We start from the raw sequence: 72,089 nt of genomic DNA, 5'->3' as shown, positions 1-72,089 counted from the left end.
ATTCCGGGCACTGACCTTGCAGGCGGCGGCTTGCGCGGTGCACAGGTGTCTCGACGCGTGGATGATGTCTTGAAGGGCTGGATGCAGGGCTACTCGCAGGAGTCGTCCCTATCATTAGGCGATGATGCGATACCCAGCACGTCCACCAGTGTCACGGCTCACTTGAGAAAAAGGCGGAGAGCAGTATTTAATCTAGACAATTAGAACAAGCGTTCAGTTTAAGCTTCTTCTTCTCTAGCACCCTCGCTGCACACACGAGGTTGTCGTCTTCATCGTCAACGTGGTTGGGCACAGATGGCGTCGCGGCAATATAATATGGCCTCGTAGGTAACCCTAATCACGGCTGTGGTCTAAGCTACAAATACCTCTTAGTAGAACAGCGCATAACTTCCAACAGCTTCTTTAAGTTTTCTGGTATTTCCCCTGCCCCTGTTCTCAGAGTCACTGTGTATGTACCCATTCCTGGCTAATCTCCTAGAATGGGTATGTGCCACGGTGGCACAAGCTGTATAGAAACCCTAAATGAACTTACGTGTATGCATTGTGAGGCAAGGTACGTATAGTACCTACGCGTCGTTCTTCTCTCTGCAGTGCGCCTCTCCTCACTATTATTCCCACCAGGAACAAGCACCACCTTGGTCCTTGTGGCAACGTTGCGTCGACGTGCCGAGGGGCATATCCACCTAAACTGGTTTTACATTTCCGCAATGCTTGCGATAGTGCATAAACATAAACATTGCACGGCACTAAAGTTCTGACCAGGGGCGTAGCCAGGGGTAGGAGCGGCTTATGGGGCTTCAGCGCCGCCCTCCTCCCCCCGAATTTTTTTTTTACTGTCATGCACCGCCGACCAAAACAGCCCTCTGCGTCGGAAGTCATTATGGATTTTGTCTAGAATGTCCTTTTTCACGATCGAAAAGACATATGGGCGCAAACATTGCGAACTCGTGCTGGAATTTGTGGCAACGTCCATGTACCTGGAGTCACATACGCAAAAAGCCCCATCCGAGCGCAATGTTTCAAGAGCGTTTTGTTGGCGAGCGGGCTCGACTTGGCATCTCGCGGAGGCCGCGGAATCTACAGAGCGGATGGATTTAAATTCCGGAACTTTATGGGTATAAAGTTGTCAAACATTTGATGGGGAAGATGCATTAAGATTTCCAAAGTCGGGCTTTAGATTTTCAATTCCGGAACTTTGTGGGTTTAATGTTTCGTATAAACAATTCATGCCAAAGGCGCATTGACTTTTCTAAAGTCGTAGATCGGACCATATATCAAGACAAGACCAATCAACACACTATCAGAAGTTGACAAAGCACGCAGCGAAGCCCCAGAGACGAAGCGTTGCGGTGCACGGTTCATTTGTGCCGTCATGTCGCAGAAAAGAATATCAACATTTTTTTTAACCTGCGCCAAAGCACCCATGTCAAACACTAAATCCAGCAAAGGTAATTACGTTCTTATTTTTTTTTTACTTTGACTTTAGTTTGCGAGGACACATTGAGCCTCTTTAATTTTCCAGTTCTCGTCACTCGCGGGCTGCCAGAGCCAGCCAGAGCGCATGCGTTTTTCTCGCGTCGGCCCCTCTACCGCGCGGCGCACTTCGGTGCACGTTCGTTTTTCTCTGGCCGAGTGGATTTTGGCCTGGCAAAGCTTTGAACGTTTTCTGGCTAGCAGACGTGAAAAAGAAACAATGATCTCTCGCCGTCATCACTGTGGAAACTCGACGGATTGCAACGCGTTCGCTTGACGGCATTACTTCGATGTTAGCGCAACCTCTTCGGAAAGTCTTGCCTCGCAGGTGTAGGATACCGAGCAGTATGCGTAGGGTTCTCTGTGGACCAAGCGTCTCACGTTTTCTTCGATATTCCTTCGGTAGCCACATTAGGTGCCCAAAGTAGGTTTTCGATTGTGGCCAACATGCTTTCCTTTACGTTTTTTCACTTCAGTGGCCCCGCCTCACAAAAGAAAAAAAAATACATTTTTGCAGCGCAGCGAGTTGTCCCATGGTGAAAGTTCGATTTTGTTACTTCTTCTTGTGCGGAAAGTAATGGTCCACGGGATTCTTCAGTTGCCGGATACTCTTAATATATTATTGCGATAGGAATTATATGGACGCTGCAGGCGCATTCCTGCCGTCGCCGTCATGTTCCGCATAAAGTTCAAGGGCGAAAACATCTTCAGCGCGCCGCATGCTTTATGTGCGAGTGAAAGTGGGGGGGGGGGGGGGGCTCAGCATTTTGTGGTCTGTTAATCTGGGATTGTGCAAATCTTTATTTACCTTGTTTGACGCTATATATGAAGTAAGTCTTGCTTAGATACGCAGATTTATTGGAGACTTACACGTGTATTTAAACATCTTGTTGCCACGTTTTCTGTATACACGCAATGAACTTTGTTTCCAGTGACACTTTCTCGCCCTTTATCAAACTATGTTTACTGAATTGTATCTTTCACTGTATCTTCGCACTTCTAATGTATATATTACAGAACTCTTAATATTTATATGTGCTCTCTGTGTCGACTATAATTTCGGTGCAGTTACTCAGAAAACACGACCGGTGACAGCTGCTCCTGTGCAATACAATGAAACGAAGGACAGGGTCGTTGAAAATTTTCCCTACCTATTGCATATGTACAAAATTATAAACGAGGTTCTTGAACGACAAAGTTTCATTAAAATATTTCTCATCAACTTGTTCATTTCATGACCTTTCATGTTTGATATCAGAGGCATGCGCTGCTTTACTTGTCTCGAACTAATGTAGTTCTAAAGTTCATGTCATAGTTTCTTTACTCATTAAATAGTGAAAAATCATCGAAGCATTCATATCAGATATCTCTGGCACAATTTTTGGGACATACGAATATATTCTTTTGTGAAAAAAGTACATATTTTACTTGTCTTGACAGTGCGCAGCGTTCAAGAATTCATTTGCAGAGTCTTTGGCAATGACAATACATTTATTATTCATGTATTTTATCCCTAAACAAATTCTGTAAGGAGGAGGCCGAGCCGCAACTTGAGCCCCCACTCCCTTTTAACGAAATTTCTGGCTACGCCACTGGTTTTGACCTGTGTAGTGCATAAACATTGAATGAGTTCCCACGTTGAATAAATTTAAAGACAATTCTACGCGTCAGACTTAGTTGTGCATAATTTGACTAACGTTTTCACGATAGCTTCGCTCCACATAGATTCCAACGTGCGCGTTGAATCTGCCTGACTTTTTTCCTGTCTATGTTTATGAGCATAAAAGTTAAAGTACACAAGGGTAGCAGTTAAAGTACACAAGGCTACGTTGTAAGCTGGGTTAGTTGTTTTACCTTTAACATGGCAAATTTTGAGGACAAGTAATATGAGGAGAACAGATGCGCTACACAATGCCCACAGTGCATATATCCGATCTCTATTACTTGTTCGGTTGTCTGCGCTGTTTGCCATACTGGCCCTTAAAATTGGCGCTTATTCCAGTGCGGTAACGAACACCGATTATTGGATTACGCAAATGTTTGTAATATGCCACGTGCTAAGATGTCATGCGTACACTCCAGCAAATCCAGAAATGTATTTTCTACTTGAAGATATATATTCTGGATTCTGGAAAGTACTTGAAAATGGCGTGCCTCATAATCAGATCATGGTTCGGGCACGTAAAACACTATAATTAGCATTTTTAGGTTCGATTGATTCAGAACTATTGATACACGGGCTTACAAAAACAAGATCGAGTATTGAGGACGATGTACCTTGAACACGTGTAGGTTGCTTGACTATTCGTATTGAATTTGTATTGAAATTAAATCCTGTATTGCATCAGGCTTTCTTGCACAACATTATGTCAAGTACACACTGAACATGCGCGCTATTATATTGAGAAGCAAAGGGTTGTCCGAATCTACACTTGGAATATTAAAGTAGCCAACAAGTAAGATTGTTTATTGAGTAAAATTCGACATATGTTCATATGGGTCATGCAAGAACTACGGTGATACGTTGAGAGAACGGTAGACAGGGAACAATAGTAAGAGCCCTAGCATGACAACTTTAGAGAAACGCTTTCATGGTTATCGATCTGACGTAAACAAATTGCAGGAAGGTTAGTTATACCTAATCGATAGAGCAGTGCCACCGCCTCTAAAATATTTATCGTGCCTAAAAAGCTGATATGCAGGCGGAAAAACTCTGTTACGTTCTGTCTGTTTCCCTCTCTCCCTCGTTCATCTGTATTTGAGCTTCCCTGTGCTCCCTGTCTACCTGTTGTTTGCTTTATAAGAAATAACTGCTATACAGGACAGATTTGCTGCATGCTTTCCAAATGTTCGATCACCCTTAGAATAAAAGGTTTCGCATGCAACAAACAAAAATAATAAAAGTGGAGTCGAATATGTTTAGCTGAAAGATGGATTCACTCATAAAATTCCTTACTTTGGATGGCTGATATCGAAATGCAGGCAATGATACACTTGAAAGCAGGACAGCGTATAAGTCACTTCTGCAAGCAGAATTAAAATTTTTTTTAAAGGTTATAAATTTATGGCTCTTAGGCATTAATAAGATATCACTTCTGCCACCTATTTAAGCGTTACCCGCCGTGGTTGCTCAGTGGCTATGGTGTTGGGCTGCTGAGCACGAGGTCGCGGGATCGAATCCTGGCCACGGCGGCCGCATTTCGATGGGGGCGAAATGCGAAAACACCCGTGTACTTAGATTTAGGTGCACGTTAAGTAATCCCAGGTGGTCGAAATTTCCGGAGTCCTCCACTACGGCGTGCCTCGCATAATCAGAAAGTGGTTTTGGCACGTTAAACCCCATAATTTAAATTTAATTTAATTTTTAATTTAAGCATTAATTTTATAATGAATTGTTCTTCGAACCAACACCGACGATGGCGCATTTAGTGAAATGATCTAATAAAATTAATTTCGGAATCTTTGATCAGAGAGTTTGTAACTAACGCTAGAAAAAACTAGAAAAATGAATTTAATAAACAATAACCGACGGTATATATTGACTTCATGGATCAGAGGCAGATACGCATATATCAAACTGAGGTTAAGTAAAAAATAAATTTTTATATTTATTGTCCCAAAATTTCCTAAGCGTCTATGCGAGACGTCGTAAATAGCGCCTAGGGAATAATTTCGACCACCACCTAAGGCAGGTCGCACAGGCGCTTTCGCATTACACCCCTATCCGAATGCCACAGCCGCGTCCGGGAATCGAACCCAGGGCCTCATGCATGACCTCACCAGCAGAATTCCTTTGTCGCTGAGCCATTGCGGCGAGTGAACTCCTATTATAATACATTTCCCAAGGCATTAACAGCAACAACAACGTGTCTCACTGAAGTAGCGTGACGGCTTGTCTGTAAGAGCGTAGAATGTCATCAGAGTTTAAGCCTTCATATCATAGTTACGAACCTTCCAATTTTATTGTTGCCCAGTGATATTCAATATAAACACATCCGTTCCACAATAAACTAATATGAGTTGATGAATTAATAAGGCAGCAAAGAAAGGAATTTGGTTTTGAAGAAGCCGGTTGAGGCCTGTGGCGTCCTCTTCCAAGTTTAAACAAAACCAGTAGGTTACTAAGTCAGCGACGCCTGCCGGCAACTTCGCGCACTTGTCAGCATGCTTCGGCAATACGACGACAGGAGTCCTCGCCTCGCTCCCTATATGCCGCTTGAGCCCGAGTGAGGTAGCTGTGAAGATCTTTGCCACAGCAAGAAAGCGGTCACAGAAGTGGAGGCCGGTGTTTTGCAATCATCGATAATTGCTCGTTGAAACATCGTGCCTTCCCGAACCGACGTAGAATTCGTCCAGGTTTCAACGTCCCGTATGCCCCATTGACCGAGTGAAGCACATGTTAATATATTCTCTTGCAAAGTACAAAAGAGCAGCGTGCACATTCACAATGGCAAAGAAATGCACGTCATCATGTGCCACTAAATTCCGGTAAATATTTGTCGATAAATTTCGGCATCCACGCTCCGCATGAATCAGCCTTCATAGAGCAACCGCTTTACTAAGGTCCCCGAAAGATTGTTCAAGTTTGACTGCATATATGTTTAACACATCGGCTTCTATATGCTGCAAGTTTATGGGTTTCAGTTACCCAGTCAAGATGTGCCCGGCGTGTCTCCTATAATTCAACTGCTGGTTCTTTGGAATCAGATTGTTTCAGAGTTAACACGTTATTAAAATAATTTTAAAATAACTCGTTTTATTACATACATATGTGCGTTCTACTTTTTTTACATGCTCGACAATAACCGCATGCCGTTTGTGCTAAAACTCGAGCAACTCTTGCTTTAAGTTGTCAGTAGCGCAGCATAAGAAAGCTAAGAAACCTAGAAATGTTTCACATATCTGAGCTGGATGAGAGTTCCTGTGTGCTTTATAGCAGCGCACTTGATCCGAGTTAAAAAAATGTTATAACATTTTGAGATAGGGAATAAAACAATTCTTGTAACTAAGTATTTCGCTAATATATTTTTCAAAAGAGGGAGTAAATAAAATATTAAACGAAGCGACGTAGTGTTACTAATAATGAAATGCTACATGAGCCAGATTACAAATTTCCGTCGTAGCGCATACTCCACTTGTGACAAAGATTTATACGCAGTGAACTTTAGAATATTGGAAAGGTGCTGCTACAATCTCGACCGGGTGAGGTGTGTCTTCACTGCAAGAGTCAGGAAACAGCGTCGAAAACAGGCATGGTGATAATGAAAAAAGGTAGAAAAGAATGTATTCACTTCACTGGTACATGGTTGTGAGTCTATCCGAGTCTCGAGCAGTTCTGATTAACACGGGGGTCAGGACGGCCTTAAATAACACATCGTGTTCTTCTGGTCGTCAATGTCTTGGAAAACTTGGGGAACTTGTGGAAGTATCAGTACCTTTGTCAGGTTGTGAAGTCGACGAGCTCTTCTTGGTGTCTTCTTCTCTTCGCCCTCCCCTCTGTGTCTGCTCAGGGCATAAAGGGGTGACAATTTCTATAGAAGAGGGCAATTACCTCGACATGGGAACGCCCGCTTGAATCTTTCCAACGCTTGAGAGGTCGAAGTCCAGGCTTATCCCAACAGCATTTTTTTGAGACGAGTGAAATCATCTCGTCATGGAAACGCACAACTGAACTTTTCTCACACTTGACAGGTCCATTATAACAGTGCCTAGTGGGGCGTGCGGTTTATTTATTTATTTATTTATTTATTTATTTATTTATTTATTTATTTAACATACTTCCAAGGCCATATGGCGTTACAGGAAGGAGTGGTAGAATACAAACATTGAGCAGGTAAGGCGAAAGAAAGAAGCTTAATAACAGTTAGCAAAATTAACAAACAAAATAGAAGGCAGCCTTGGAGGGCAGCCTTGAAGCTCTTGGTGTTTGTGACGGTGGCGGTTGAGGCTAAAAGGCGGTTCCATTCAAGCTAGTCCGAGGAACGAACTCAATGACAGCTCGTACGCAGGAGCCATAAATTGACGCAGTCAAGATCTGTGTTGCCATTCTAGCGATCTTGTCACTAGATTTAGCGACTTTCTTAACTGTTTAGCGATAAATGGTTCTATTTAGTGACCGACGACTTTCTTTACCGAGATAACAGAACATTTATGACGTTTTTGTGACTTCGAAGGTAGAAAAGTTCCTTAGAAAGTGCCTTTTTAGGACGCACTATGTTATTCAAAAGCTACAAGCACGTGGCCCGAATTGCCTGTACGGTGCGTGGGCTCTGTCATTGCGATGAAGTAATGATTGTCCTCCCATCGGTGCTGTTCACATCGCGCTTGTTCTGCACAACAGGATAGTCTTAAACAGGCTTCATGGCGTGCTCTTATTATGCATGTTTTTTTTTGTTTTTTTTTTACATAACCGATTTGACTGGAGTTTAACGCTTGAATGTTCTGCAGTTCCACTAAATATTAGTTACGGGGAAGATCTACAGAAGAGGGGGTTTATTTACACTGTGCACAAGGAGACTAAAAATGGGGCAGCAACAGCAAAATGGTGGACGATAGATCTCACTTCATGCTCCTCTTGTCCGCTCTACACTTCAGCATCTTCTACATCCGCAGGACAATTGGCTCATAACAATATGTTCAATGGGTGAGCGTTCGCAATCGTATCAGTAATTTTGTTTACCAAACCTGATGGTAATGAATTGTATGGTAAGATTTAGAACGCAGGAGGGGCATAATCTCACAGATCGACTGTCGAAAGGTGTGCGTCTGGGCTCGTTCACGAGAATATGAACGCAGCGCTTTCGTTTCTCGCGGCTTTCGGACAGATTTCTTCCTGCATGAAGCTTTATAGTGGATGAAGGCGCGCACGTGAAGTGTTTCACTTAAATAAAAATCACGCAATCGCCACCGCCGGGTTAACTACGTAAGATGAAGCGTGTGTTGAAGAATTTCGTCTCTTCTTTCACGAGTGCCGAGAACTACAACATTTTCCCGGATAATGATGTCAAAGTTGCCCATTTTTGTGCTAAGAAAATCAACTTGCTTGTGTACTTGTTTTATTCGTCCTGAAATTGTAACATTTAAGAATTGTAACATTGTGATGTGAATATATTAGTAAATAAACGCGCTATACACCCTGCAGGTAAATTTACTGTTTACGCCTGAGGTGCACGGGCGCTAGGCGAACGTGAAATGCTTCGGTAGAATGATTTACGTTACGTTAGCTTATACTATAGCGTTGCAAATCGCCTGAACTATTTAAATTTAACTTCGACGATTTTAGCGACCTTTAAGCAATATAGTAGGCAGGAACATGGGAAGAACTACAGGGTGTTTCAGCTAACTTTAGCCAGATTTTGAAATTATGCCGATGCACTCTAAGACGACGCAACCAAATGCATGTTGCTTAATTTTGTATGTAGTGTGTCGCGCTATATATTGTATTTCGCTTAATTGCATAACTAGTCTAGATTAATTAAACAACTTCTGAAGCAACGAAGCTAGGAAAAAGTTCCAATTAGAAAGTTGCGAAGCTGTTTGCAAAACGTCCAAATAAACAGTTTATGTATTTCTGCCTATTAAGTATTAGTGTTTTTCAGCGTACTGCGGATGCCCGTAAAGAAGACACCACGTGACATGCCTGCTTGCGCTTCGTGATTGCACTGCTCTCAAGCGTTCCGCGCACAAACGAACGTAACATTTAGCCGGGTGTGCTGCCGATGCGTCTGCTTATCGCTATCATGAACCGCCACAAGGGAGGCATGTCACTGGCGTAAATCGCACAGCCAACGCCTTCGTCACTTCCCTGTCGCCTTTTAAGCGTCAGCACGCCCTGTTAGATGCTATGTTTGTATGTACGTGGACAGCTTAGGAGCGCTGAAATCATGGCGCGCATGTACAACGGTATGTCACGGTACCACGGTATGTCACGTGGTATTTTTTTGTATTTCGCAGGTATCCGCAGTAAGCTGAAAAACACTAATATTTATTAGATAGAAAGTTATAAACTGCCTAATCGGACGTTTTGCAAAGCGCTCTATAACTTGCTATATGGAATTTTTTGCATAACTTCATTGCTTCAGAAGCTGGTTAATAATTCTTAACTAATTATCTAATTAAGCAAAATACGAAAAATAGCGTGATACACTACATACAATTGTGAGCAACACGTATTTCGTCGCGTCATCTTAGAGTGCAGTGGCATATTTTTAAGCTCTGTTTAAAGTTAGCTGAAGCACCCTGTATATAACCTGCTGATCTCGCGCTTAATTCGAAGCACGGTACAACGGAAAAGTTAGGGGCAGGTAAGGATTCCTTGAAACTTTTTGAAAAGAAACAGGTGATCAGCACGATTACGTTGGCAACAAAGCATTGACTGCGATGATGGTTGAAAAGTGCTAGAACCTAATCCCGTGCCGGTATTAGGAAAGCTGTGGTGGTACATGCTGCGGTGTTACAAACTTTTTCTGGGCCCATTCAATATGTCATTGGTGCATTTAGAAGTGGCACTGGAACTGAGGAAGAGATATTATTGTGTGCAACTTGCAGGAAGGTGTTGGAGAATTGAATTTTCTTCATAGCCTGCAAACAGAGCCGAGAGGGGGTAAGCCTGCCTTGGAACGCGTTTAGTGTGAACAGAAGTGTAACGTTGCGGAAAAGTGTACACAGAGATAATCGATTTCAAACGCCTGACATAACGGTACAGAAGCTAGAGAATAAGAAAATGGAATGCTTGCCGTTTTGCGAGTGAAAGTCATAACTTTTGTCTTAGCGTCATTCAAGGTCAGATAGTTACTTCAGCACCATTAAGAAAAAGAAAAGAGATGGGGCTGCATGATGTGATAAACATATGCAGTGTGAATTTAATTAAAATTTTACCCCTGTATTCTCAAATGACCCTCGAGTCGAAGCTCTTCCTTCACTTGACAGAGTTAACAACAGCGCCACCCCTCGGCTGAATAAAATGCTATGGTTCTCGAGAATTACCGTGAGGTATCTTGATGCGTAGTGACCACTTCTGTCAAGGAGTGGCGCTTCCATCCGCTTTCTTCATTTGAGAAGGAGAGTTCACTGAATGAACGTTCTAGAATAGAGGGGTAAATCCCATCAGTATATGTAAGAAAAAAGGATTCTGTGTAGCAGAAGAAACGTCATTAACAACAACTTTTAAGAGGGAGAGATCCTAAGACTGACACTTGAGGCACGCGGCTAGTTGCCTTGCATAAAGAAGACATTTGGTCATTCACTTTAGCATAACACGATCGATCAAGAAGATAACTGTGAAAGGGAGTGACAGTTTAAGAGTCGCTACCGAAGTGTGTAGGCTCAACCAAAAGCAGTGTGTGGCTGTCTATGTCAAGAGCTTTGCTGAGGTCACAGTAAACGGTGTCAACTTGCCCCTATAAAGTAGCTGCGGAGAGATCTGCGTCATGAAACTTGCCTAAATTGTGTTAATTGAGCAACTAGAGAGAAATCCAAGCTGATTCGCACTCAAGAAGTTCTGCACAGTAAAAGACAATCTGTTGCGAAGAGCACCCTAAAAAATTATATGTGCTACCGAGAAAAGAACTTGTGCGAGAATTCGAGACATTGGTTTTACAGCCAGCCCTACATGCAGGAAAATATCAAGGCCATTCCGCCCTGCGAAGGTGGATGACCAGCGGAGCGGTAAACGTCGTGGTAAGAAAACTTGTGGTAAAGACTTTATTGCATCACTCGCGGTGACTTATTAACGACGGTCACAATGGTTTTGTGGTCGTTATGATATACACTGGTTGGCATACTCGCAACCGCAGACAGATTTTTTGAGAATGTCAGATCGATGCACGTATGCCGCTGGGTGGTTGGTTGGGCCGGATCGGTGTTGCATGCCAGCGATATGTCTGCAGCACGAAGCACGTAAACCACTTCTTTTACGGTCCCAACACATTTGCACGGAAATCCCCGACAGCGACCACAGGGGTGGTGTCGTCGCAACTAACCCATGCGAAGTGAGTAGCCATGAACCTTACGGGGCTATGAGCCATTGCATTTTTTGCTTGCTTACGGGAGTATGGGCCTGTGTGGACGCCTTTGACTTGCTCAGGCCCTCTGCGGGCATGCGCGAGCTGATCGCGGCTTTCCGCCCCCTCCCCTCCCTCTCCCTACCTCATCTTTCTATTCCACCTTCCCGGTCTTCGGAGTAGGGTAGCCGACGAGACATATTTCTGGCTAATATCCCGGCCTTCTCTGTTTATTTCCTCCTCCTCTTCACGGGGGTATGAGCCATTGATGATGACAGTATTTGGACATGCTGTTCTGTTTGTTGTATGGGTGATTCCAAAGTATGTAAGCAGTGCTCGCTTCACTTTGCTGAGTGTTTGTAGCCTCTGCCTTACGGGCCTACGAGTAATTGCATTTTTACCTTACTAAGAAGTCCAAGCCCAGGCCGTCCAGCAGATCGGCAGCCCGCGAAAGGCAACAACCGAGCGAAACCGAAGGGAGGCTGCCACCCCAAAAGAGGGGCAGGCGCGGTCTACCAAGGGAGTAGTGCGGCCACGGCCGGAGTAGATGCGCCACAGGCCACGTCACGGTGACGCCTCCCTTACAGGGGAAGGCTAATCGTTCTGCAGGCACTCCTAATAAAGTTTCCTCACTCACTCACTCACTCACTCACTCACTCACTCACTCACTCACTCACTCACTCACTCACTCACTCACTTGCGGGGCAACTAGTGCTTACGGGGGTATGAGCCATTGAAGGTAATAGTGTTTGTGTGCCAACACGTAAATTCTATGGCATCCTAGCCATGTACGGCTCCGCTCTAAAGCCCAAGTAGTTTTCTGTGAGAGGGAAAGTGGAAGTACTCAAACCAATGTCAAATATCGATATCAATATTGGCGCAAATATACGGCCGTAAACTTTTAAAATAGTCGAGGGGATGGCAACTGGGCCGCAGGATAGGGACAGATTCAAACACTTAAGGTATTCCCTGATGGTCTTTCCAAGTAGCAACACAGCACTAGATGTAGTCTGTAGATTAGCACCTGCAACACTATATGTGGCGATAATAATAATAATAATAATAATAATAATAATAATAATAATAATAATAATAATAATAATAATAATAATAATAATAATAATAATAATAAATGCACCATTTTCCCATTAAATAAGTATGGCACGACTATAACGCACACGCAGTAATGCCTAGGTTGCCATAGCTTCTAGGGACACGCGGCGGCGGAGTGTACCCTTGCCCTTTCCTAGCGTCCTGATATTGTGTCGCCATCTGTTGCAAGGTTTAAGACACATCTATAGCCACTGCCACCGCCGCCCAACGGGAGTTCGGGCAAACGCCCCAGGAAAAAGGATGGGAAGAGCAAGCTCGAATCTGGGCACGCGCACCAGGGGACGCCACTGCCCGAACATTTGCAGGATTCAACTTTGCGATGTCTCGGATAGATTGCGCCACTTTGTCAGAGTGACAGTGCACTGCTCTTTCTAGAGGTTTGAAGAGAAACGGTAATTTGGTGCATTCTTCAGTTAAAAACACTGCACCATGCGATATTTTCTTGCAATGGCGAGCAGCAAGCAAGCCATTTATAAATAATTGCTTAGAAGCTTGAGGATTGAGAAAGAGCTTTCGAACTGACTTTGGTTTTACTAACAGAACTTCCATTTTCCAGCTCTTTTGCTTTCGTCTTTCTGATGTTGAACTTTAATACACACTTACGTGCGATTGTTCCCTTCACTCACCAGCCATAAGCACAGTAATTATGGGTTTTTCATTTGCTGTTTTGAAATCTTCTTTATTCGACATTTCAATTGCGTAACAATAATTTGGTCCCACGTTTGACGTCAAACATCGAGTGAAGTTTAAAATTAAACATTGGCGCTATGGGTTCGACAGCAATTAACAGCACGAATACCACTTTTTGAAGTAAATGCCACGACTACTACGCGACTTAGCTTTTCTTTCCTTAATATGCAACGAAAATTGAACTACGTGAGCTTCTTCGCACACCGATGACACAGGAAAACCAACACGCGACCACGGGTGCTTGACAGCCGAACGGCATATCCACCAAAAGCACATCAGTTGTTCAATGTGGAACAATGAGATAAGTTCAGCTGCGAGTTTTCTCTGAATAATATTGACGGACATACGCGTAAAGCACTTCAACATTAAAATGATACCAAGATTGAAATCGAATTCAAAAGAGTGAAGACTAGGAAGAAGCGAACGGACGCGTGAGGTATGAGGGGCACCACGTGCGTGGTGCGAAAGGCTGGCAAAATCTTAGTAGCTGCGTCGCGGCAACACAGGTATTGCTACGAACCCCAGAAACAGGATATATGCCAGCAATGTTGTATCTTACGTCCAAGACATTAACGGGATGTTCAGTTGACATATAGCAGAAGCTTATGATTTAGTAACTATAGAGAAAGGGACGCAATATTGCGTTTGAAGAGAGTACAATGGTTGGTTGAACTGTGGACCTAGCAGCTTGTGACAAAAAATTGAAAGAAAGAAAGAAAGAAAGAAAGAAACAAAGAAAGAAAGAAAAGAAAGAAAGAAGATGGATGTCGCAAACTGGCAACATCAACAATGCTGTGGATTGTGTCAATGTGCCTGTAAAGCGTGCTCTGCCTGTGAGGCTCTGCTGAAACCGGTGAAGCAATAAAAAGAAAGAGAGTTCTTTTCAGTTTGGAGAAACTTGGAGTTAAGGGGTTCGGGGGAGGGGATAGACTCCATTTTATTTATCAAATTTATTTATTTATTTATTTATTTATTTATTTATTTATTTAACGATACTGCAGGCCGACATAAGGTCCATGCAGGAGTCAATCATAATGAAAGGATGCACAAGAAATTTCCTACAGCGTTCGAACTGAGACAATTGATTGATAAGAAAGAGAAATTCGCGAATGACAGAGAGCGAACAAACATGAGTAAATGGTCTAAGAAAGAATGTATGCTAACAATAATAAACATATACAGGTACAGATACTCAATTTGCTTTAAGGAGCGGGTGACATATAATTGGCTTAAAACACATTGGTTGATAAGAACACACCGCCCCAAATAGCAATAATAGCAATTCTTACAGAACATAGAAATTCTTTGTAATCTTGGTAAGAAAAATCACCATGCAAAATCAAAGTTGTGAATGCTACTAAAAAGTGCACCAGCAGAGGAAGCATTTACAGCGTCAGTAGGTAACGTGTTCCATTAGGAAATGGAGTGCGGAAATAGTGAGGCTCTTGTGAGGATTATAATGTCTCTGATGTTGGCGTATTAATTTGTCGTGATTCCTTCTGGATGAGTACCCGCCGTGGTTGCTTTGTGACAATGGTCTTGGGCTGCTAAGTACGAGGTCGCGGAATTGAATCCCGGCCACGTCGGCCGTATTTCGATAGGGGCGAATCGCGAAAACAACCGTGGGCTGAGATTTAGGTGCACGTTAAAGAATCCCAGCTGGTCCGAATTTCCGAAGTCGCCACTACGGCGTGCCTCATAATCAGATTGTGGTTTTAGCACGTAAAGCCCCATAATTAAATTTTTATTCTAGACGAGTGTTTGAAGTGTGCTTGAATGTAACGCGATTGCCGTATACAATAGGGGCCTTGATCAAGTAAATATAAAAATGTAAGTCTAGAAATCATTTTGCGCTGAGTTAGTGACTGCATATTGGCTTTTGTAAGAAACCTGGCAATGCTAGAACGACGTGAATAATGCGAGTGCTATATAAACCTCAGTGCTACGTTTTATGTGTGATCTATGTATATATATGTGTGTACTAGGCATGTAGAGTCTGTGTGTTTTGTATGTATTCACCAGTAGCACCAGGTGTTACAGAAGCTTCCGTAGATCGCTCATCGATTACACCCAGACACCATAACTCCCAACTAGCGTTTATCTTAAAAAATGTTCTTGTAAGGATGTCTTTCTCACATCCAGAGTTCGCAAAAAAGTAACAGATGCGTTGTTTCCTTATGTCTGTCTTGGCCAAGTGATAATCGAACTGACAACGTGACATGACACCGTTGAAAGCAATTTTGCTAAATACTGTTTATGAAAATGCGTTGAATTCACTGGCTATGACGCCAGGCTAAAAATAGCTTTCTTCGGAACGGTAATTTGAAAGTTTGTGTCTCATTGCCTCGTTGAGATATTGCCAGAATTTAGGCGATATAACCAGTAGTTTAACAAAGAAGAAACGTTCCCTTCGTGAAAGAACTTTATCCTTGAGCATGCACACAAGATATATTACAGTAGTTGCTTTCTTCTGCGTTTTCTTATATTTCGTTTTAGGTGACTTGTTTTCTCCATGACCTAACGATTCTCTGTGTTACAGCGTTTATTTCTGAAGGGAAGGTACCTTCCTCCACAAAAATTTACAGTTTGCTTAAAACACGACCATAACGCTTGCACACCAAGGAATAGCAACAAATTGGAGGAGAAGGCACTCAAATAGTCCGAGATGGCGTTGTTCTCAGCAGTGTGGTAACCCTTGACTACAGCAATGAATGGTCTAACGCGATCGCGGGTTTTAAGATGGGCCATGATAGTACAATCATTTGATGCTCACAAATGCAATTTTCAATGTTAAATTGGCTAACTTTAATAAAGTGCTTACGAACATTACAACGAGTACCGAACATGAAGAGCCAACAATTCTAGGCGGTTCAGAAACTAACTGAACTTGAGAAACACAAAAAGACATCAACAACAGAGATTCAGATTCAATGTAGTCGTGCATAACATCGAGTTATTCAGGAGGAGCACTATGAGGTTGGTACCCACCGCTTGAGAGGGTGTCTTTCCCCAATTAAATGTTACTTTACACCAGACACTTTCATGGTCAGGTTTACTGTCTAGAACTGTTAATTGTATCTCATACTTTATTGCGACCCCTCGTGAACCTCTATTTTTGTGGATCAGCCGATATGAAGAGGGAAGCACTTCTGAATCTTGAACACTTTTGTGAAGCCACGTTTCCGAGGTGTTTCCCTGATGTTTCCGGTTATGGAGACAAAAGAATATTAAGCCCAGTGTTAGCTTTAAATCATGGTTCCGTGTGTGATAAAGCTATAGCATGTATCATCCACTCGCTCAGACGTTAAGTGCAAATGGACTGCTCAATGATGATTGATTTACCGAGCCCTACATATGCGCTTCAGTGGTAGGCAGAACACCCACGCCAGGCCACTGGAGACCATGCACTTACGTTTCAGTGCTCAGTAGCACTGCGATTGTCTAATGCGGGAAAAAGAGGGACCAGTGTCAAATGCTTCGCACTTGTTGCTTTATTGCGTGGCGGGGTGGAACGAGACATTAAGAGAGGAAAAGAGACAGCGTCAGAAATCGATGCGGCCGCACGCTCACGACAGCGTTCTCTGCACATTAAGGGTGGTAACGCCGTCCATTTGTTCTTCTGAGGTCGAGGAAAGGTTCTTATTTTGTAATGATTGCTCTAATTTTATGTTCTCTCCCCCTTCGTCAGTAGTTCGCGTAAAGACGCACCCCTGCTGCTACAGGGATGTGCCACTTGAGGAGACGGATAAGAAATTAATAGAGATGGAGCTTACGTATCCTTATGGAATTGGCCCTTACCTTTCAAAGCTTTCAGCGTGTAACGACCGATGTCGTGTTACTATGTCAAATAGGGGAACGTGCGTGTCGTCATGGCGTAGTTGAGTCTCACCGGCTCGCAGCCGTGGCTGCGCAGTTTTGACATCCCGCTGCTGATTTTGCTGTCGCTGGTGTGATGCCTTGCCTGGTTGGACTCACAGTGACGTGAATGGAACGCAAACAAATATCGCTGTACTTAAACCAAATGAGTGTTTGAGAGAACTCCAGGGTCAAAACTATTCCGCATTCCCGATCTTAGGCGCCGCTGATAGCCCAATGCTAACAGTGGAGAGTAAAACGTCATCATCTGTTTTTATCGATGCTCTACGACTGTGTTTCATCACTACTATGGTGCTTCAAACGAAAATACAGGGGTATCCTTGAATGCTGGTAATAATTCAGTGTGTATACCTGAAGCCTTGTGGTTTCTCTAAGCGCTATTCTAATTAAATATGTTTCTAATCAAAGCGCTGCTATTTGTGTTTTTGTACTATTCAAATGTGTCGCGTACTAACTTTTAATTGATATGTTTTCTTGTTATCCTGATTGTCCTGAACAAACTGTCCCATCTCAGCAGCTTCGCTACTCACTGTATCCATTAGATTCCTTTGCAAGCACTTCATTTTGCGTATTGAGACGATGTGAGGGGGAGGCTTTATGAGCAAGCGCAATACGTCCCGTAGTTTAGAGGAACATCCTCAGAAATTGAGGCTGCTAATCGGCAAAAATTTATATCTGTGCGTGCATGCATGGTCATGCTTTGCCCGGACAATGGACTTTAAGTCTTGCCCGTGAGAAAAGCCCCATGCCTCCGGCATCGGTAGGAAATGAATTTGAGAACAGAGAACAGGACACGCTGCGGTTGTTTAAAGCGCGTTTATTGGTCCTCCAGCCAAACGGTGATGAAGGCCTATAGGGAAGCGCCCGTTGAAACGACAGCTTGCGAGGATATCGCATTGGTGCTTGAGTGAAATTTCAATCCGCCAAAATTTATACCGCTATATATATATATATATATATATATATAAACGGGGTGGCACAAGGAGGGAGATTAACCGTCTCACTTGTAACCATGAATGAGAAGGCGGCAGTCAGATCACTGTTATGGCTTTTACTTTACGACGACCTCTGTCGCTTGCTTTTCTATACTTCGCCACACTGGTTTCTCTTATTGCTTTTAAAGACTTCACCCTGTTTCAGACAGTGAAAAAACTCACGTGGTTACAGGGGTGTATTGGTGCGCGTTGCCGTTTGCATGTCGCGTACACAGTTATATTTCTTACTGCCGTAACGAGCCCAATACGGATAAAAGAATGTTAAATTTATCAGTTTTATACTTTTGTAGGCTGAAGTGATGTTACTGCTAACAAAAAGTAGACCATGGAATTAGGGGAAATTTAAGTTCGTTTGGAGTAAAGAACACCTACAGCTGTCACTCTGCCCGTACTGAGCTGAAGTTCACATATAACGACTCCTCTCACAAGGCTTAGACACGCCGAAAGTTAGTTCCGATCTTAGAATCACAGGTATTTCCTTGTTGACTCTATATCATGGTAGCTAGTTTAGGCAAAGCGAGGGAAAGTTTCACGATTTATGCACTGTGAAGCAAGTTAAGTTCGGGCATTTTGCTTGCCAGAACCATGATCTGATTTTGAGGCGCGCCGTAGTGAGGGCTCCGGATAAATTTTGGCCACCTGGAGATCTTTAGCGTGCACCTAATGCAAGGTACATGGGCATTTCTGCATTTCGCCCCCATCGAAATGCGGCCGTCGCGGCCGGGATTCGAGCCCGCGACCTCGTGCTTAGCAGCGCAACGCCATAGACTCGACCTCGGCGGGTCACGCGCTGTGAAGCAGCGCATTGCGTCGACGTGACCGGGAGCTCATGGTGAAATGAGCGACAGCAGTGTCACCGTGTTTTTGATAATGTCAGAAGCTTTGTCATTTCTGAGATAATTAAATCGCTGTTGGTGTTTATGAAACGAAGCATGTTCGCATTCTATAACGTGGCTTGAAATGGTGCACCCCTTGTGTTTCAGTTTACGTTCACTTGGAGAATGAAACACGTTACTCGAGTCGGAACGAATCTTGTTCTTTGCTTGGAGCGGATCGCGTTAATCAGTGTTACTCGACTTCACCGTGAAGTATAAATAAAAGCAGGTCAAAATGATTTGAGAAGTGGAACATGCTGTGCGATTTGTGGGACCTTGCAGAATCACAACTCAAATTCCAGTGAAGTAGACTCCGAGTCAAAGAGGTCGCATTCATCGGGGCATGACAACACGTTTTCCCCGGGCTCTTGAGCGTTGAGATAAACCACCTTCACACTATATGATGCCCGGTGGTTTTGTGGAGGTGCCTACTTGGACGTCTAGATGGTACTATGGCGACGCACAGGAACGCTTCTTGAATGAGCCTTAGTATCGGAGCGTTTACCCGGAAAAAGACATCACTTTTCGCACGTAAAGCATTTTCGTACCATCCTTACCACGTCTGTATATAACGCTGACCTACAGTGGTTATACTGGCATCGGTAGCGTTAACTGTGGTGAGACTTGAAATTAACGCTTTGACAATAATAATAATAATAATAATAATAATAATAATAATAATAATAATAATAATAATAATAATAATAATAATAATAATAATAATAATAATAATAATAATAATAACAATAATAATAATAAAGTTTATTTCTTATAAAAACGATGGAGGAGGATAACATTATTAGGCGGACTATTAACATTTGCGAACTTACAAATGTACTTTTAGTGGATGGATCTCTGTGTAATGATTCTCCTGTATAAGTGGGCGAAAGTCCTAACAGAAATACGTAGCCGTTTGCTGCCACAATCAAAATTGAGGGCATAACTCAAGAAATACTCTTAAAGGGTTGGACGGCGTCATGTGGATTTATTAGGACGCCCTGTATACAACTTAAATTCGTATCATCACATGTCATTCTCACAAAATTTTAACTTAGTTCGCAAACGGTAAGGGATTAAGCACCCCACGGCAAGCATTGAAAACAGCACCGAACAGCACAAACCTCATTATTTAGTAGGGCACCTGCAAAAGATCTACCGCATTGAATTCCCCCCCCCCCCCCACCCCCATGTCTGCTTTGGCATTCACTGTATGCTTACTTGGTTTTATTCTAGTAGGCCTTATAGTAGCAAATGAAGTACTCTTGGATATGGTGGAGAGCTCCCAACCGCAAATGGCATAATTTGAGTAATTTCTCGCAAGGCGTCTAATTAACCCATCTATTTTTCACGTGTGCCTTCAGAACAGCATGGTTAAGATTCCCTCCAGTTGGCGTCAAGAAGCTCAAACGGTTCCGTTTTCTTGCCAATTTATGTAAATATTGGTGCGCACATTGTGGAGTGGACATTCTCCACCGCGTGTACTCGAAATTTGCTGTAGCAGTATTTACAAGCGGTGGCATCCTTATGACTGTACACTTAAGGGTGATGGCGTAACGCAATAAACTTTTGGCTGATAGTACTCCGATTTAACGCACGGTACAATTAAGTGGCAATCGAAAACTAAACGTTGTTTCACCGGGTTTGTGCATTAGACATAATCAAGACCGGCGTATAGCTCACCTGGTCTCCTGGCGAGGAAACGCGCTGAATGCTAAACGAAACTGAACCTGCGACTTACATTTCTTTAGTTGTTTGCTTGGCTTATGACGATGGGGCTTTTCTGTGTTGGGGAATGTCTCATTCGTCGAGCTACACAATGCAACTCCACTGTATATACGGTAAAATAGATGCAGCATTGGACAGCACAGCGCCCAATGTTTAAAGCCCCACTTTTGACTTTGCAACTTTCGGCCCCAAGGCCTTGACCACCGCAGTCAAAAAGATGACACGAAAGCAATTAATATCGTGCCACATCCCCCTCCGCCGCTTCTCTCAGTCTGTAAGGTGAGCATTTTTTAATAAAGTTATCTTCTTGAAAAGATGGTAATGCGAGTCACACGCAAACAGAAGCGGCCAATTCGCGGTGTATACTTGAATACGCCCTAAGACCGTTATGGTGCAAATATAGTTTGGCCCTTCACAAGACGGCTTTGTGCACTCTTGCTCAACGTTCTCATAAAAATGTCACTTGCTCACACTAACTGAGAGGAGAACTCAAACGTTAGAAAGCTTAAGATGTCGGCCTGAGTGATGCGCACCTGACATGCTACTACGCGCTGGGTAGAGGCTCTGGGGCAATGGCAGAGACACAGTATAAGAGGGAAGGATAGTGGTACGGCGAAACTGACGATTAAAGCTGTGCAGTCTACTGCTTCTCTGCAAGAGGTGTGGACACCCTTGACGATATATACTCCTTCGCAGACAGGGGCGGAGTCTATCGAATCGTAGCCTGTAGATCCCACATAACTTGCATAATTTCGCGTAGCTGCTTTCGCCACTGGACTATTTAAGCGATACAACAGCTCCTGGAGGGTGTCAATTATTTGCCGTACGATGGTCATAATGATCCGACGATCCGAGTCCGATGGAGATGTGTAGGTACACTGTCGTTGTTTATGCTGACATTCAAAGGTCGGTGTGCACGGTGGAAAGCGGGGAAATGTATTTGATTCTGAGCATGCATTTTTCACTTGACGCATTGTCTGAGGAAGAACAAGCAATGCCGATTCAGCCTGCTCGACTTGCCTAACCGAAGCCGGAGAACACTCGTCTGGACCTACAGTTTGACCACGTCGACGACGCGACTGCTTACTCCGGTGGTGCACTGACGCTACCACCTGTTTGTGTGACATCATAGTCTCGCTCCTCGGGTCCATTATATCCGCCCCCTTTTCAGCTTGAGACAATCGTTGGAGTTCGCCTCGTGTGGTGCATCGTATTTCGATCATTTCATTTGGTTCACTGTGGATAAAGATTAATCATTACATCCGGCACAACAAAGACATGTGTCTGGCCTGTGTGGACAGCGCTGAGATGACTTGGTTTAAGCACATGCGACGTCTTATAGTGGCCGGGGCATATTCGGGCGCACCGGGCTTTTCACACTGCGCACCTTGACCTAATCAAGTAGAATGTCTTCCTTGAAAAGAAGACTGGTACCTCTTGAGCGGCCAAAGCAATGAAAAGGGATGACCTTAACTGTGGAAAATAGAAGCGCTTGAAACATTTTCTCGCTGATGTCAACTACGAAATGAAAAATGACACCTGCCATGGTGGGACTTTCGTGCACAATGAACGAACGCACTGATGTGCCCGAGTATGCATAAGGCTTTCAGATTTTCCAGGGGGACCTGCGTCGCAGCATCCAAGTGATGTTTTTCATGGTGTTGAATGATACTTCGTTAATGTCTTCAGGAGCCACTTTACAAGGCAAGTGATGAAAATCTACGTGTGTGTCGAATTAAATTCTGAGTCTGCGTAGGCGACCCGTCGGAGCCTTGGTCCCTCACATCTGTAGTTGTCCTGTGGCATTTCATCATCAGTCTTTTGCCTTTCACTACGTAATATGTTAGAATCAACGATGTGAGAGTTAGAGTGGATGCTAGGGTCTGTGGGCTTGTAGACACGTCGGACTACGGGCTGTTATGTATAAATGTTTGTATCGCTGGTGTTCTTTACAAATGTAAAGAAACAAAGAGAGCCAAACACCACCATGTCGACGGGGTGAGTTTTATACTATACGACTGGGGCCCAATTGCGAATAGACGAGCTTGAATCAAAAGGCGGCATGTCTTCTGCAACCTTCTCGGATGGCCTCCCGCCCAAGAAGTGCCGTTAAGCCTCCTGTGTGATAAACCTACCGGAGCAAAGCAACAAGACACGTTTGTTTCCTTCACTCTGTCCCTGTGCTCCCCTTGCTAGCAGTGCTTCCAATTAGCTGGTCACTCCGAAGCGTGCTTCAAAGGAGAATTAACGCCCATATTCTCATCTCGAGGTTCGACGGGCAAAATTTTCGCGAATATATATCGCAGGGTGTTGGAGCAGTATAAAGGCACCTGTATGGTGTTTGTACAGTTGTAAGAATGGCACGACCAGATCTAAGGCGAACAGTCAAGCTTGGTTGACCGTGCTCGCTGTGAGCATAACCACTCTTCGACTACAACGAACTCGTTATCAGAAGTTTGAATGCTCACATACAAAAATCAGCACGTCACTTTGATTAAACTGTTGTTCTTGAAATGATTCGGGCATCACATGATGCATCACATCGAGCACGTCGTTTAACACTGCAAAAAATGCTGTCTGCCAGTCAGTTGGTCGTGGTCATGGTGGTGATGATGTTGGATCAGGCGGGTTATGCCTGGCAGTCGAGGTCGGGAACTGCTCCGTTTGTAGCACCTCTTTCAGAGTACACAGTTTGTTACAACATGTCTGAAAGTTGGGCGTCAAAGCAACTTTTGCCGTGCACGAACATATAGAAGTAATAAACAAATATACTACAGTACTGCGAAGCTGCGAGAGTGGGTTTTCTCCAATTATTTTTCATCGAAGATAACCACTGAGTCCAGTATGCCTAGAAAGAAACACTGTGACAAGTCAGAGGACAAGTACGCAATCAAAATGGCTGCTTAGAATTTCAAACAGCGCGAAAGATGCAGCACCAGCAAAAAAAAAAAAGAAAAGAAAGACACACACACCGCGTCATGTCTATGTCCTTCTTTTACTGGTGTTTCATCTTTCGCGCTGTTTTTAATTCCAAGTATGTCGTACCAACTTTCCCAAGCATCCACATTAAGATGACTGCACTTTTTATCCCGGGTACAGCAAAAGTTATCAGTTGTAAGAAACAGGGAGGCATTAAGATTATGGTTTTCTGAGTCTTCAACAGCAGATCGTATTGTGACTTGAAGCAGAAATAACGTTAGCATGATGCCATTATCTCAGCTGTCTTTCAGGATCATTAGAACTAGAGCTTCCATGCTGTACGTAGAGCGGTGCAAAAATAAATGGGGGGTTCGCCTTTTTCATAAGTTCTGCACCTAGAATGCATTGTAAGACAAATGAAAAGTACACGGATAAAAAAATTTTTGGAAAGCGAGTACTTGTACCATTTATAGCTCTATCTTCGGAATCTTTGTACAACCTTATTAGAGTATGTCCACCACGTAGGCAGTCAGTACTTATTCTGGCTAACCTCCCTGGCTTTCTCTCTCTTTTTTTTTCATTCTCCATCCTTCACCCAGCTTGTTTTTGATGAAGAGCGAGACGGCCCGAAAAAATGAAATTATAATTCAAGAAGTCGAACAAGAAGAAGCGCTTAGCAGTGCAGACGTGGAAGGAATGGTTCCGTTTTTTTCCCATGCTCCACTGGCCATTTCTGAGAGTAAAGCAAAAAGAAGAATATCACTGGATCCGCGAAGTGACGGCGAATCGAATGACACCAAGATTCGAGGTGGGGCTTGCATTTTCACAATTTCACGGGACTTTTTCTGCTCCTACACGCCGACTTAAGCTTAGCTCCGCTAAGCTTAGTGAGGAGTAAGGCCTTTGTTGGGCCTAGTAAGCCCACCTGCCCGCAGGAATGGCGGATACAAACATGAAAGATGGAGATTTTGCTGGAAATGAAGTAAACAATGCTGAGGACGACTTCGGTTGGCAAGTAGTGGCTGGCCGAAGATCACGAACTACCACAAAGGCTGTGGATGAAGAGAGTGCATTGCCACGTAATCAGCGAGAGCATGGCGTCAAAGGAGCCGCCGATGGTGGAATCGTTAAGAATCGGGTTATCAAAGCTTCGAGGATGCCTCAACTTCCTGAGGAGTACAGTAGGATTATTATATGAGCTCGAGAAGGACTCACTTCGGACGAGGTGAGTACCACCACGATTGGTACCGCAGTCTTCGAGGCGTCAGGCCTAACGGAATAGCAGGCCCGTGAAGATGTCTGCCCTAACTTCACTCACGATATCATCGTCGTCAGCATACTTAAGCCAGAACTCGCGGCGAAGTACGTTAGAATGAAGCCCTTCGAAATTATGGAAGCGGAATACATGGCAAATGCGTACAAAAAACGGCACCACATGCCACGTGCAAAGTTGTCATCCGAAGAGTGGACATTAGAGACTCACAAGCTACGATAAAAAAAATATCGTGCATGACTTGAACCCGCTTGCACTGGCTGCGAAGCACACCAAGACGTCGGGATCGGTCATTGTACTTTTCGATGGACTCACTGTGCCCAAGTTTGTCAGATATGTATCCACACTAGTGAGATGCTACCTTTACAGGAAGCAATTCAACGTCTGCTTCACCTGCGGAAAGGTCGGGCACCGCTCTGGTGCATGTCCAACACCTGACTTTGTTCAGTGCAGGGGATGTGGAACTCGCAAGCCAGGAGATGAACATGTTTGTGTACCTGAGTGTAAATTTTGGGAAGGCGGTCACCCTACTGGTGACAAGCTTTGCAAGCAAAGATTTCAAATCCCTTAAGTCGCACGACTCCGTCGAATAGAGCACTACAGGAGTCGGTCGTCAGCACGAGCGCAGTCGGAGGCGCAACAGCTGACACCCAACCATCGTCTCGAGGCTAGGGAGCGCTCACGCTCCAGGAGACGCACTAGATCCAGGCATCGTTCACTATCCAGGGAGAGAAGCCACTCCAAGTCAAGGGAAGCGCAGGTGCGCTTCGTGGAAAGGGGCTCAACACCTGGCAAGAAGACGCCAGGAACCATTTGGGCTGACAAAGTAAAAGGTACGGTGAAGGTTGCTGGGGAGCCTCGCGGCTGTGGCTGGTGACAATGATGCCAGAATAGAGCAATTAATTAAAGAAGTAGCTTCTTTAAGAAAAGCTAATGATGAATTGACAAGGCAGGAAGTAGAATTTCGTAAAGAAGAGCAGTCGAGCCCTGCTAGAGAGAGAGAGAGATTCTTGTTGGAGGGAAGAAAAATTGGGGTAAAGTGCAGCGCAGTAACTGTCTCTCAGGTGAGGACACCTCAACCGCGCAGTATAGATAGATAGACCTGTAAGCAAAAGCAGCGATCCAGGGGAATACAGCTCCCCTGCCCCTCAAAACAGGGCGGTAAGCTCCGAGGATGATTCAGTCTCTTAGCCCTCAGTGAAATAAGAGGCAATTAAAGTGATAAGAGAGGCAGTGGAAACTACTAACTTTAAAGTGGACAAATTGTGGAAATGGAGGTTAACAGCGGAGAAACGACTTAGGGAAGATTGAGGCGCGAGGTGATGACGACGATGAGTATCTGCCATCCAAGTCGGATAATGTCAAATCGATTCCTGGAACGTCGGGGGCCATCACAAAGAGGAAAATAGCGGGTAATAAAAAGGCAGCCTCACCTAATAACAATGGACAGTAATCATGGATTTAACGTGTGGCAGTGGAATTGTCGCGGGTTCCAACACAAAAAAGCAGCAGCGCGACAGGTTACCAGGTCATCTAAGGCCAGGCCAAAGATAATTATGCTGCAGGAAACCTTAGTGGAAGAAATTATGCTTACTGGGTACAAAGTGATATGTAGAGACAAAAAAATGGGGAGGGGGTTGGCGACCCTGATTGACAAGAAGTTGCTATACATTGAGCATCATATTCACCTTAGAAATTCCAGGTTTGAATTTATTCTAGTTGAGATAATACTTAAAAGGAACATAGGTAAGACGCAAAGCATTTTCTTCTTGAATATTTACAACAGTTCTGAAAATTACGGTGGCGAATACCATTACAGAAATAAGCGTGGATCTGGAGGTGCCAGCCATGGACTCCAGACTCGCACACTTCCTGGAGGCCAAGAACGCGCTAAGAGAAAGATGGAAACAGCAGAAGCTAAACAGGAGGCTGAGGTCTAAATTAACGAAACTCAACAAAGAGATCGAAGAACACTCCAGAAAGTTGAATGCGCAGCAATGGGACGAAGTGTGTAATGAGGCAGACGGGAAAATGAGAAGGGGCAGCAAGTGGAGCCTTCTTAAGAACCTATTCGCCGACAACAACAAACCGACCAAGAGTTATGCCCGACTAATGATCGAAAGGCTCGTTCATCTTCACACGAAAGAAGGCACGAGTCCGCGGGACTTTGCTGACACCCTGGCAGACATCTACCTACCAGTAGAACGCAAATCTGCCCCGTGGCACGACCCGACACGCGAGTATAGGGGGACACATCAACTATCGCTGGATCGTCCTTTCGAAGTTTCGAGATTGTGCACGCCCTTCATGAACTAAACGGACGCTCGGCCCCCGGCCCAGACGGGCTAACAAACAAACTACTCAGAAATCTAGATGACAAAGCCATACAAATCATTACGAGCAAAATTAACGAGGTATGGGCTGAAGGCCGGGTGCCAGACGAATGGCGAACTGCCAATGTAGCCCTCATCCCCAAACCCGGAAAACCACTTCATGGAGAGAATCTGAGACCCATCTACCTTACGTCGTCCATCGGAAAGGTCGCAGAACATGCCATCAACAATAGAATTGGAGAGCACATTGAAGAAAACGGCCTATTCCGCCACAATCTCATAGGCTTCAGAAAATCACTATCCACACAAGACGCCATGCTACTCATCAGGCACGCAACAAATCCAGGGGTGTAAAAGGCATCCTTGCGCTCGACCTAACCAAGGCCTTCGACACGTTCAGGCATGAGCACATCCTCAACGAAATCTCCACTTTAGATCTCGGAGTAAATTTCCACAATTTCGTAAGATCGTTTTTGGATAACCGAACGGCCACCATAAACGTCGGACAAATCAGAAGCAGAAAGCACATGCTAGGTAACATCGGAACCCCGCAAGGTTTAGTGCTTCCGCCGCTTCTTTTCAACATCGCAGTGCATGATCTCGCAAACAAACTCCTGAAAGTTTCGGGGGTAGGGCACGCGATTTACGCCGACGACATCACCATTTGGTCCACGAGCAGCCCGCTAGGCACTCTAGAGCAGAACCTACAGCAAGCGCTGGACACCACGGAAGCTTTTCTTGCAAACACGGGACTGAAGCTCTCCCCCAGCAAATCGGAGCTTCTTCTGTGCAAACAAGGCCCCAGGCTGAGGCAGCCCCTTAGCTCCCTCCCGTTCACCTACACACCAGGGACGGAGGAAACATCCCCAGGTGTAACACAATCAAGGTCCTGGACATGGTCATTGGGGCTTACAGCAACTCAGGATGCTATGCTACCGTTCAAACACTAACTTATACAGGCCAGCCCAGCGCATACAAAAGCTCTTTTCGGATTGGATGTGCAAAAAGCTTTTGATCGTATAAAGCATAATTCAATACTTGACGTTCTCTCGGAGATGGGGTTAGGTAAGATACTTTTTAACATGATTAAGGACTTTCTTAGAAACAGAACTGCACAACTCATGCTGGGAGAACTTAAATCAGAAGCTGAGAATTTGATAAATAGGGGCACTCCACGAGGGGCTGTGCTATCACCCATGCTATATAATTTAGCAATTTCCAAGGTTGCAAGAAATTTGGAGAAAATTGAGGGTATACATTATGTCGTGTATGCCGACGGCACAACCATATGGAGTGCCAAAGGTAAGGTAGAACAGACAGAGACCAGATTAAAGGGAAGTTTATATGTTGTAGAGAACACACTGAAAGACATGGGGTTGAAATGCTCGACAGCTAAATCCGAACTCTTGATCATCAAACATCGCAGAAAGTGTCGTAAACCAAGAGGTTGCATTCTGGAAGATGAATCAATAGTGTGCTTATACACTCATGAAGGATCCGCAATCACGCTAGTCAAGGTTCTTGGGTACCACATAGAAGGGAATAATACTAACTACAGAACAGTACAACATATCTCGAATAAAACAGATGAAGTCATTAGGTTACTAAGGAGAATTACCAATAGACACAGAGGCTTAGGAGAAGACAGCGCTTTGACGTTACTACACGCCTTTGCACTCTGTCACTTCACTTATGGGGCGTGATTATTCAAATGGAAATGGGCAGAACTTGACAAACTTCATGTGATGCTCCGGAAGCTTCTTAAAGTAAGTAGCCCTAGGGACACCGAGTAACGCTGCAACCGACAAACTCATGAGTCTAGGGGCGCCCAATACAATGGAAGAAATCATGGTGGCCCAAGAGCTATCGCAACACGAAAGATGAACAAAAACACGAGTTGGCAGGAACATGTTACAGGCAATAGGTGTAGAACTGAATAGATCAAGGACCCCAATAGGGACTGAAGTAGAATTAAGGAATGAAGTTAGGAATAAGATCAGAACCAACCCTCTCCCCAGAAGCATGCATCCAGAATATAATATCAAAAGGACAAAAGCAAGAGCTAAATCACTGTTGCAGGAAATAGAGCAACAGAACCAACTGGCAGCTATAGTGGACGCTGCCTGGGTAAGCCTTAAAGAAGCATATACGGCCACTGTATCAAATTCTCAAGGGATGGTGCAAGACGCTATCACTGTTTTTACCAAAGACCCCAACGGGGGCGGAACAAGTGGCAATTGCTCTAGCCATCAGGAGTAATAAGTGGGCCTGCATTTACAGTAATTCAAAAGCCACTATAAAGGGTTTTGATGAAGGCTACGTTGCTGGAGTTGCAGCTATACTTTTTGAAAAGGTCAGGATTATGAGAACTGAAATCCGATGGTTACCTGCGCATATGGGGAAAGTGGACGAGACTCGGGTAAACCTCAATGAGGTAGCTCATGACTTGGCACGAGGACTTGCAAACCATGGCATTCACAACCGAGCCGTTCACCATCAAGCCAGAGAATATAGAGATCCATTAATAACTTACAATAACATTACCAAACATTACTATCTAGGACTCGGGCAATTTCGATTGCCACATTCAAAGCTGAACAGGGCTCAGAGAGAAAGAGAGAGATAAAAGGTGAGGATAGACAGGGAGGTTAGCCAGAAAGGGCTCACGCAGTCTCACTGCGCTTATTGCAAACCGGTACATATCCCGCGTTGTATCACATTAACAAAATATATCCAGAGAGGGAGATTAAGATGGGCTAAAATGATTGCAATAACATCACTCGAATGTCCCGCGGCTCTCCCCAACCTCATTGAAGAATGGACACAGTGGGAAAAAAAGATTCAAAGCCCATTGTTTCAAGACCGACTAAGGGCCGTCCAGGGGGCCTATGATGTCGCTGAAGGGCTTGGCGTGACAGTGCCAACGTGGGCGCGTTGGTTTAAACAGTCGAGCCTCCAGACGTCATTTCAATTAAATGTGTTCACACACACACACACACACACACACACACACACACACACACACACACACACACACACACACACACACACACACACACACACACACACACACACACACACACACACACACACACACACACGCACACGCACACGCCCACATGCACACGCACGCACGCATAGAGAGAAAGAAGCAGTCATTTTACAAAAAGGCGTAATGAGCCCCCTGTTTGTTCGTTGAGCGTACTTACCGGAGCTTGCATTCTCAGTTTTTATTTGTTTAGATACCTTTAAACGGCCCTTATCCAAACAATGCGAGGGGCTCTTTATGAACTTGAAACACGATGACGATGATGGCGACGACGACGACGACCACTTCACAGATTGTGGCACGTGCTCGCCAAGAGAGAGAGAGAGAGAGAGAGAGAATAACATTTTATTGAATGAAAAAGAAAGAGGTTTTGGAAGACGGTGGGTGGGTCCCTATTCCGAGACTCCACTGGCCAGAGGTACTCGCCGGGCCTGGTCGAGGATTCCCTTCTGGGTCTCCAGGTCAGCGTCGGCGAGGATGGTTTCCCGCTGCTTCTATAGATCCCAACAGGGTGGAATTCAATTTTGAGCGCCTGTTCGTGCATTCCCACATGACGTGGACGAGAGCTGGCTTCCCCCTGCACCACGGGCAATGGCCTGGATAGGCCGTAGGCCAGATGGCATGCCACAGTTCGAGGTGCGGGTAGGTATTTGCCGGAATCAGTTTCAAATCCCCAGCATCCGCTTCACCCAGACTCTGGTGGGGCCCCGCGTAAGTTCTGCGTTCCAGACGGTGGTGTTCAAGGATGTCGCGTGGAGACGTCAAAGGATCAGATCGGGGTGTCTCGGGCTGCACTTCTGCTCGGCAAGCCAATTCTCGAGCGAGAGCATCTGCCCTTTGGTTACTCGCTACTCCCGCGTGGCCCGGGCATCAGTTGACACTGTAAGTTTCCCGGAGCGTGTGACATAAGTATGCGTAGGGCACACGCCGGTAATCGTCCTTGCATGAATAGACGACAAGCCACCTGTGAGTCCATGGGCATCACAGATGGCTGGCCGGTTGCATCTTTGGCCTTAATTGCCATTTCGATGGCTGTCTCCGCCATGCCTATGGATTTGCTCCTAATGGTGGCTGGCCTCAATGTGGAATTTCGATCGATCCGTCGGGCTTGTGGCCCCTATTATATGGCCACCTGGACCCGGAGCTGCATCTGTGTACAGTGCGTCAGCATAATTTCCAAATGTTCTTTTTAAGTTGGTGTGCCCGACCCTTGCGGCGGCGCTGGTAGTAAAAAGGGCTCATGTTTTTGGGAATTTGGGCCACCCGACCATGGGCCAATATTTCTTGGCTTTCGCCAAGAAAGATTGGCCTATGATCGGGTGGCGAAGGCAAAATCATTTGTTGTGATTTACTTTCCAAGCTAAATAACGAAAAATATAATAAAATATGGTAATACAGCAGTAAGGCGCGGAAAAAATACTTCGTGTGTTTGAATTAAAAAATATATAGAAAACTACCGGAACGAGAGGGAATGAAGCGAATGAGGGAGTAATTTTTCTAACAATTGAATGCGTGGCAGACGCAGTTTTCAACGGGAATGCATACATTCGCGGTGCAGACATGCATACATGCATGTCTGCACCGCGGATGCTCCAAAAGTAAGGAGGCTGGGGGCATCAAAAAGCCAGGCCAAGCTGGCGGAGATAAATTTTCAGAGCCTTTGTCTCGAGGGAGGACAGATGACGACAAACTGAGTCCTGCTGGCTGCACTACTGTACACGCTTCTTTTCTTTTTTCTTTTCCAGCTACTTCATTTCATTACTGAAAATTTAATTTAAGCGTAGAGAGTTATGTTGAAAGGTTGCTGAAAGGCTGTATCTACTTCTTCCACGTCTCTGTTTTATGCTGATAAAAAAATGAGAGTTACTGTTCCACTCTACCTCATATTTCACCTGAACTTGCATTTTAGTCATCGTGGGAGACAGTCTGCAGATTAAACTTCCGAAGCACTGCTTAGGCCTAGAACTCGTATCCCAACACTATTCTCCGAGTACCAACGTCTACAAGTACACATTCCCGTGGGGTAGTCGTTACATGTAGAGTCAAGCCAATTGCGGGAAAGTAAGGATTCAGAGTTCGTTACTGCAACAAACGACTACACACATATATATATATATGGTGGTCAGGAGGAAAGGTTTTAGGAAGAAATAAAAAGGAGACGAACCACTAAGTGTTTCACTCTCAGATTGGGTTCCGAAAGCAACTCGTTCGAAAGGGCAAATAACAAGTGTCTGGAATAACTAGTTACTTCGCTGTTCACTGTGAGCAAACTTGTGAAAACCCGGGGGCGTATGTTTCAAGAGTCGCGCCCAAAGAGAAACAATGAAATGAAACAAGAACTACTACAAAAAAAGAAAGCCAGACTAAAACGAACGCACCCGAACGCACTGTAAAGTCGAGAGCATGGAGGCCAACGATATCAGAGAGCACGCTCGAAAACAACCGAAGAGTGAGGGAAAGTTTGAGAGGGCGCGCACTAACGATAGAACAGAAAATTGTAAAAGATGGCAACGAAATGAGGGCACCCGGATGATAAAAGAACGAGAAAAAACGTTCAAGTAGCGGCGAACTGCAAGACTGCGAAAAGAACAGCGACATCGACAAAACAAAAACAATAGAAGAGGAAGAAGAAGAAGAAGAAGGCTGTTCACAAACTGGAACCCCGAGCAACAGCAGCAGCAACGCATCCAGCCACGATTTTCCAGCGGACGCAGATTCCCTAGTGCGCACAAGCAGCAAGTCAGAGGGCTGAGGGCATGGTTAGGGCAAGAAAAGGAGGTGGGGGTTAGTATAGGAGGAACGGGGGCGAACGCAGCGCTGTTGTCTTTATTGTTTTTCTTTCCCGACGGTTTCTCTTCTCCCAGCGCGGCCCTTTGAACTTTTGTCCCCCCGAGGAACGCAGGCACCGCGGTGGCTTCGTGCTGGTGCACTGGGGGCTTGTCGGCGTTCACGCGCGCGCCCCGAAACCGTCGTTGCCCACCGAGGAAAAGGAGGGCACAGAGCGAGCGAGCGAGAGTCGCAGAGAACGCATTTCCAGCTCCTTATCAGCTACAAACAGGCGACACATCTTTTAATTTACAGCGCGGCGTAAAACACAAGGGAAAGCGGCCGAAGGTATACGCTAGTTAGAGAAAAGGCGAGCAAGCGCTGGTACGGGTCGGAGGTGCGTGAGGGGGGGAGGCGCCATCAACAAAGCGCGGTAGCTGCTGTACCCTCACCCTTTTGTCACTGCTCTACCTCCACAGCTCCTCTTCCGGCGTTATACCAGCCGGTTGACGTCGTCGGCGACGTAGTCTGCGCTTGCCTTTCTGGCGCTGGGCATCGTTTTTCTTGGCTTCGCTCAGCACGCCAAGAGCACTACCTCAGGCGCGCTGTCGGCGCCTCCTCCGCGCGCAGTTCAGCGGGGACCTTTATCACGCGGCCACGGCGAGAAAAAGAAACTAAACAGTTGGTCGCTGCCCGGACCGGCAGATGCGAGAGCGTCGACGTGGAGAAGGAGAAAGCCGCGATGTGCGCGCAATTAAATATCGTAATTATTTATTAGGCGCTTAGGGGCGCCCACGACGCCTGCTTGTCGGCAGAGAGAGGCGGTGACGAAACACGAAAAGTGTGAAAAGAAACGTTAAAGGTGGTTCGGGGGAGGGAGGTTGGAGAGTGGAGAGGCGCTTGGAAGCATTATTGTCATTTTACCGGTCATTGAAAAGGCTGGGTCATACCGTCGTTGCCTGCCTCTGTTGCGACAAAGCTTCTGCGGCGTTTCTGACGTCAGTTACGTTTGTATGTTTTAATGTTTTCTCATTGAAAGCTAGATGTCGCTGGCCACGTGTCGTTAACTGGGTAAGCAAAAAAAGTATTAGTAACTGGTAATCTTATAGTGATACCAAAAACAATCGAAGGGAACTGTAGTTGAGGCACCAGTGTGCATGTTACGGGACTACTAAATCCTGCAAAGGGTCAAAGAGTTTCTTGTAGTTGAAAAGGCGTAGCAAGACACGAACCTCAAAGATCGTTAATTCCGAGAGTCCGGGGAAGCCGTTCGTAAGCAGTAGGGACAATTTATCGATCGACTGATTTATTGATTGGCTTTATTTGATGCCCCTGAGCAACACAGAGACTATGAGGAACGCTGTTATAGGACACGACGATTCAATTAAATTTGTTTTCACGACATGGGAGTCCTTAGGGTGCCCAGAAAGCTCAGAACACGGGCGTCCATTTATTTATTTATTTATTGCATTCCACCCCATTCGGAATGCAGCAATCTCAGCAGTGAGTCGAGGCATCAAACATCGTGAGTGGTGCGCCGAAGTGCAAGACGACCGTGATGAACAGTGCGGGGAACTATAAACAAGAGGCCGCTGTTACAAGAGGTAGTTATAGCTTTATGTATGAGTTGTAATGTCGTTAATGAGTTGTCAACTAACGTCGTTCATGGAGGCGCAGAGTATTAACACTGAAATCCACGAACTAGTGAAATCTGTAAAAGCACTTGGCTGACAGGCACGTGCACACAGAGGAAGCGTGCGTGAGCAACAAGGACACGAATTACTAAAAATTGAAGTCAACCGGAACAATGCGGAACAACCCACGGCGCCTGCATCGGCTCTCTCGGTGGTCCGATCCAGCAGCACTCATAACGGTGATAGTGCTCGGTCCTCCGGGCGTTGCCTGGTAACGTGATCGTTTCGTAAAAGCCGGAGGCGTGGGCCGGTCTATTTTAAAATGCGCAGTTATGCGAGAAAGCACTCACCCTCAAAGTTTAAGTCACGCGCGGTTCCTGGTTGCCGTCAGTATACTTGGCTCGGCGCTTAAAAAAAAGTTTTTCGCAGCCGGACAACTTCCAACTTTGGCGGCTCGTTGCCGTTTTACAAGAGGCTGACGGCAGACCGATCCACTCGGGCCGTACCATGGTTCGATGTCGTAACCGAGAGCATTTGCCTCCTGTTTCGCTTCCTTAGTTAAGAAAAGAGAAAAGAGAAAAATGGTTGAAAGCTGGTAAAAGCAGGCAGCTAAAGTGAAAGTTTACAAAGTGAATTACGACACAAAAACGCGTCCAAGACAGAGTTCTCTCCCAGGGACTACGCGAATTACTGTAAGAACCAAAGCGAGAAGGAACTGAAGTGCAAAAGCGTATTGTGCTGCCGCCCTCCTTCTGCTTTACGAAATGTATCAATGCGCAATTTTTCGCTAGCGCGCCGGTCGTAAAGGTCTTAAAACTCCGCCCTTGCTCCGGAACACTCTGTGGAAAGAGATCGTGCAAATCGACTCGCAGTGCTCCGAGGCCTCTTGAGTCGAAGCCCAGGTTGCCATGCTAAGATCAGGCAAAAACGAAGAAGTGAGAAGAGAACTGCCGTATTACGCAGCGGAGGCGCGCAGTCGTGCACCTCAACGGTTCATGCGCGCCCCCGAAACCTCGGCATTCCAGAAGATTGTTCCATATACCAAAGCGCGCGCAACGCACGCAGCTGCCTCAATTCGACCTGCTCGCGCGCCCGTCTGGGCGATACGTGAGCCACTTCGTGTCGCGCGCACCGGGAGGCAAAAGAAAAAAATAAAGAACGGTAGCGGCCAGGGTTCTGCCTCATACGAAAACACGCACAGAGGAGACGAAGAAGGCATCGAGCACGTCGATCGGGCTTCACAAACAGACGCCCCGGTGCGGCGGCTGAGCATACGTGAGCCTAGCGATCACGACCGGTTCCACCAATCGCGCCTCGCACGTCAGCTACAATAATCCTTTCCCGACCAATGGCACCGGACTCCGAAGCGACTTCCAAATCTGCAAATCCCGAATCAATTATTCACCGCTCACAGACCGCACTGGATTTGGTCGTTGGGACGGTTTGGTGGGGGAAGAAAGAACGGGCCGTAGCTGGGGTAGGCCGTCCGAGGAAGCCGAGTAAGTGGGGATGAGAGGGAGAGGGGGTTAGAGAAGCGGAAGAAAAAGAAAGTCTGGGCCTGAAGCGGGCGGTTGAAGGGCGCCTCTTGGCGATCACGTCCGTCACTGTACCGCGGCCAAGCGCGAGCGCGCGCGCGTTCGGCGGCCGTAACTTCGGGAGTGGCGGCCTAGCGAGCGCGCCACTCTATGGGCATGCGGACGCATGTCCAATGGGCCCGAAAGTGGCATTAAGGCAGCGCAGCGCGGTGCCATCGCATGTATGATGCATCAAAGAGTCCCGGAGAGCGGCGCGGCGTTACGCGAGCCAGAGACCCATTACAGTTTCCCCGCTCTGAGGCCGTATATCTCGGCCCACCGCACTCCGCCTGCGCGCTTGCTTGCCCTGCTAGCCACGCCGCGCTTGCAGGAACTGCGAGGACCTTCCCGTTACTCGAGGGGGGGGGGGGGGGGGGCGTTGTGTGCTTTATCCTTGCTTCTTTATCCCTCTCTCGCTGTCACCCACTCTCTCTCTCACTGTGAAGGTATAGACAAAACTCTTAACCCATTTGGCTCCATCCGGGACCCGAGCGTGGGCTAGCGCGGCCCGTGCATTTTGCCTTCCCTCAGCCTTCGCGCACACTGTGATGCCAGTTCGTAGCCGCCTCTCCGGCAGGCCCCCGGCTAATTGGTGGAGCAGGGCGGCTGCGTTTTTCCGCGGTACGAGGCCAGGCTATAGGACAGGGCGCGCGAGTATGTCTTCTACGGGGGCTCGGTCCGAGGAACATTGCTGCGCCGAGCACTATTCCTTATTTTGCATCACTTTGTTGGAACGGAGCAGCTGCGTTCTTTGGCGCTGGCGTACAACCGAGCCGCGTGAGAGAGCATGCCGTATCGCTGTGCATGAACAGAACGGCGACGCTCGCTCTATCTATCTATCTATCTATCTATCTATCTATCTATCTATCTATCTATCTATCTATCTATCTATCTATCTATCTATCTATCTATCTATCTATCTATCTATCTATCTATCTGTCTGTCTGTCTGTCTGTCTATCTGTCTGTCTGTCTGTCTGTCTGTCTGTCTGTCTGTCTGTCTGTCTGTCTGTCTGTCTGTCTGTCTGTCTGTCTGTCTGTCTGTCTGTCTGTCTGTCTGTCTGTCTGTCTGTCTGTCTGTCTGTCTGTCTGTCTGTCTGTCTGTCTGTCTGTCTGTCTGTCTGTCTGTCTGTCTGTCTGTCTGTCTGTCTGTCTGTCTGTCTGTCTGTCTGTCTGTCTGTCTGTCTGTCTGTCTGTCTGTCTGTCTGTCTGTCTGTCTGTCTGTCTGTCTGTCTGTCTGTCTGTCTGTCTGTCTGTCTGTCTGTCTGTCTGTCTGTCTGTCTGTCTGTCTGTCTGTCTGTCTGTCTGTCTGTCTGTCTGTCTGTCTGTCTGTCTGTCTGTCTGTCTGTCTGTCTGTCTGTCTGTCTGTCTGTCTGTCTGTCTGTCTGTCTGTCTGTCTGTCTGTCTGTCTGTCTGTCTGTCTGTCTGTCTGTCTGTCTGTCTGTCTGTCTGTCTGTCTGTCTGTCTGTCTGTCTGTCTGTCTGTCTGTCTGTCTGTCTGTCTGTCTGTCTGTCTGTCTGTCTGTCTGTCTGTCTGTCTGTCTGTCTGTCTGTCTGTCTGTCTGTCTGTCTGTCTGTCTGTCTGTCTGTCTGTCTGTCTGTCTGTCTGTCTGTCTGTCTGTCTGTCTGTCTGTCTGTCTGTCTGTCTGTCTGTCTGTCTGTCTGTCTGTCTGTCTGTCTGTCTGTCTGTCTGTCTGTCTGTCTGTCTGTCTGTCTGTCTGTCTGTCTGTCTGTCTGTCTGTCTGTCTGTCTGTCTGTCTGTCTGTCTGTCTGTCTGTCTGTCTGTCTGTCTGTCTGTCTGTCTGTCTGTCTGTCTGTCTGTCTGTCTGTCTGTCTGTCTGTCTGTCTGTCTGTCTGTCTGTCTGTCTGTCTGTCTGTCTGTCTGTCTGTCTGTCTGTCTGTCTGTCTGTCTGTCTGTCTGTCTGTCTGTCTGTCTGTCTGTCTGTCTGTCTGTCTGTCTGTCTGTCTATCTATCTATCTATCTATCTATCTATCTATCTATCTATCATACCAAAAAAAGGTATAAGCAGCGCGAGAGCAAGAACATAAATCAGAACAACAAAAAATAAATCTAGAACATTCAAGTTTAAGCAGGAAATCGCCCAACAGAAGAGAATAAATCGCCCAACGGAAAAGAATAAATGGCACCGGGCAGCGAGCTCCGGCATTCAATGGTTAAAGGGAAAAAAACTATATTTAAACGCGTCAGTTCATGACCGATAGGGTACAATATTAAGATGGGGATATCTTTTAGATTAGGAAGGTTCTGGAAATTTTATGTATGTCTGAGTTAATGATGGCGAGAGCTCTAGGGATTCTATGTTGCGACAGATGCTGGGTTTAGAAGACGAAGAAAAGTTGCTATGGTAACTGCGGTAAATGAACCTGACAGCTTTTTTCGGAACCATTTCCAACTTCGTGGTGTCTGATTTCTTGTGCGGATTGCATAACACACAGGCATACTCTAAAAGAGGCCGGATAACTGATTTGCAAGTGGCTGTATTTAAAGTGCTGTGCGCCGAGTTCGCCATGAGTAGCCCAGCTTCTTAAGTGCTCTGTTGCAAAAGTAATACGTACATACATACATACATACATACATACATACATACATACATACATACATACATACATACATACATACATACATACATACATACATACATACATACATACATACATACATACATACATACATACATACATACATACATACACACACACACACATACATGCAAAATCCGTGGTGCTGCTAGTGTGTTGAAACACAGGGGGATGAGAAGGATGGCTTTGAAGCAGTCGAAAATCTTGCTATGAAAACGTAGTCTCGCCCATTTTCATATTTCATACAAGCTCAGTCACGATATCTTTCTCTTTTCCAGATTCCAACTCATCTAAACTGTTTATTAATTTCCCACATTATAGGTGGAGTTCACTTTTACTGGTCTCTGACAGCAACTTCTTCTTATAGATTTCTAATACGTACCTCTGAACTTACACTACTCCAAAATTGAAAAGTCGCTACAAGCTCGATTTCTATATTTATAGATCTGACAAAATTTATGGTGAGAAAGCAGGGGCTAACCTTCAATAAGTCCGTAATGCGGGCTGCGCCGTGGAAAACTTGAACAGTGTCGTTTGTACTGTACCCTAATCTCTCTCTCGTATTTTCGATTCAGCCGTCGTCCAGGCATTCGCTCAGAGTCGTGCCACAGTGTATTTGGTCTCGCTCCAACCACGTTCTCTCGAGAAAGTTCGTTCGCCTCAGCCAGTTTTCTCATCTCGACCGCAGTACCACCTTCTCCGCGCTTTTAGCAGACTTTTCTTCACCGATTTGTGTTTCTGGTTTGTTTATTTGTTTGTTTGTTTTCCCTCTTGAATGCGAAAAAGGAAGAATAAGAAACGCAGCCGCATGGAGAGGAAGCACATGAGGAAAGCGAATAAAGTCCACGGCCGACCGAATGTCGCGGGTACGTTCATTCAACGCCGTCGTAAATCCTAAGCGCAGCGGCGCGAAACCGTGGATTTAGAGGGAGCAAGTTCTGAAAGCAGCAGCAGCAGCAGCCGTGGCCGCCGCGGAATCAACGATGGCGTTGCCACGATAAAATGAGATTGCCGCACCACATCCCTCCAATAGAGTGCAGCGAAAAAATAAGCAGGAGCGCAGAAGTAGTATGGAGAGCTACTGCAAGAGTTATCATCAATTCGCTGTGAAAATGTACTATAAAGTTGCTACAGAGTGCTATAGAGTTGCTGACGATAACATTATGAAGATAACGACAGTAATGGTAGTGCTGGTAATAGTGATCGCAGTGGTGATGAAATGTCCCCATTACCCTTATGTTGAGTCAGCGTCAAAAAGTTTACGCACCACAATATGCGAGCACGAATGCTGAGTATTTCCCCAGCAGCAGCGCGCATCTTGTTTGACAATTGAGATTCGCATCCTGTGCTAGTATATGGGAGCAACTTGTTGTTGTAATACCGGTGTCACACGTACACTTCTGATCGCGATCGGCACCAATCCGGATCGAAATTCCCGACTACAATCGGCTCTCTCGCGCATTTTGTGCAAAGGAGCCAATCACGACCGAGGAATTCGATCGGAATCGGGCTTGATCGCGATCAAAAGTGCGCCGTGTGACACCCGTATTACACGTTGCTGACGACGGTTACGAACTGCTCGAAAGCTTGTCTTCGCAGACGCAGCGGTCCGCAAACTTTTGACGCCTACTGTATGCATAACGTTGCACCTGTAGAATCGAAGGAATTAATGGCTATGTTCAAGTAAGTCACACCAGCGACACTCGTTTCCTGCACCTATTGTACAAGTACCTCTCGTGGTGGCATAGTGCCTATGGCGCTCTGCTGATCAGCAGAGCGCCATAGGTGGTACTCTAACGGACGATGTGTGTGCTGTGCTATGTGCTCTCTCTCTCTCTCTCCTTTACCCATCTTTCATCCCCCCCTTCCCGCTTCCATGTGTAGGGTAGCAAACCGGTTAAGCTAAACTGGTTAACCTGCCTGCCTTTCCTTCTCCACTTTTTCCATCCTTCCTTCCTTCCTTCCTGCTGATCAGCACGAGGTCTTGTATTCCACTTTCGGCTGCAGCTCCTTAATTTACGATGGTTGTGTAATAAGCAATGAATGAATGAATAAATAAATAAATAAATAAATAAATAAATAAATAAATAAATAAATAAGAAACACAAAAGAACGCTGGGGTGGCGTGCATTGTGCCCACGTTAAAGAACTGAGTGCCAGGAAACTTCAACCAGAAACCCTTCGCTACGATTTCTTTCACAGTCGGATGGTAACTTTGGGAGGATGAAGGCCGTACTTTTATTCATAGTACAGACAATTTAGTTCAGCAGAAGCCCACAAATTGGAATATAGTTCGTGAATTATTTGACATATTCAGTGTCCTTATTACCTATGTATTCATTCTGCCTCGCTCTGCTAGGCACTACTACTATTTTAGTCACTCTAAAGTCTTTCTGTGTGGCGCTGCCTGGTTATAATTCACTGGAATAGCGAATTGCTCAGTAATGAATTGAGCGTGCGTGTATGGTTTCTATGCAATGGGCGTAATGGCATCCCTTGTACCCGTTAGAGAAACGGGTGTTATGATAACTCAAAGGGGCCATTGTATAGATGTTTCGGTCTGTAGAAATGCCTTCTCTCAAGAGTGTAAGAGTGTTAGCTCTAGACATAGTAAAACACCTTTAACGGTAAATAAGTTCGCCATCGGTTATGCGCACTTCGCAGCTCGGAACGACCGAGGTTTATGTGTGCGTGTGTAGAATTGAACACTTCGGCGGTAGCCTCTGCACAGGTGCGTCGCCTTCAATGCGCCAGACTGAAATTCGCGCTCGTGCAGCCGGAGCTGCAATGGACTTGAACTGCACCCATTTGAGGCTATATGTGAAGAGGGATTACATTGCGTTGAAGAAATACAAGCCACAACCTGGTGTCTAACGCCAAATTTTCATGATTAGAAGAGACACCAGCACAATAAAGTAGCTATAGATGGGGCAGCCCTCGCATTGACTACATCTGCACAGTGGTTTGAACAGGTTAAATTACTAAACAGAAGTCTGGTTTTGTGTTAACTATACTCCTTCACATACACAGTGTGCAACGAAGGCTAAGAATATTTATCTCACCACTCGCATTTGAGATCACGAAATAGTGTGCAGCGTCCGAAAGAACGATATTCCTCTCGAGCTTCAATATATGGTTAGGTCCCATGCGTATATGTCACAAAATGTGACGTATTCATTACGTGAACGAGAAGAAGCGGAACCGAGGGCTCCCAATTTCTTAGTCACAACCATATAAAGCCAAGGAAAGCACAGGAAAAATTAATTATTCTTTTTAATTGAAGTGCAGAAGTGATAATGTAAACAGAAATGAAAGTGCACGAAAAAAAAAAATACCATGCCGCCGATGGGAGTGGAACCTACACCCTCTGCATTACGCTTGCGTTTCTCTATCGATTGCGCTATGGCGGCGGCCGTTTCTACGTCCACACTCTTGGGTATTTATATGTGCGTGCAAGATCTAACCCAGGAGTGTTAGCCAGTGCTCCTCGGGGAGATGGTGGCGATGCCTTTTGACCTTTGACGTCACGCAGTACGTGTGAACTTTAGGAGCAGGTAGCTGCTGACTAATATGCCCTCGTATGCTATCTGAAGGCATCAAGCCTGTCGGAGTCGAGACCCTTGCTAGGTCAGGTTGCACCGCGAAGTGCGGCTTACGGGGCAACTCCGCCGTTTAGGAGGGTGATGTGAATTAAACATTCGCCATAGCGTACGATAAAGCTGTCCGCCTCGCTTTTGCTACTGAAGTGCCAATGCATTCAGCCGGGAAAGAGAGAGAGAGAGAGACAACTTTATTGAGCCGAGCTCGACATCTTCTTAGACGCCGTCGATGGAAGTGGTTCCCTCTTCACGGGACCCATATGCTTCTCTAGCCGCCTGGCCCCTGGAGATCAGGACGAGCTGGTCTTCCAGGGCGGGCTGGTTAGCAAGGTCTCCCATCGCTCGGTAAGGGTGGATGAGGGATGGGGTAGGGTAGTGGGGCCGGTAAGAGGTGGGGGGATTGCCTTGACGAAATCGCATACTCCAATGACGTGTTGGAGCGTGCCTAACTGAGTCTTGCAGAAATTACATTCCTTCTCGTACCTTTCCGGGTACATCTTGTTTTGAAGGTAAGGGTGCGGGTAGGATCCTGCCTGTATGTGCCTGTAGATCGCTTGCTGTTCTCTGCTAAGTGATTTGTGAGGATCGGGGTAACGGCGCCTCTCCGTCTTGTAATGGTTCGTAATGTCCCTATAACTAATTATGGACTGTGGCTCACCTTCCTCTACCCGGTGTTCCATTTCTCGGGCGAACTGGTGGGCAAGTTCGTTGCGCTCCAGCCCAGAGTGAGCCGGTGTCCAAATCAACTCAACTTTCCTTTTAGGTACGTCGCGTTTACTCTTGAGAATATCTAGTGCCGCAAGAGACACCCACCCCTTTCTGTAGCTGTTATACGACTTTTGCGAGTCAGTGACAATTCTTCCCACCTTGGGCTGCGCGAGTGCTAGCGCTATCGCGGCCTCTCCACTTCCGGAAAAGACGTCTTGATGGAGGCGCAGGTTACAAGCACATCCCGCGTCGTAACTGCCAGCGTGGCTTTCGATGAAAACTTCGGTAATGACGCGTCTGTGAGGAGAGTGACCCCCTCTTCCTTTTCTACTCCTTGATCTAAGGTCTCCGTCAAGGCCGCTATACAAGCCGCTCTGCGGCCGTTGTTACGACCCGACCTCATGTTTGGAGGCAGTGGCTTACTGTCGATTTTATGCGCCCACAACCTGGGTAATGGCCCCGTTTCCTCCCGCTCTGCCTCTTGCCAGCTCAACTTGGCAAGAACGCGACATCCCGCCGAAGATTGACTGAGTCGAACTCTGTTATTAGACACATGAGCTTCTATTAACTCTTCAACGACGTTGTGCTTGGCCATGCCGAGAAGGTTGTCGGTTGAAGAATGCTTCGGCATGCCCAGCGCTATATTGGTTGCCTTGCGTGTAATGACGTTCAACTGGTCCCTGTCTTGAGTAACTTGAGGTACGGCGCCGCGTAAACGATGCGCGACTTCACGAAGGCCTGGGCGAACGTCAGTGCATCGCCCTCCTTCAATCCTCTTTGTCTGTTTGTGACTCTTCTGATCATGTTCGAGGTTTGTTCCGTTAAAACCTTGATTTTGTCGATGGACGCCCCCGCCTTGTCATTGTTCTGGAAGATAACACTCAGGATACGTGCTTGCGTGGTTGGCGTTATGGTCGTACCATCGATGGTGATGCGGACGTTCTCTTGGTCTCCTTTCTTTCTTCTTGGCTTGATGACGAGTAACTCTGACTTCTGTGGCGAGCAACTGAGGCCTCACGATTTAGCGAACTCGTGCACGGTCTTTGCCACTCTCTGAAGGGTATCCTCCATCCAACTCTCCGGCCCTGCCCTCGACGTCCACACAGTGATATCGTCTGCATAGAGAGCGTGATCTATGTCCTCTATGTCTTGAAGCAAAGCCGGGAGAGGGAGGAGTGCCAGGATGAAGAGAAGGGGCGAAAGAACCGATCCTTGCGGGGTGCCTCTGTCTCGCAGGGCTATCGGTTTCGACTTCTCTTCTCCAATTTTGATCATTGCCGTTCTATTGCTTAAGAAATCCTGCACATACTTGAATGTTCGCTTTCCGCACCCCGTTTGGCGCAGTTTACGGAGAATACTTTCATGTGTGATGTTATCGAAGGCCCCCTTGAGATCAAGCGCCAGGATAGCTCTTGGCGTAGGAGTCTTCACTTACTTGATAACCAGCTCGTGTAGTTGCACCAAGACGTCTTGCGTGCCCAGGTGCCTCCGGAATCCGTACATGGTCGGTGGCATTTGATCAGTGACGTCCAAATGTCTCTGTAGTCTCTCTAAAACCATACGCTCGGCCACCTTCTCCACACACGACGTGAGACACGACGTGAGGGAGATGGGGCGCAGATTGTCGATGTGGGGTGGTTTCCCCGGCTTGGGAATGAAGTGCACCTCCGCTTCTTTCCATTCTTTTGGTAACGAACCTCTCTCCCAGGACGCGTTGGCGAGGTTTAGCAGTTCAGCTCGGCTTTTGTCGCTCATATTCTTTAGCATCTTATATGTAACGCCGTCAATTCCCGGTGCGCTGCCTTGATTACTTTCATCGATGGCAGCAACCAGCTCCAGTTCGGTGAAGGCTTCGTCCATCTCGACGTTGCTATCCCCTTCATACTCGTGAGTCGAGTTACTGCTCTTCTCGGTCTTGAAGTATTTACTTGTGAGTTCACGAATGAGCTTCTCGCCGTCCCCGTCGTAACTGTTGATCATTCTTGTGAGGTCTCGAGCGCATGCGCTCTTGCTTTTTAACTGATCTATGAGGTGCCGCAACAGCTTCCAAGTCTTCTTCGTAGACAGTGTGCCTTGCAGGTCGTCACACATCTTCATCCAATTTTCCCTGCGTAGTTGTTCCGCATACTGAGTCACCTGCTTGTTGAGTGCGTGTATACGTCTGCGAAGCTTCTTGTTATGTCTTTGCCTCTTCTACCTACGAGTAAGACTGTGCCTGGCCGCCCACATGTGACTAAGCCTGCTGTCTACGAAGTGAACTTGCGTAGTTGTAGTAATCGTCTGCCTAAATTTCTTTACAAATTCGCGTTGCTTTTTTGCTCACGCCTCATACGTCTTGGTGTCTTGGTCCTCGTCCTTGCCTTCCCTGTCTGCGCTTCTACGTAACCGGTCCCATTCTGTAATGTTGGCTTGACCCAGTTTCGCCTTGATGTCGGTCCCCCCGAGGATTACACAAATTATGTCGTAATACGTGTAGGGACAGCACACGTATCACTTCCCCCAGCGTAGGGTAGCCAACCAGACTATTGACTGGTTAATATCCCTGCTTTCCTATATTACTCTCTCTCTCTCTCTCTCTCTCTCTCTCTATGTCGTGATCTGAGCCAAGATTGTCCCCCGTGTTACGCCAAGTTACGTCGAGGTACCCCCGAACTAGCGTCAGATCAGGAGTGGTGTCTCTGACCGTGCTAGTGCCTGTCCTGGTCGGTACCCCCTGTTCATTAACCACCTCCATCTCGTGATCCTCTATAGCTTTTACCAATTGGTTTCCTTTTTTGTACGAATATTTGTAACCCCACATCGTGTGGGCCGCGTTGAAATCTCCTAGCACTAAAACCGGTCTTGTTGTTGCTTCTTTAATGCAGTGTAATATGGTGCATTCAAAGTCAATGACCCTGCTGGATGGTCGGCAATAAGCATTCAGGACGAAAATGTTTTTATCACCCCTCACTCTTCTGCTGTGAATTTCGATGAGCGTATGTTCGCAGCCTCACTGAGCGGTCACGTGCTGTGTAGCCATCACGTTGCTGCGGACCAAGATCGCAGTACCCTTTTCGCTAGGGTCCGTATACGCAATGTATCCCGCGATATTCGCAGGCCGTTTGTCTCTTGTAACGCTATGATATCCGGTTTCTGGCCCAATTTATCAACGTATAGTTGTAATTCCTCTATCTTGTTTCTAATACTCCTACAGTTCCATTGAAGTAACGTCGCAGTCTCTTTCTGCTTTCCTTTATTCTTCGCCATTTTCTACTGTTTGAGTGGTAGATTTGCGCCCGGAATCAACTTATCGTGGCCTGACCCGTAGATTAAGTCGTGATGACTTCATGACTTCATCTTGGCAACGGTGAGATGCTTATTTTTCGCATCCAACGTCATGACTCTAACGGAGAGTTGGCTGCATTTGGCCTCCACATTATCCATTCTTACTGTTAGACTGTTCACTTGCGCAGACATTTGAGAAACTTGGCTCGAGATTTGCGTAAGCCTGCTCGTGACTGACTCCATTGTCGGAGGAACGGCGGCCTCGGCCTTCTATTCCTCCATGGCAACAGCTGCGGTTTCTCTCTGTGGAGCTTGCGTCACTGACTGCGTCAACGCCGGTGACGTGATCAGCGCCGGTGGCGTGATCGGCTTCGTCGCCGTCGTAGCAGCGCTGGTGGTGTCTCTCTTGGGTACTTTCCTTTTAACTGCACTGACGTCATTATCACTGTTCTTTGTTCTACCGAGCGTCTTGATACGCTCCATCATTTCCTTTATCTGATTGTTTTGACTCTTGATTTGATTGTTCTGCTTCTCTATCATCTGCTTGAGTTCCAAACAGTGTCTACACTCGTTGTATTTGGGAGGGCGGCCGGGGCGGAGGGGGGGGGGGGGAATTGCTATGGTCGAGAGCGACGGGAGACCCAGCTGCCCAGCCCACCTGTTTCTCGGCGCCGTTGCTCCGCCGGGTCTTCGACTTGGACCTAGAACGAGATTCGCGCCTGCGAGCCCCAGCTGCCGATGGCGACCTGGTATAGCTTGTGGTTCTCCCTCGCCTTGTCTGGGAGCGGCTGCGACGCCCACCCGGCGCTTGCCATGCTGTCTGCTGCCACGCAGGCCACCTCGGCTGCTGCCGCTGCTGCTTCACCTCTTCTAGTTGCTGACGTTACCAACGCCGTTTACGAACGACGTATGACGTCTTGAATCTCGCTGTACACTCCTTGTCCGCGGTGAGGTGGTTGTTTCCGCAGAGGCTGCACTGGGGGTTACTGCAAACGTGGCTTTCTTCTGGATTCTTCATGCCGCAACCACGGCATATCGTGTCTTCGGGGTTAGGACAAACGTTTATCCGGTGACCGAGGCGACCACACCGGTAGCACATATCGATCTCCTTGCGATACAGCGAGCAGTCGACCAGCAGGTTGTCGTATCTGATGTAGTTCGGGTCCTTATCGCCGTCGAATGCGATGACCACCGTCGTCGTCTTGCCGATGCGATTGGCTTGCATCGCAGTGGGATTATACATCCCGTCGGGAGCTTGACGTAATAGTTCTGCGGAAACACGCAAGGTGGAGAGACTTCGACTTCGCCCTGCCATCTGCTAGCCGCCTGGTCAGCTCAGATGGTAGAGCGGCTGTCTCGGAAAGGCGGTGGTCTCGGGTTCGAGTCCCGGAACAAGACGAATTTTTCTTCAACTGCGAGGCTTTTCAAGCGAGGAACCCGTATGAGTTTGCTTTGTAGCAATTGCTACGAATGGGTGGATGTCTCATTTTCCCATTATTTAGTCCGGAGCTGCACATAGCATCAATCGGAATAATATCCTGAGAAGAGGTAACTGCGTCGGTAGTTTCATTTGACGCCACGCTTTTACATCGCACAGGGGTGGGACAGAGAACCGCGCTGCCAGGTACGGCCTTCGTAATGAATTTAAATGAAAAAATTTGACGCCAGTTATCTTGGTCTACATGACCCTTTTGAAATATAAGAAGCCGTAATTAAGCACCCTTATAAGCACGTGCCGTAAAGCTTATAATTAATAAGTTAATGATGTAATTAGTTTATTCGGTGAACGAATTGCTCTGGTTATTCCTGCAAACGATGGCTCTCTGGGCAGATAATTCCTCTGTAGTTGCGTCTATCGGGTACAATTGGGTCTATCGGGTATGGGTCTTTTTGTGTGTGTGTATTCGACATGAAAAATACGTTCGTTATATAATCCAGCTCGTCGTATTTGTGTTGTCTCCAGAGATGCATGCTCTGGCGTGGAAGGCGACTGGGATCCTCCTCTTCCGTCTCCCGAGACCTCTTCCACAGCCGTCACAGGGTTAGAGGGGGGGGGGGGGGGGAGGAGAGGAGCGCTGTCCTTCCCCAGTACTCCATCGCAGCAAATATTCAGAAACCCTAAAGCTCTCGCCTGACTGTACACGCGTCTCCTGTTCTATAAAATTGATTTACACACTTAAGCGTAACAGTATGTGCCGCGAGACACCCCAGCACAATAATGGAGGCAATAACGCTTACTGTGTTAGCAATTTCTTCTTTGTTTCTCATAAACAAAAATATCTACTACAGTAAAAACTTAATTACTTTAGTGAACAAATTTGTTGTTCACAATATCCACTCTCTTTGGTTTATTCGTAACAGTGACGACCTGCCTTTGGCCGCGTGCAAAAAACTTAGAAATGACGTAAATTCTGGGGTTTTACGTGCTCAAATCATTGCCTGATTGAGAGGCACACCTGAGGGGGGACTTGAGATTAATTTTCCCCCTCTGCGGTTCTTTAACCCGCTCCTAACTCTAAGCATACGAATTTTTTTTTCATTTTTGTTTGCATTTAAGCTTCTTCTAAATACGGCTGGTGCAATCCGGATGGAACCCGAGGCCTAGAGATTATCAGCGCAACGCCGTAGCGACTACGCTACAGCGGTGGGTAGCGGATCTGCTACGGAAAACAACATTTTTGCTGCGGTGGCATTTAACAGTGCTTTCACGGGTTGCGCCGGTGACGAAATTTAATGACAGGAAAAAGAAAATTTCCTCTAGAAGAAATTATTGCAATAGCCATCGAAGATAATTTTAAATGTATGTGAACAGCTTATGCACTCCTTAGAAACTGAATGGGCACACTAGCAATGTATTTCCGAAGTATACGATCTGACGTCGATAGCATCGTTTGATCATGGCGGCACGTATTATCGTCGACATTCTTCGCTAAATGGCGTGACAGCCTGACAACGGCGGCTGCGGCACAACGGCGACGGCAGCATGACCGACACGGAACGACGACCACGCAATCGTGACAGAGTGACGGTGACCGATACGGCAGGAGCTTCGTAGCGGCGCTTTCTTCTTCGCTCGCCTGCTCCACGGAGGCCAGATAGTAACGTCTCTGACCGTCCACTTTGATATCACGCAGATTCGTTGCACTTTGGCAGTCGGTCTAAGGGAAGACATAGGGCGAACCGGCAAGACCGAATCACGCATATTGACAAGGGACACCAGGACCACGGTCTATTACGTGTGCTGACAAGGAACGCGCAGCGGTCTTCGGCGACGAACGCGCCCTGCAACCGTCAGCCCAGGCGGCGGAGAAAACGCGACAGAGCGCCACCTATTGACCGCGGCACCTAAGCCAAACCTCCTTGACCTAGACCTTCTGACTCAACTAAGCCTCTCGCTGCGGGAAACTTTACACCGACTGGACTTAAGACCGTTCAACGAGTCAAAGATACTCGGACCATGGCCACACCCGTCACTGGCACGAAAAGCGAAACGTGCATTAGTGCAATACTTGAAGTGCACCGGCTTACGAGACCGTTTATAGTGTCCCTGTGCATAGTGTCCCGCCCACACGCACTCAGTGCTTACTCTCTCCCCGTTTTCCTCTTTCTGTTCCCCTTTCCCCCACCCCAGTGTAGGGTAGCAAACCGGATGCTCTTCTGTTTGACCTCCCTGCCTTTCCTATCCTTGTTTTTTTCTCTGTTCTCTCCCATGCGACAGCACGTCGAGAAAGGTCGTTGGCGTCTGGCGACCAATTCGGCCCCGCAACGCAGTTGCTCGAGAGAGCGGGCCCCTTGACATCAGCGGCGGAAGACCGGTCGCCGACGACCGAGAAAAAGAAAAAAAAAAGCTTTGCAGCGTCTGTTGTCTACTCTTGTGTGTCCCGTTTAATTTTCCACTGCTAACGTGCTCGTCGAATTTAAGCCTGAATTAGAGATGTCCTTATTGGCACCTCCACTCTCGGACTTGTCCAGAAGTTAGTCGGGGGTATACCGTTAATACTTGTTATCATAATATAAACAATCCCTAGGGCTCCGGGGGAATTTTAAGAACGCTGTAGGAATTTCAGATCTAGGTTTTGTGATATAAAACTATTTTAAGCAATTCACATTTGTATTTCAGCCTTTTTTTTAAATAATGTATTCACTGGCTCTGACACGTACCATGCATGCCTTCTGAGCGAGGTAGTCCGACATCAGTTCCAGCGTCATTGCTGGTATTTTGCTCAATATTCGCCTTCCGTATAGTAAATTCTCTGCGTTCCACCGTGTCTTGGCATGAACAACGCAATAGGTTCACCCTGTAGGAACGGCGAGCCGCAAGAATAACAGCCAAAAAGTCAGTTAAGTACCTAACTCCTTATTCATTGAACTTGTGTCCAGAAAAGCAACCAATACCCAAATCACAACGACAGCGGCTTGCACAGACATCGGTCGATTAATATAAACTGATGCGACAAGATCGTCTGCCATTTACATTCTTAAGCAAGATTACACCCTTTGGGTCTTGCGACATAACGATAATCGTCATCTGCCCTGTCCGCATTTCCTTTCTTTAACGCTGCGAGCCCGGTACTTGCAAGTCACGAATGGCATGCGCGTTATCAGCACGACAGAGCATTCTCGACAGGAAAGTAGTGAGCGCATTGTTTTCAAGAAAGGAAACGCAAGCAAGACAGATGACGATTATCGTTGTGTGGCAAATATACACCCCAAACGGCGTAACTTTGTCTAAGAGTGTACACATGTATCAGCGTACATTGCAGGATAATCGCCTGTGCTCGCGTATATTTGAGAACGCACAACACTATTCGCGTCGTGCGCGCTGTCTGATTAGACAAGACTCCTTCGCTTTAGAATTAGTGATCATAGTCGAGAAGTATCGAATAGAGCATGCGCGTCCTGCGCCGAGCGATAAATTGAATAAAGGTCACCGTCAGGAAGTATAACAACGCAGGATTCCATTGTGCCAACATGGCACGAAGGGATTTGTGTGGCGAGGGCTCTTTCATCCGAGTTCACCTTTAAATATAGCCGTGCGTCGTCGCGGGGGATGCCTGTGCTTATTTGGCTAACCAGTGGGTAACCGGCCGAAGCGTGGGTTTAAACCCGCATCCACCCACAGCCGAGGTGGACACTCAACCTCGAGGTCAGGGCTATGGTGCGCGACACAATAGTTTCGTCAAGATTGAAAACGTCGTGACGTTTTTGGAGGGTACCCTACTCTTGACAATGTTGAAAGAAACCTAATTTGACAGCAGAGTTTGGCGTCACTCTCACGTTCCGGTCCTCTTGCACCGCGTTATTAAGAGTTAGTTAATGTCGTGTAGTTAATGCCAACTTGGGGCACTGGGTGTGTGCCAGTAGGTATGTGCCGCCCTTCAATGAACGTCTTTAAAGCCAACTAGGGTAACTAGATACGTGCCACTGGGAAAGGGGCCGTTATACGATGACGAAAAATATCCCTTTAATTTATTCGATGCTGAGCGGAATCGAGCCCACGTCACCACTGTTCCTCAAGGACAGCAACCCGAAGCATTAGTAGGCTGCGCTACGAATACATTGGGTATGTGCCGTTTTTCGTCGAATTCCTTTCACGCCAACTCTTTAGCGAGCTGCTCCACGAATGAACTAGGCATGTGCCGCTCTTCAATGAACCTCTCGCCAGCTTGGGTTACTGAGCGTGTGTGGCATAACGTGTGGCTAGCGAGGGAACGATTCTTAGTATTCGCATGCACCGGCGCGCAACGCTTGTCGTCTCGGAGGCCACACGCGGACTTCGCGGCAGTGCCACTAGCTGGCGCAACGTGTCCCCTACGAAGCGCCAGAGAGGAGCTCGGTTGCCGCATGGCGCGTTTCTGAGCGTTCGCACGCACCGGCACGCCGTGCATTTCGGAAGCCACGCTCAGGGTTCGCGGCCGCGGCGCTAGATGGCGCCGAGTGTTTTCAGGGAAGCGCGAAAAAGGAGTTAGGCTGCAGTACACACCTCATCCGTACCTTTTTTTGATGGCGGCAATAACTTGTGCCGCTATATTGATTCAGTGCTAACACACTACCGTCGGCAGTCATCGTGAGATGGGTTCTGCAACAATTTTTTTCCTTTACTTTTTTATCGCTTTAGGGAAATAAAGTATTGATCTGCCGCGTCATTTGTTGCGGTGATCATCATAACGTACCAGAAATATCGGTGCAGCACCCACCAACCATCGAAAAATTATACAGTGCTCTCTAACGACACGTCAAGCGAGAGCGTCTGCTGTTGATGAAGGTACGTCCGTTTTAACAGCTTGGTTGCTTCGACCCATTATACTCCTTCTGCTACACCTTTCGTGCAAAACAAGAATTCTTAAGTACCCATCATCATGAGCCTCTTTTAAGTCCCCTGCAGTATGAAGGCCTGTTCGGAGCGTTCTTCAATTACCCCAGCCTTGCGCTAGATGACGCCATGCTATGCTGGCGCATAAGAAGCCTTCATAGGCACACCTGTAGGCGTAAGCACGCGTAGGAAGGCTGTCTACCTGCAAATTTCGTAATTTCATTGCACCGCCTAGTTCTATGCCGTCCTCGACAGTACTTCCTTTCTCTTGCCACACATTATTTGTTACTAATAGAGAATTAGTTGTACACCCTACGTACTGCATGGTCTGCACAACTCCATTTCTTCCACTAAATATGAACCAGAATATCGGCTACCCCGTTTGCGTTCAAATGCAGATGGCTGTCCACCTGTCAATGTTACGCCGAACATGTTTCGTTCTATCGTTCGTGGCGCTGTCCTTAACTTTTTCTGAAACTTCTTTGTTAACCTCAAATTTCGTGCCCCATATGTTGGCGCCAGGAGAATGCAGTGATTGCACACCTTTCTTCTCAAGGATAGCGATAAGCTGTCGGTCATGACTTGTTAACACCTTCGCCATGCACTGAAACACATTGTTATTCTTCTGAAGATTTTATCCTCATCGTACAGGTCCACTGATACTAACTGGCGTAGATAAACGTGCTCTAGCGTCTGTTTTAGAATTTGAGTGCCAATTTGAAATTTGGAATTCTTGCTTTCTTGCTAGGCTATTAAAAACTGCCTAAGAGTTTTAAGACCTATTCTCACGCTTGGGTGGCTAAGGTCCTCAATCATTTGTTGCTTGTGATCTCCAGCGTTGCTGGAGTTTACTTACAAACTGCATGGGGTGGCAGAAAGTTAGGTGGGTTAGGTGGGCGGATGAGATTGAGAAGTTTGCAGGGACAACATGGCCACAATTAGCACATTATCGGGGTAGTTGGAGAAGTATGGTAGAGGCCTTTGTCCTGCAGTGGGCGTAACCAGGCTGATGAGGATGATGACTTACAAACTGCAGGTGGCTGCACTTGCTGCGTTGAATGTGCAAACTGCTGGGTGACGAGATGTCTTTTGTCAATTCTCATGCCTCGTTCTTCCCAATCGAACAGCCTGAATACTACTTCTGTAAGCATACATTGAATAACATTGTAGAGATTGTCTCATTGCCTAAACCCATATCTTAATGTTATTTCGTCGATTTTACAGTGAATAATTGAGTGGCTATGGACTCTTTATAGAGATCTTGTAAGACATTCGGGTATGGCTCCCTGCATCCTTTTACTACGCGGCACCTCCGTTACTGTTGGTATGTCTACTGAATTGAATGCATTTTCGTAACCTAGAAAAGACACAAAAAGGTTTATTGCACTCCGTATATTTCTCGATTGCCTGATCGACGACACGGGTATAACCCAATGTTGAGCATGATTTCCTAAAGTCTGCCTGTTCTCCGACCTAATGAAAGCCGAGAGTTGCCCTGATTCTATCGTAAATTACATTGGTGATGGATGGACGAATAACTTTCTTGAGGTCCGTCGGTGCGCGCGATTATTGCGCAGCGGGTGAATATTTCGTAAATATAGCGTAGGCCAATTGCTATATACAAGTAGCGAGCCAGTTACAGAGCGCGAGCTTTCGCTGACGAAGCATCTTGTCAAGGCCTCGATTTCCTGACCACTTATGTTTAACAAAGTGTCTAATTTTCAAAACTCGGGCCGTCGTTAACATTCCTATGCGCATCATTTAAAATGGCAGCTGTGAATTCAAGATAAGTTGAACTCCAGATTCTGATCATCTATTTTTTACAAAAAATAAGAATTAAGGAATGTGAGCAAAGAAAGTAAGTCATTAGTGATATGTCGTTCCTGTTTTCGTTGTTTTGTTTTTCGCTTTCTTTCACCGTCCTTCTTCTAAGAGTATTCTCTCGCCTTGCTTGTAAAGTACTATCTAGGTGAATATTTTTACGGCGACAAACCTCTCTGCTTTTAAATGAAGGGCTTTCTCTTTCATTATTTTGTGAATCTTGGAGGGTGGGGCATGAGATCACGGTGAACTGACGTGAATTCCAGACAGAAGCTTCAATGACACTACATGGATTTCACGAGAGCGGCGTGTGAGCGAAAATAGAAGTGCCACGGGAACCAGTCTAAAAAGAAAAATGAAACAGAAAAGGTTGAACGCTTTTTTTTTCTGACGTGAGTTTTCGACATGTCTTTTTCACTCTCTTCACTTCGCGGCCCAAAATCAGCGAAGCCGCAGCAGCACAACAAAGGAAATGAGACGGTGAAAGACGGCGGTTCTCTGTAGTTGGCGAAGCAAGACGTTGGACCTACAGGATGAACGAATTGGAGGGTACTGTCTGCGAGCGAAGGAAGTCGAGGAAGGAGAGAGGGAATGAAAGAGACAGACACGGGGCCGTACGCCATAGGGCTGGCTGTTTTCTCACACAGTCGGCATTGATGTGCAAGCGGCGGTGGGACCTGGCGACGCAAATATAAAATGCGAATGCAGGCAAAAAAAGAAAAAAAAAGAACCCGCCAGGAACGCTACGCGTCGTCATGTGGAAGAGACGCGACTGCTGCGGGCAGCCAGTTATTGGTTTTTCCAAAACTGGCGCGTCCATATATACGGAGTCAGTCGTAGTCCCGTAAGAACCTTCTCTTGTATTTTTTTTTTTACACTCAGGTCTGATGGCTGGGTCTGAATGCGCTGTCTGGCTGCAATTCTATTTCATTTCATCTTTCGCTTTTCAATTTCGTTGTATGGTCTTGTGTACTATGTACGCGTTGCAATAGTGCACTTCTTTTTTAAATATACATTCAAGATATTTGTTCTAGTCGCACAACCAATTTGCTTCGAGAGGCAGAGTGTAAAGTTGACATAGTGTGCGGCGTGCTCTCGCTTTGATAAGTAAGGTTAATTTGGGCAAGAATTGCGACAGGCACAAGAAAGACGAAGAAACACGCGTTTCGTTTATATGTTGCCACCAGTACTGTCTGCTACATCCAATAGCAGCTTAGCAAAACAAATGATAGCTAAAACGTCAGCCGTTTGTCAAAGGGAAGATCTACTGAAATAGGAGAGAGAGGGAGAGAGAGAGAGAAAGGAATTCTTGGGAGTGCGAAGTATCACGCTGATAGTTTTGCAGAAAGAAAGAACGAAAGCTTCACGTTAAAGTGCCTTATAGTCTTAAAGTTGCAAAGTTAAGGAATCAAGTCACCAACGGCCAGCAGGGATCGGCGCCATAGGAGTACGTTGCCTGTCAGACGCTTGCTAAATGAAATTCAGGGAGTGAATTCGCATCGAATCGATGTCCATTCCGTTGAAAAGTTGTATACGGGCTGTACTGCCGACAAATGCGCGACTTACACGGCTGAAGCGAGGGTACAACAAAGTAGCACACGTAAAATTTGTCTGTCTGTTTGTTTGTTTGTTTGTGGACTGGGAAGTGGAATGTGTAGAAAGCGCCATGAAGTTGAACGACTGCAAAAGGCAAAATTATTTCGCGATGTACACATATTTTTTCGTGAGATGATAAAGGGTGGACAAACCACGATACAAGATTTGGTGCTCAAGACCATGCCCGAAACAGTTGTATTTTAAAGTATCACTGCAAGTGTGAAAGGTCGAAATGTGCAATTTACATTGAAGACCCGGCGAGTTTCGCGCATCGCCGACGATTATTTACCCCTATCAGGGGGTTGCACAATAAGCAACAAAAAAGAAGAAACAAGAAGCAAGGCCATATATTGAAAATTTACTAACAAACTCTGGGACGGCCAACAGCACGTGGAAAGGAGAACAAAGGAATCCACTGAGAAAAAATCTTCACTTTAAAAGACCAGTACGAATATATTGTGACGTGCCGGTGCATTTTCGTTTTTCCTCAATAGAGCCTGCGCCAACGCTACGCACTTGTTGACTGAGATGACGGTGTTTTACAAGCAGTGCGCCCATCGACGTAGCAAGCTCGATAAACGCATCAGCGGCATGGTTCGCGCGCAGGACCCTTACTCTGCTTGGATTATTTTAGTCTCTCTCTCTGTTAATTTGTACGCGCCGCCGGACATTATGACCGAACAATAGGCCTCCTATTTCTGCATCTCCCTAGATGTGCTGCATGATTTGTGAATATTGCCACCAGAACTGCGGCGCTCTGTTCGCACCGCGAATGCGTTTTAATTCGCCATGTTCCTTCTCGGTAGTGCAATCGCAGAATCGATAGCAGAGGTTGTAACGGTGAGCGCAGAGGCGCCCGAACGGCAAATGATTCTCTTTACTTCATTCGCATCGACCCGAACTCTGGCCAGATATCAACAGAAGCCACTAATCCGAAATCGGCGACCGCAAGCTGCAGCAACAGCACCGAACGACAACGAAACAAAAGCGCGAAAGAATGCGAATGCTCTTCCTCTCGCTGAAAAAAGAAGAAAAAAAAAAGCGAGTACGACTGGACGTCCTCTCCTTTCTTCCTCAATAGAGAGCTTCCGCAGGAGAAACGGGAGATGGACGCAGACGGAACGCCCAGTGTGACAGACCCTTACTTCCGGCAAAGTGCGGCCCACAGAACGCGGAAGAGATGGAGGACCTGGGCGTCGCCGCCGCCGCCGCCTCTCCGCAGCCGGACTTCGTCGTCATCCAGGGAGTTCGGTCCGGTGCCCCCCCTCTCTACTCTCGGGCTTCCTTTGTCGCCTGCCTGCCTGCCTGCCTCGATGGCGGCTGCCCCGCTCGCCAGGAGGGGCTGCGAGGCCATCGATCCTGGCTCCGAGCACTCGACTCGGGGCAACAAGTGGGCGCGAGTGTATGTAGGAGGCCAGAGGGGCCGGCTGGCTGAGAGCCCAATTTCTGCCTGTACAATGCCGAAAGAAAAGACGCGTGATGAAGTAAGAGAGAGAGAGAGAGACAGTGGGGAGGAAAGGCGGCGTGTGCTTTGTAGTGCGCCATTAAGCTATGTAAATAAAGCACTTCTCTCCTTTGAACGCACTTCTCTCGATGGCGCGAGGCGCCTCCTGCCGCGGAGCGATCGAGAAGCTTGCGGAAAATTTGGGAGTGGTCGCCGCTGGATAAGCGATGTTGTTCGCGCGGTGGTTTTTCTCCGAGCTGTTTCGTTGAGACCCCACGTTCGACAGGCATGGTAGTGCAACCGCATACACTCTTGCTTCGCGGTACATTAATCGGACAGTGCGACTTGGGAGGGCCGCCTTAGAAATGCAGACGTCTAGGGCCTCTCGCTTTCCTTTTTTTTTTTAATGCGTAAGCATACTTTGGTGAGCACCCCGGAGACCCCGTCTGTCCCGTAACGCCTTGTAACTGGGAAATAAGTGCGTAATTGCTCAAGTTAAGACATTTAGTTGCTTAATAGTGTAACTGTAGATGATTGCTAGCTTTAGAGTCGATAAAAAAAAAGAAAAAGAAAAGAAAACCTGGTCACGTTGTCGTCACCTCTACATAGTGATTTCATGCAATAAACAGTATGAAATGGCAAGAATGACTGGTAGATGTGGTTTGGCAAAGAAATCATTGTTGTCGCGGTTAGGCTCAGTTCATACGACCGCCTTCAAGGGGTGGGATGGGCCGAGAGCAGTCCTTGCAATGCCACCAAAGAAACGTAAGCTTGGTGAAAAGGAGAAGTGGTGCAGGAACGCTGAATGACAACGGGGACATCGTAGTCGGCAGAAGGAACAACGAGAACAGCGACAGGAAGTGGGAGAGAATCAACAGCAAGAAGAGGAAAGGTGCTTAGAAGCGGATCGGAAACGATGTTAACGGGCGACGCTCGATAAGAAAATGCTACAGAAGTTCTGAAAATTGTCTACTATTGCGTAACCATTCTTTGGCTTCAGAAAAAGCGATGGCTGGACCTGCTGCATACGCTAGCAACATAAGTAAGCAAATGCGAAGTAATGGCCGAGCCGTAGAATACTTCCGCATTAGTAAAGAATTCTAGCTCAGAATTTCTGCCGCATTTCTTTTTCCTCTTAGAATAATAGCCGCTTCGACAGACTTCGGGTGTCGGGGTCTGGAGTAAGCACGCTAAATTTAGCCTCAAAGACATAGCTCAAGGAACCAGGCTTATTTAGGACGCCTAAGCTGCCGAAAGTGTTGCTTTGTCGCTCTCCACAATTTTAGAAATATCTTTTTTTCAATGTTAAGCGAATCACATGGTTAAAATGCTGGTAAGAAAAACATCAACTGCAGGCATTACAATGAGACTCAATACGCAGCAAACATTTCATACACGACTAGCTAGGCATATTCTAACAAGTTATACCCTTAGAGTAATATAGTAAACGTAAAGTGTCAACACTGCCGTTGGCTCTTGCGGCCGGCTTCGGCTTCAGCGCACCTAGCGGAATCGGCGAAACGCGCCAGCCTCCAATATGGTCGCCGAACGCAGCCCGATCTTGGAGGCCATGATTTCATTTACGTTTCTTTTATTAGTTCTTTTCTGTGACCAATAACGTTGCACAAATCGAGTGATTACATACAGGCGCTTGTGGGCTGTTGATATGTTGCGACGACGAGCACACCAGTGGTGTTTCACTTTACGTTAGTTTTATTTAAATTCGTATTAGTTGTTTCACGCTGTAACTTAGCGCAACAACCATCCCACTGGTAGTGAGGAAGTAGAACTTTATCGTTTGTGATATTGTACTTCTAATACCTCACACAAAGAAGAGCATCGTAAATAAATTTGCCGTGTTCCTTCAACATCAATCAGCTTGATGGACAGTCAAGAACACGAAAATAGCAGACAATTTATTGCAGTAAGGTTGTGAGAAAAGTGGCAGACACATGAAAACCGGAAGATACTGCGAAACGAAAGCAATGGACAATAATCGGAAAATAATGACGTGATGCCAATAACTTTACACAAGCGTAATAACACACATAAGACGTGTTGTCATTAACGAGAGAACGAAAAAAAAAAACTACAGAGGCACGCCAGCAATTAAGTTACCCAAAATGGGATTGTTCTAGCAGGAATAAATGTGACAATTTTTCTTGTACTTCCACATAGGAGGGTGAATTAAGGTACCAAAATTATGTGCATGGTTGCGTGCCAAAATAAAATGGCTACAGAAATAATTAGACACGCATTAACATCCTCATCTTGATTGCGTAATTCAGTGCGTCCCTCATTAAACAGCAGCAAGATATTGGCATCTCAGTCAATTAAGCACTTCGACTGTGTTCGCACTTCGACTGTCTTCGAAGCCATGCAATCTTCTTCGGATACTTGGAAATTTGACCTTGAATATGCATGATGTCCTTTGGCTGTAGAGTGTATTTCGAGAAAGTAATAGTGGAGATTCCTGCAATACATAGAGTGACAGGCAGAAGGTAAGCAACACTGGAGGCGTCAAGGTTATTGAATGGAGATGTTACGTTCCTTCGTGTAATCCGTATTTATGTGATGTAGGGTCAAGGAAGCACTGTTATAAATGCTATGAAACAAGAAACTATCTACGGTAAGGAGTCCATACCCGGTTAAGACATGAAAACACGTACCTTCAACCCAATGCAAAGCAGATAACAACGCTCTAGCACACATAGCCTGCCACCAGAGGTTGAAAGAACGCGCAGTATTCCCATACTGCAAATATTGGACGTGTACCGCTTAACAAATAGCCACATTTCTTTTGCAAATCTGGTTCACCATACTTTTTCAGAAGCCGCTGCACGTAACAGAGCTCTCTGCACCGAAGGGCATGCGTTCATAGGCCGCGTTTCTTAACGAACCATTTCATATTCCTTTCTTTTCGCTGTTTCGCACACAGATTTCATATTCCTTTCTTTTCGAAGTTAGTCATTGTTTTGAACGTGCCTCTCAGCTCGGACGCTGGCGCGTCGCTGTTATCGCTGGCATCACCACTCACGGCTGCGCATGACAAAAAGAACAACAAAGAAAACAACAATAGTGCAAAATGAAATCCAACGCAACAAATGGGCAGCAGGTGTTTATGCCTCCAAGGCCTCCATGCCATGAAACTCCTGGAAATCTCGCCATCCTAAAACAGAGGCTGAACGTGTGTGTCTACGAACTAGAATGACGCCTCCTGCGCGTGAAGGTTGAGCCACGGCCGCAAGCCACGACCTCTCGATCAAAACGCACACTCGTGTCTTTTGCCGTGATTGATTACTCACATTATACGCATAATGACCCCTAAGCTACTGCTGTCTACGTTCTTGGAGGCACACGCACACACAAGGGGAATTTCCCGACCGTTTTTGTGTGACGGAGTCGAGCGAGTGACGGCCTCGATATGAAATGAAAATTTACTGCAACGTGCGTCGGAGCCCCACATTTATTTCGCAGCGCAATGAATAATGATTGTAAGATAAGTTGCTTTGTTTATATCTCATTTGGACAGGCAACAATTTATTATCATAAATTCTAGTAAACAGGCATTTCGTATTCTTACTAATACCACGTATTGTATTGTATTGTATTGAGTTTTATGGCGCATAAGCACTAATACCACGTATACCTTCGTAACAGTACATGTGTATCAATTCGGTATGGCCTCTGAGATTGCAGCATTCCGGTGTTTCAACAGCGCGACTCACCAGAATCACGAAGGCTTAACGAAAGCCCTGATTTTAGCATAAAGCGAAATCACTGCTGTCATTAGAAATACACAGCGCACTGCGCTTGAGTTCAAACATTAAATTTAAAGTCATGGAACTTAATATATATTTATGACCACACTGACCAGTTTCTCAATCCTCATGTTTTGCTTTACTCTTGCATTTTACAAGTGCCCTAAATGTATACATGCTGGTTTACAGCCTACGTTCTCATTTTCTTGTTTCAATTATCTGTACTAGTTGTATTTATTTCTTTTTACTCTAGACCTGATGCGCATTGCCTCAAGATAGCTCTATGTATTGCTTTTCTTGCGATTGATATGCTTAGTTATGTGTGTAACGCACAGAATTCTGTATTCACATTGAGATTTCATGCGCATTGTCCCTTGCTCTGTCTTATGTTTATTTTTGTAACTAATAATATTATTGCTGTGACCCATCCCCGCCAAGACTGCCAGATAGGTGGCTGACACTACTATGTAAATTAGTATCAGCTTCACAAAGCAACGATAGAAGACGGAGGGCGACGAAAGCAATGCGCGAGGAAATGTTCGGTACGAAGTACAGCATAAGGGCCACTGGGTGTCTGCTATATAATCGATAAAAAGATAGCGCACATCCTCATGGCAATTACAGAGTGGTCAAAGGGTTGTGTAATAAAAAATCATGGGGTTTTACGTGCCAAAACCACTTTCTGATTATGAGGCACGCCGTAGTGGGGGACTCCGGAAATTTCGACCACCTGGGGTTCTTTAACGTGCACCTAAATCTAAGTACACGGGTGTTTTCGCATTTCGCCCCCATCGAAATGCGGCCGCCGTGGCCGGGATAGGGTTGTGTAATATGGGCGCTATGAAGGCGCACTGCAAATATGTCGAAAAAGAAAGAACCCCAAGTGGCTGCCATTTTAATGATGCGCTCACGTGAAGGCACGCCCACGCCGTTCCGAAAACACGCCAGAAACACACCTGACATGATCGCTGCCTTTGCACAGCAACCATAATGTAAGCTTAGCGCGGGCCGTGACAGACGTGCTGACGTCGCGACGCTCATCACGTGGTTTCATGTGGTTTCATACGGTGGTCGCTTTAAATGGGGTGAGGCGTGCAGACACGGACACAAGAGAAGAGAAGTGGACAACACGAACGGCGTTCGTGTTGTCCACTTCTCTTCTCTTGTGTCTTCTCTGCACGCCTCTCCCTTCTTTTTTTTTTTTTGCATAATGAATCCTTACAAACTAGCTCAGCTTTCTGTCGTTCGGTCGCTTCAAGATAGGCATTAAAACGTGATCGCTTCATGACACGTTACAAATGCACTGACGCGGCGATGAAATGATTCGGACATTGGTTTCCCGTGTTGAGTTGAGCTGAGTGGTTGTAGGCTACTGGTGGGATTAGCCTTGCAGTTGCTGCCAGCAATTGCTCCACCGTGACGACAGTTAAAATAAATAAATCACATAAATCAGACACAGAACTCACCATTACAAATAGTCACTCCTAAGGTCACCATGTGGAGGCCAAATCCGTGTCCTGCAGGTAATTTAAAAGAAGGCGAGAAACCTCCTTTCTACACAACTGGTTCCCGCGCGGGAAAACATTGTCCTGAAGAGAACTGTGAGGAACTCCTGTCTTCTTGAGGGACCCAAATAACACACTCCTTTCCGCGTTATACAGAGTACAGCACGTAAGGTAATGTTCTACGTCACCGCACACACCACACGTTGAACATAATCGAGACAACGCCAGGCCAGTCTTATACATACACGCAGGGGTACGAGCAGAGCCCTTTCGAATGCGGAGCAGTAAAGCGGCTTGGTTTCTTTTGAGACCCTTGATCACACATGGCTTGTGAGGTGAGCTCCACAAAGAACTGAAGTGGCACAACACCGCTTCTCTGAAGAGTCTGGACGCAGCATTGCTATTGCGATTGCAGCGTGAGCGTTGCGCTGCGTGTAATTCACACGCCGACAACGCGAGGGAGAGACGTTTTATATACGTTCCATGTGTAACTGGCGCTTGGGAAACCGTGTTTACCACGCAAGCTTTGCGCGCTGAGCAGTAGGTGCACGGACGCCATAACGGAAATGCGTCGGAAATTCCTTCCATGTGAGTGGTTGCCGTTGTAGTGCAGATATCCATCGGGGTGAACACTGTGCGGCGCTCGGTAGACGCTCTGACGTCACGCTTTACACACGCTAGAGATCCCTGCCATGTGTTTTATAACACGATTGCAGTGATATTACAGCGTGGGCTTTGCGGGACGCTTAGTACACGTTAGCACGCCACCATAAACACGTCGGAAATGCGTTTCCCGTGGTTCCCGCACTAGCACACAGAATGGCGTGTGATCTCGGCGTGGTGCGTAATAAACGCTCACGCCACACTGTACAGATGTGTCAGAAACATCTTTCATGACGTGGGCCGCTTCAGCTAAGCTAAAGAAGAAACTACAAATTCTGGGGTTTTACGTGTGAAAACCATAATATGATTACGAGACACACCGTAGTGGGGGACAGCGGATTCGTTTCGACCACCTGAGTTTATGGACGCCCAGTGCACGGTACACGGGCATTTTTTGCATTTTGTCCCCATCGAGATGCGGCCGCTGCGTCCGGGATATCATGCCACCCCCTCGGGCTTAACAGCGCGATGCCAGAGCCCCCACGCCACCTCGGCGGGCAGTCTAACAACGTCAGGTCACAATAAATTCCATCATTGCTATTACGTATCGACGACTCTAGAGATGGCCAAAGTGACGTGAATTCTTCTATTTTCACTTCATCTTGTTGCAATAAATACTAAACCCTTGACGTTACAGCAAATACGTAGAACTCCTGCACTGAATTCCACTAAAACAGCATAGACATAGGGGGGGGGGGGGGGGAAGGGGAGGGGGAAGGTCCTTGTAGTAAGTCTCATTCAAAAATTACGTGGCACTTTGCACTGTTGCTTTTGCTTTTGTTTTGTAATGTTTCCGTCCTTGCTACCGACCACCTTTGCAAGGAAGGTTTCGATTTTTCCACTGATGTCTCGCCCAGACGAAACTGAAAGCCTTCTACGTTTTCTCCGAAATTTGTAGGCAGGGCGCAGATCTGTAAGGTCGCTTCCATTCAACGCAGCCCAGTCTTGATAAGAAATAACGCGTTCGGGGTGTTCTCCAGAGCTCCAGTCTTCTTAAAAAGCGCGGAGATAACGTTTTCGCTTCCTTTTTTTGGTGGCGACAGAAGCGGCGGGTAAATCGCTAAGTGTATCGCGCGTCCCAGCAGATAAACTGAATAGGATACAAAGGCGTCTTTCAGTCCAAAGAAATCGCAAATAATGACTTACAAAAAAAAAAAAAAATCTGGAAAACACCCAAGACTAGAGGGTGGACCGGAACAATAACGCGAGAGGACAACGCAAGAAGCAACCGACTGGTCCTGCCTCCACTGAGACGTGTTGCGCGGCGTCTTAGAAGCGTGCGACCGGCGAGGAATCCAAGCGCAGGGAAAGCTCCTAATGACTTCCCATTGTCCCCAAGTGACCATCGGAAAGACACGAAAAGAAATTTCTTTCCCCCAACATTCCAGTGATGTAGCTTTGTTTGTTTCTCTATTGTTCTTCCTCTCGAAACATCACAAGTCGGGGTAGCGTCATCGCTCCTTTTCGTTTCTGATCTCAGAAAAACAATAAAAACAGGGAGAATTGCAAGGAAGAAAAGAATGAAGAAAAAAATGAAGGCGAGGTAGTGTCGGGTGCGCCTGAAAAGACAATGGCTTGGTGTAGCGAGCTTCTAAGCAGATAACTCTCGGCTATCTCCGAGTCTTCGCTTTTCACTCAGTTTACACGAGGGGGCATGACGTGTGTATACATGCGTGTCCTGCTTCAAGTAGCAGGGAGATATTCACGGCAAATGGAATCAACTGGTCTTTCCTGGCTTCCCAGTGAATTCTGCGAGCGGTGAAGGCGCTCTGAGACGCGTGCACGAGAGTTGATGGTGGGGCACAAACAAAAAATAAAGTAAAATAAAATAAAAAATGAAATGAAATAAAATAAAACTAGAGTAGAACACATGCTGTCGCCTTTCTCGGGATCAAACGGGCCACGAGAGAGCTGCGATTCCTGGTCTCAGCAGCAGCCGACAAGACGGCGAGAGCTTTTTTCTTTTTTTTTTTTTTATTTTGCAAGCGCCTGCCAAGCATCATTAAGTTTGCGAAAACCAGCAGCTATATGGGTCCGGAGACGGGCCGCAGCCCGTGTGCAACGAGACTAAGAATATATATATATATATATATATATATATAATGTATGTGTGTGTGTGTGTGTGTGTGTGTGTGTGTGTGTGTGTGTGTGTGTTTGTGTGGAGAGAGAGAGAGAGAGAGAGAGAAAGAAATGGAGCAGTGCGAGTGAAAATATATCCGGAGAAAAAGTCATACACGAAAACAGCATTAGAGGGAAAATGGCTGGTCACCGGTAAGGCGTACATTGCTGCTTTCAATGAATCTACCTGTTTTTTTATTTATTTTTTTCGTATTTTTGCCGTCTCTCTTAAAATGCTTTGGAGAAAGGTTTCAGTGATGGCTGAAAGTTGAGCAGACACTTTTTAAATATACAAACAAAAAGGCGACATGTGTTTCCGCTGAATAGGCGTAACGACTCAGTGTCCGAGTGAGTGAGTGAGTGAGTGAGTGAGTGAGTGAGTGAGTGAGTGAGTGAGTGAGTGAGTGAGTGAGGGAGGGAAGGAGGGAAGGAGGGAGGGAGGGAGGGAGGGAGGGAGGGAGGGAGAAGGTGAACGTGCTAACAATCGGCCTTAGAGGCTAGCGATTGTCATCACAGACTGTGATTATGTTACAAGCAATGAAGCCGGGCCTGCACGATGACATACGCTTGTGAATGACCTTGTTATTGAGTAACAGCTTGCTATTCTGAACAGAAAAATAACACACTAAGTACTCGCGTTCAGTGCTGCGTCCAAAGGAATGTTGATTTAAATATTTCCTCCATGTGATCTTTCAGCCCACTATATCAACGTTAGTGGACGTGCAATATGCATTTGTCAATTCCGTATAATTTAACGTCGCGTTACGTCAAAAACTTTGTTTGTTTTTTTCGATGACCTTGCAGCGTAACTAAGGAACGCAGAGGCGCCTACCGGATTCTTTTGTTTTCAACGGCAAAACGCAACAACTCACACTCACTATCGGCAGTTGGTGCAGGAATTTGTAGGCATAGCTGCTCTTTCATTGCGTTCCTCACATGTGCCAGAATCATATATTACTGCTAGCGGAGAATGCACTTCTGCCTATTTATTAGATTTATTTATCTTTGAAACATTGTTTCATGAGAGATATCGACAAAAATGGCAGAGGTAAAACTAGAAAACCTGCCTAGAATTTATTTTTAGCATATAAGTGAAATAGAGTAGCAGGTCACGTAAATCGTCCAACCTCTGAAGTCGGACACCATTTAGCCATATACCTACCTATTATGGGTGCGACGCCTAGTAGAGGGAAGGAGACAGCCTTCCTGAACATCGGCCAGCGGCATGAGGAGCAGCGAGCAGAGAGAAAGGGAAAATGAAGAGGCAGCGAGGAAGCAAAGAACTTGGAAGGGGCACTTAATTGCGCAACGCTACTGCCGTACGCAAGTACTATTATCACGAGGGGAGGGACTTCGCGGGGTCAGCGGCAGCCATATTGAAATATTCACCTATTTTTGCGCATTCATCGAGCAAATTGCTAGATGCATGCGATGCTCGTACAACAGCGTAAACATATTAGGTATTTTGACAAAGACATATAATGAAATTCATGTAACACTAAACCCTGTATCGATGCGGCGATAATTTCTGAGGTCTGCAAACCCTTTAACTTGACTCTCGTTGTAGTCGTGCGCGTTGAAGCCAAGAAATTCGGCCCAACACGTGATCACGTTGCGGTAAGGTTCAATGCCTTCCACCTCGACACTGAGAGCACCATCCACCAAAAGCTCAACTTCGTAGCACTAAAGCCATTAAGACGAGCCCCAGTATTAGTTAGGGCTAAATGAACTTTTGACTCTCAGCCAACAAACGAACAGACAACAAGCAAGCAAGCAAGCAAGCAAGCAAGCAAGCAAGCAAGCAAGCAAGCAAGTAAGCAAGCAAAGCAAAGCAAAACAAAGCAAAGCAAAGCAAGCGAACAAACGAACGAACAAATAAACAAACAGTGCAACATGCAGCGCGCGCTCTTCGGAAAAGCGGACTTTATGCGTGGTAAATAAACCTTTATTGAAACAGTGACTTGTCACTCGAGGTAGGATGGTCCCTCATTCCAGGAACCCTCTGGCCCCGACCTGCCGCCGGGCCCGTGTGACGAGTTGGCGCTCGTCGACCAGGTCCAGCTTGGAGATCGCAGCCTCCCACATTTCAGTGAGGAGGTTTGGGTCTGCGTCTGCTGGGGCTGCTGCTGGTTGTGTCTTTGTGGTTCCTGCTCGGCTCTGCGTAGATTGCAGTAGAAGGTGTGCCAAGGTATCTGGGACGGTGCAATATGGACAGATGTAGCTGTGTAGCGTCGGTTGGATGTGATGTAATAGGATGCCGTGTGTGAAGGTATTACTCTATGCGTATACGTAGTGCTCCCTCCCATTAAGTCCTTTGTCTGTGCGAAGAACGTGGAAAAGTGGCAGTTCCTTTCGCAGAAGCTGTCCACAAAACGCGAAACACGCTGAAGGCCAGGAAGCATAGCGTGACAACTCCCGCTGCGCCTGCCGTGTCCATTGCGCACTGCTGCTAGACTGCCCTGCATATACTAGAGACATTGCTTCCTCTTTAGAACACGATAAACAGGTAGGCGCTATTCGCAATCTAATCACCTTCGTAACAACAGGCGCCGACCAATCGGGATGGCGCCCATAACATTGGGGCAGGTGAACCAACAACGACTTATCGCTCCTAGAAAGAGAATAGTTTTCGTCAACGTGCGACAAGTCTCGGACCAGATTGGATGCCTTAAGAGTTCAACAGCGTGGTTGCTCATTTATTCCTATTGCCAACCATGCCGTATAGTGGTAGAAGGAAATGAAACAAATAGACAGACAGAGAGTATAGACACCTGGTCGGAGCCTGTCATGATCACCACATACCGTCGCAGCACGGGATCACTTGCTGTATTTTGATCACCAACGATGGCTAAAGTAATCTCTACTGATTCGTTACCCTTAAGAATTGTAGCAGCGCCTTCGTCACTCTCTAGCGCGGTAATGTATGTGGTCTGCATTACGAAGTGTTTTGTTCCAACAATGGTCCATGATCAGCGCGAGTTGTAGAGAAGTCGCAAGCAATCGTCCCTTTACACTGCAGTGACGACACTCGCACAAAACTTGTTCAAGGGTCGCCTCGCGACCACAGTCATCACACGTTGCGTTTTCGCCCATTCCGATGGCGCCCCCGACAGGCAAAAGACTTCGTACGGACTGCAGTTCGTAGTCACAGCTGATCAAGCAGGGTATCCTCACGTCGGCAGAGCCGCGATGAAGCGCGAAGGCGCTCCGCCTTCGCGCTTCCAGCTGTCTAGAGTCCAGAATCCAGCTGTCGCAGTCGCTTGTTTTGAAAATTAGACGTCTTCCACACGGAGAACGTGATGCCTCGTCGAAGCACGCGATCTTTTCTAGCGGCCTCTGAACTTGACAGGGGTAGGGATTCATGTGTGCTGCCTTCATGAGCTGACTGAACAGCGTCATCGCAGTACACCAAATTTTTTTTGTTGTTGTTGGAGGTCGGGTCATTGAGTTTGCCGTCGTGCCTTGAGCGCGAGCTGCATGAGTTGGTTCACCACGTGCTGTCACGGCCGGCTCTGTGCAACCGCACTAGTAGCGGCAAATACATTGCCTGACTTGCGCTTAAAAATTGCTACAGATGATTTCTCTGCACTCGAAAGAGCCTAATAGAGTGCGCTGTTGCGTAAGAATAGGCACCGCGCAATCTCGAACATGAACATAATGTTTTGCGAAAACGGTCTCCAGGGGACCAGTTTAGTAATTAAAGATTTAAGGTTAAATGGAGTCGGTTTCGCTACTGTGTCAACTATAGCAATGTTGAGTCACAGAACATGCAAATGTCTTTATGACAGCCATTGTCTTTATGTTTCTGTGCTCTTTTTCTTATTGGTTCAGTTTTCGTGTAATCTTATGACATTTTTCCGCCTCTGTGTCCTTTATTATTTGCCCATTTCTATGTGAAAAGGAGTAAGCGGCGCCAAATAAAGGCATCAGCATCTCCTAAGCATCATAATATTTTTTAAAATACCTATAGGAAAAGGCGGTTGGAACTCATAAACGTTTTAAAACTAATTGATTGCTGCACACTCTTACAGAGCCTCGTTCAATGAGAGCTAACCTGAACACTAAAGATACACTGAAGATAACTATGAATTCTTACTGATTATTTCTACCAAAAGATTATTTTCTAACACTATTTGAAATGCGCTTTGACCAACCAGAGGGTTTCTATTAGCCAGCGTTGTTATTATTTACATATTACACTAGACTTGTACCTATTTCTGACTTTGTATATCCCGTTGTTTTTCTCGACTGCTTGTAATATATGCATCGAAAACTTACGCGCACAGTTGCCTTTAGTGTCTTGTCGAGCTCACTACGTTGGTCATACGTTTAAGCGTGTTGAAGCTGAGCGTTTCACAGTGTGTGTAAGCATGTGTCTTTTTATTTGCTCATTTCTTCACGTAATTTATGTCTGTTCATGAGAAAACGAAAGGCTGTGGAAAAGCCAGCGACGGAAGTTGCCAGAATTTCTAATATAAATAAATAAATAAATAAATAAATAAATAAATAAATAAATAAATAAATAAATAAATAAATCAGTTTGCTAACGAGAGAATTATTCAAGGGAGACTGTGGCTTTCCTGAAATGTCCGAATCACTTTAGCACTTTTTATTGTACCTTTCGCTGTTTGCACATCATTAGTGCAATACCGTCTTGCTGATTATGCATAATTTATTTTTCAGCTTACACGTTCTGGATCCAATCTAAAGCATTCTGTTTCATATCTGAAGGTGCGTACACCATAATCTGACGCTACAGCGATGCACACCTTTCGTGTTTGACTGTTTTTTTTTATTGGCATATCAACCAACATCAACACCAATGCCATCGAAAGATATGTTGACGCACAAATACGTCGCCGACATAGCTTATTTCGTTGCACACAATTTTATGGTTCCATAGGCATTATGGTACGTGAACTATACCCGCTTCACATTTCCTCTAGCACTGTTCTGAATACACAGAATATCTTCGGCACACAACCTTCTAGTGCGGCCAAATTATTTAAGTCTTAACAGTCCGCGTGTTCGCAGGGGCATCGCAACCTTCAACAGCGTATAAAGTTCTTACGCCTTTCCGCGCTCTGTGATATTGCCGCGAGCATTAGCGACCGTTGTTAAATACCTCGTGGGATTCCTTTACGACAGCCGCCTCAACCAGAGGCACCGAAACGTTTTACGGTGCCTACAGCATTCGCATTAACGGCAGCGGCTGGCGATGCTGGGAGTGAATCCTCCTTATCGAGTCGGAGTTGAGCATTCGCTTTGAAACGCGTCTTCCACAAGGCGCTCGCTAGCCTTTGAAAGCCGCGCCTAAAAACATCCCCTTTCATGGGCACGGGAGCGCGAAGGGTCAGAGGCCTAGGTGACTATTTCACAAACATTCCTTTGTCGACTTTGCTTGCGCGCTAAAAATAATTAAATAGCGCTGCGTGGTAGGTATACGTGAAGTGTATGTTGAACGCGGTAACCGTCAAGAGATTACATCTCCCCAACCTCGCGCATTCCTTGCGGCCCAGACCCTACCGCCGTGCCCGTATGTGTACCGTATCGCAAAACCTGCGGCATCTCGGAGCGCGCAAACTGCACCGGATACCTTTTTCCCGCGGCGGCTTTCGACGTGCGCCCGTGCTTTCTATGAGCATCGTCACCGCGCCGGCCAGATAGGTACGGCGTACGCCATTTCGGGCCACCGACGAGGGTGTCCTCTTTACTGCCGCTGTAAACGAGCGTTGGTTGCCGAAAAGTGGACGCCTAAAGTCGGAACCGAGAGCGAGCGAGCGCCTCCACAAAATGTTTGCGGGGGCGCGATGCCCGGCCCATGGTCAGAGCCTCGGGGCGCCATTAGACGCCTGTTTCCGGTGGGTGGGGGAGACAGTTTGGGTGCCCGCTCGCTCGCTGGTTCTCTTCGCAGTTTGTGTCTTCCCATTGGGCCTGTTATTTTCTTCGAAGAAGTTCGAGCAAACAAGCAGATGCCGCGTTAGGCTTGTGTTTGCTTGGTCTCCGCGTGACAATAAGCGCCGGCAGACAGAAAGAAGGCAGCAGCTTGGTACAGCGTTACTTGGCTTGGTTGAAAAAGAAACAATAAAGCAAAAAGGACTGTAGCGTAACGACGTAAGGTGGGCTTCTTGTGGGGAAGGAGCACGAAGCCAGTGCTCGCTGAACGTGTGGTCTCCCGACGCAGGTTTCGTGTTTATCTCGGTTCCCTTTGTGCTCAATGTTGTCGACGATCGTAAGCATGGAGCTCCCTCAGCTACTCCGACACCCCCATCCTCCGCTCTTCCTCGTTCGTTTTATTCTGCTCCCAGAGTGAGCTATCCGGCATGCGCTGGGTTGATGACAGAGGCCTTATCACGCTCGTAAACGCTAACACCTGATATTCTTGTGGTTCTGTGCTTGCCC

The sequence above is a fragment of the Dermacentor andersoni genome, chromosome 5 (assembly GCF_023375885.2).
Source record: "Dermacentor andersoni chromosome 5, qqDerAnde1_hic_scaffold, whole genome shotgun sequence".
In the NCBI taxonomy this organism is placed as follows: Eukaryota; Metazoa; Arthropoda; class Arachnida; order Ixodida; family Ixodidae; genus Dermacentor; species Dermacentor andersoni.
Note: the sequence above shows the minus strand (reverse complement) of the source record.